The 72,089-nt window shown below is 38.8% G+C and overlaps 1 long non-coding RNA gene and 1 pseudogene across 1 annotated transcript; both read left to right on the top strand.

The window, feature by feature from the left end:
- The first annotated feature begins 20,845 nt into the window (after nt 1–20,845).
- LOC119864846 lies at nt 20,846–21,006 on the top strand (annotated as a pseudogene).
- A 17,007-nt stretch (nt 21,007–38,013) lies between these two features.
- Nucleotides 38,014–66,800, top strand: LOC119864650. The gene is made up of 2 exons (XR_005374711.1): nt 38,014–38,208; nt 66,358–66,800. It is a non-coding gene; the product is annotated as an uncharacterized LOC119864650 (long non-coding RNA).
- The last annotated feature ends 5,289 nt before the right edge of the window (nt 66,801–72,089 follow it).

The raw sequence follows: 72,089 nt of genomic DNA, 5'->3' as shown, positions 1-72,089 counted from the left end.
TTGCTAATTGCAGTTCTGAAAACTCCAAATTTGAAATGCCAGCTTCTTTGTTGGAAAACAGTTTCATATTGGTGCAGGTCAGTAAGATTTCCCAACTTGAATCTAATCACTTGATAACATTTTATTCACCTAGAATTCTTATCACTTTTGTTGTTTGGTTGCAGGACTCATTCCATGTTTCCTCTCTGGTAAAATTCTTTACCTTTCATCACAAACACTGTTCTCATCACCTCTTTCCTGGATTTTTGCAGTAACTACCATCCTAAGGTTTCCCAGCCTTGCCTTACTTTACAACATGTCATTAATCTTTCTCTCTAAGGAAAAAGTTTATCACAGATTTTGGATTGACGTCCCGAAAATATAGCCTGGTATTCATGATCCTTTAAGCTCTTGCCCCAATCTGCCACTCCAATATTATCTCTTACTAGGCTCCTTTTCTGTTTCATATGGCACTGCTGAAAAGAACTTATTGTTCATGGAAACACAGGTTTACCAGTACAAGTGCCCATACTGTCACCCGTTAATTCTGGAAAAAACAAAAGCAAAAACAAACAAAAAAAAACAAAACATATACATTACTATCTAATGGTGTATGTAGAATTGGTGGTATATGTAGAATTATAAATTTTAAGGTTTTTTTTTCTTGCTTCAAATATTTCTATAGATATATTCTCTTTTCCTTTTGGTATTTAGGTATTGTGTACGTTATATATTTTTTTTTTCTTTTAAGGTAACCTCTGCACCTAACATGGGACTCTAACTCACAACCACAGGATCAAGAGTCACATGCTCTACCCACTGAGCCAGCCCTGTGTATATTAGACCTTTTGATATTACCTTACAGTTCTTAGATGTTCTGGGTTTTTTTTTTTTTAATTTTTTATTTATTTATGATAGTCAGAGAGAGAGAGAGGCAGAGACACAGGCAGAGGGAGAAGCAGGCTCCATGCACCGGGAGCCCGACGTGGGATTTGATCCCGGGTCTCCAGGATCGCGCCCTGGGCCAAAGGCAGGCGCCAAACCGCTGCGCCACCCAGGGATCCCCTGTTCTGGGGTTTTTTATTCTTTTCTCTTACTTTTCATTTTATTTTGGGACATTTCCACTGATCTATCATCAGGATCTCTGATTCTTTCCTTGACCGTGTTCAATCTAATAAAGACTCTGCAAAAGCATTTTTCATTTCTTTTATAGTGTTTTTTATTTCTAGCCTTTTGTTTCTTAGAGTTTCCATCACTCTGTTTATACTACCCATCTGTTCCTACATGGTATCTACTTGTTCCATTATAGCCCTTAACCCATTAGTCACACTTATTTTACATCCCCTCTATGATAATTCCAATACCTAAGACATATCTCAGTTCTTGTTCTGATGATTATTCTGTTTCTTTAGATTTTTTTATTCTCTTTTGTCATGCCTTGTGATATTTTATAGAAAGCCAAATTTATAATATTCTGTAGAAAGTCAAACATGTTTTATTGCATAGTAGGAAACTGAGGTTAAGTCATGTGAGAATTTTGGGGAATCTCCCTAACAGTAAGGCTATATTTAATGTTTACTATAGCTGCACTGTGTCAGAGGCTTCAAATTCATCTAATGATCTCATTTTAGTCTCCCCTCTTGATGTGGGGCTACCCTAAGTACTTCGTTTCAAAGAAAGGCTTTGTTTTGCAGCTCTTTTAGCTATAGTCCACTATTATTATGTTGGGACCTTTTTCCTGTGATGTGAAGGTGTAGGGAAAAGGGAATATAATATAATCCTCCAATTAAATCTCAGTGTTTGAGATTTAACTCAATATCCTGGGACCATGACCTTCTTGGTATAGCTTTTCCCCCACTTGCCCCATATCTCCCTCCCTGGCTATAGCACTCCCAATCCATTTCCTTGAACCCTGACTATGTTTGCCCCTCCTAGGTGAGACAGGAAGGCTAAAGGGAACTTAAGTGGGAGAAATGCCCTGCCTAGTTACTGAAATAAACTTCTAGCAAATTCTTTTCCTCTGGAGAGCCCAGCCTTTCTTACGGATAAAGCTCTGGTTTCTTTCCAGATTATTCTTCCCTTCCTCCTGCCTGAGCCGTGAGGGAGTCTTTCCAGATCTTCAGTGTGACAAACAGGTCAAGTGTGAGGGACCCCGGTATAGCACCCTCCACCCCCACCATCTAGTATTTCGTCAGAATTACCATCTAAGTGTTCCTACCAGTATAGGGCTCCAGCAGCTTCTGCTCCAGGTAAGCAGATCCCCAATGTTCCTGTCTGGGTGCACCTAAGGAGTCTCAGAAAAATTAGTAGTGTTGAGCTTGTTCAACGTTTCCTTGTTGTAAGACAAATGTGATGTCTAAGCTCTCTACATTTCAGCTACAATGGAGCTGAAACCAGAAGCCTAAGCTTTCTTAAAAGTTAGGGGGTTTTGTTTTTCTTTTTAATGTTTAGAAGCTACAAAAGAATTGAAATGCATGCGAAGAATGCCTTGGGTAGTATGAAGGCAGCCTCCAGTCTTTTCAAGTCTACTGAGGGCCCAAAGGATAAAATGACTTCATCAGGCAATCACATCCTCACATAAAATGTGTGCTCCATTGAAGCTTGCTGTTGCTAATAGGGACAGAATTGAGACTTGAACCCAAAGGTTACAGTGCTGTTTCTGTTAATACAACATAATGCACATGTATTCTTTGAGCTGATAATCTAGGTAGAGGTACTCCATTTGTTATCCATTGTGAGTTTTGACAATTTCCTAGTCTACTATCAATTCTTTAAGAATAGCAGGGTCCTTATTCAAATACATATTTTGTATTTGGATAAGGAGAGAGGAATATTACTAACTGGCACACAGAAAGCTTAGCACTTAAAACTGTATATTTTAATATCCAAACAAGCCTAGGAGAATGAAATTTTGTAATCCCCCTTTGTAATCCTACATCTCCTTATGAGGTGAGAGGTGAGTCTCAGATTGGATGAGCGATATGGTCAAGAGTTGAATGAGCAGCAGAGTCCATGGAAGCCAGGTCTGTCTGATTCTGGAGATCATAGCAGCTCTTGCAAGGCATGACTCTCACAGTTTTCTCCTGTTTTTTCTCTGTATTTCTTTCTGTACTCCCATTACCACCCTCTCCCGAGCCAGTGTAGAGCTACAGGTAGCTAATCAGTTTCCTGTTAGCATTTTAACCATAAGTTACCATACACTTGGTTATTTAAACAATACAGATTTTTACCTTACAGTTTTGGAGGTCAGAGTCCAAAGTGAGTCTCACTGGGTCAAAATCCATGATATGTGTGTAGTTGCCTGCCTTCTTAGAGGCTCTAAGGAAGATTCTTTTTTTTCCTTCTTTTCTTTCTTTCTGTATTTCTTTCTTTCTTCCTTCCTTCCTTCCTTCCTTCCTTCCTTCCTTCCTTTTTTCTTCTTCCAGTTTCTAAAGCCTGTTTGTAGTCTCCATCGCATGGTCCCCTTGCTGTATCTTCAAAGCTGGTGAAATTAAACTGAATACTTCTCACACTGCCATCTCTTTGGTTCTCTCCTCTCTCTACTTTTAAAGACCCCAGCTGATTTACACCCCTAATACTATTTTGCCCTATAACCTAACATATTCGGTTTTTGACAGTTAGGACATGGACATCTTTGGATGTCCATTATTCTGCCTACCGTAGACAGATAGATTGAAAGATAGTAGATGATAGATAGATGATAGATGATAGATGATAGATAGATAGATAGATAGATAGATAGATAGATAGATAGATGATAGATATTCCTCCTTTAGCACATAACTGGGTGATTAGATGTACAAATTGGAAGATGGAAACATTTATTAGAGATATAAAGATAGCATAGAAAAATTGATTGATTAGGTTCAAGTTGTGACCGTTAGAATAAAAAGAAATCACTGATCTAAGAAATCTGGATACATTCAAGAAAGTTACCTTTCTTTTTTTTTTTTTTTTAAGAAAGTTACCTTTCTTGATGCCCAGCTAGCTATTGTGCTAACTGGGAATGTTATCAGAGACAGGGATTTTTTTAAATATATTTTTAAGTCTTTATTTATTCATGAGAGATAGAGAGGCAGAGACATAGGTAGAGGGAGAAGCAGACTCTCTGCACTCAAGAACTGAGCCACCCAGGTATCTCAAGGATTTTTTTTAAGATTTTATTTATTTATTTATTTATTTATTTATTTATTTATTTATTTGAGAGAGAGAAAGAGAGAGCATGAGGGGCAGGGGGGTGGCGGGGGGAATAAGCCGATTCCCCACTGAGCAGGGAGCCCAACATGGGACTCCATCCCAGGACCCAGGAACCACCACCCAAGTTGAAGGCAGATGTTTAACTGACTAAGCCACCAAGACGCCCTGAGACAAGGATTTTTGATGATGATCTTCTTGTAAGCACTTCTAGAGAGACTTTTCTACATTTGAGAGAGAAAATGCATGCATTTCAAGAATTTGGGTTTTTTGAGGAAAAAAGAAGGAATTTTACTTTTTTCCTACGTACATTTGATTTTTGACATTTCCACACCTAATTCCCTCAAGCACAAATACCACCTGTGGCCACTGAGGGACCAGTTCTGTGTAGGTAACCAGGTGGCTTTTTCCTTCCAAGTAGCCATCTCCCCCTGACCAGACTAAACCCTCAACGCAGGACCAGAGCAGAGGGCAAGACGACTCCTTCCCAGGGTGACACAGGACAAACACCACGGGAGCCCATGCTGTTTCTATCCCCTTCCTGCCTCCTCCATGGGCCCTGCAGGCAACACATCTTCCTTTACCCCCCCACCCCCCCACACACACACCCCTCTGTTTTAGAGAAGTTCAAATTCCTGACCTATGTTTAGTTTCTCCCTACCATCTCAATTTCATACATTCTCTTACTTTTAACTTGTGAAATAGAATGTGCTATTATTATTATGTAACAAATTAAAACACATTACTTTTTAAAACTGTCAAATATCAGCAATTAATTGTGGGTCAGCATAAAAGATTTGTAGAGGTTCATTATTACCTAGAAACGGGGAGAAGGCAATGATCAGAAAGTTGTTCTTTAAAATCACCACAAGAGGGTGGTAAGGAATTATGCTTTACATGTGCACAACAGCAGCATGGTTGTCTTTTTCTTCACCCACCCACAAAAAATATTATAAGATGGAGCACTGACTATTTTTTTTTCTTTCTCATTTACATTCGTTAATCATATTTAACATAGCATTGTTTGGCGTCCTCGGAGTGTGTTGGCTGACAGCTGGACATCTTCAATGCAGAGAACAAGGCTTATAAGCACATATCTCCATCTTCCATGTGTGCTTGTACACACTTAAAATGCAACAGCTTCATACATAAATTATGAGCACCTCGTCACTGTCAAACTTCTAATCTGTGATGATGAATTAAATAGAATTTTAAATGGATAAATCTCTATTTTAAATCCATCTCCTCTTCTTGTTTATGAAATGAAATATTGAAGTGAATTGAAGGGAGTGGTCCTGTGGTTCATGCTTGAATGTTGGTTAGTCAAGCTCCTACTGTTTACTGTTCCCAGTGACCTTGATCAAATTGCTCAACTCAGCTGGGAACTCAGTTGTGTGTTTAAAGGATTAAGCAGTGCTCCCCGACATTTGGGAGTCAGACACACCTACCATTCTTGCTATGGCATTAACACTGTGTCCCTTTCGGATTAAAGTAAGAATCTCCGTTCTGCAAAGGGAAGGTCTCAGGGGCTTGAAACCATGTTTACTCCATCCTTCTTGTGTTGATTTCCCTTTTCTTTCTTCATTTCTCTTTTTTAAACTTAAAAATTTCCAGTTATTAATAGACATGTATTTAATTTCTCTAGAATTTTCTGATTGTTGTTCTGTGCCCCCGTGTGGGTGACTGTATTGGTATGTGGGTCTGTGAGAACGTGTGCATGTGAGTATATACATATGTGTGCGTATGTGATGTGTATGTGGGTGCTTGCTTAACACATGTGTGTGCATCTGTGTTAGCATTGTTCCATGTGTCTGCGTGTGTGAATTATGTAAGTGTGAATATTGCATGCATGAGTGTGTATGTGTGCCTATATGAAGTGTGTGTGTGTGCATGTGTATGCACATGCATGGATATGCATTGTGTGGTATTCACCAGTATACCTGTATTTATATGTACAAGCATGGGATATGCAATACAATGAGCTTATGGGTGATGTGTGTGCATGTGGTACATGTGTTTGTACATATGCATGTTCTTGATGTGTATGTGTGTGTGCCTATCTGTGTATTTGTGGCATTTGGGTGGGTAGGTAAGAAGACTGCAAGTTGTGTTTGTGTGTGTGTGTCTGTACATAAAGATAAGGAGCTAGACAAATTGTCTATTGTTATAAGAACACAGTTTGCAGTTAGATATTTTTCTGAGCCAAGAGAAGGCAGTGTGCTGCTGGCACTAATCTTTGAGTTCAACAAGAAAAAGCTCTGAAATCTAATGACCTGTTATTGCTTTGCCTCTTCCTCTGTCTCCCGCATAGCATTTCATTTTACTGTATTGTGTGAGAATCCATTTTAAGTCTCACCAACCCTACCCTCAATTTTCATTTCACCTGTGTGAAAGCCTTGTACTTGAAATTAAGAGCACTTCAGAATAAGAATACAAGTGATTTATCAGGGTATGAAAGCAATGATTCATGTATTTGTTTCTGTCACTTCAAAGTCTGACTTCCTTTGATACTTTACAGTTTCTGCTTTTGGGTAACATCATAAAAGACTTTGAGTTTCTGGAGAAAAGAGAGGTGTAAACTATCTTTTCACTAATAATGACCTTTCATTAACCTCAGCAGATTCTTAAAAAGAAATATTTTCAGCTAATCTTTCTAAAGCTCAGTTTATGTCTGTGTTTAACGTAAAACTCAGTAGTTTTTGCCAAAAATGCCAGAATAGACTTTACAAGTTCTTCATCTTTGCTCACCTTTAAGATTTGTCTTGAAAATGTGTCCTCTGGCTTCAGTGCTTGGTACTTACTCATTTATTTTTCCCTCTTCCTTCCTGGTTAAGTTAGTTTTCTAAGTCAGCTTTTTCTAATTTCAGAGTATTGTAAAAAGAGCAATGATGTTGCAATCAGAGAAGCCCAAGATCAAATCTGGGACCATCCACATATCAAGTTAAATTCCTGAACTTTATTTATTATTATTATTATTATTATTATTATTATTGAAGATTTTATTTATTTATTCAAGAAAGACACAGAGAGAGAGAGGCAGAGGCATAGGCAGAGGGAGAAGGCGGTTCCTTGGGGGAGCCCAATGTGGGACTCAATCCCAGGACCCCAAGGATCACCACCTGAGCCAAAGGCAGACGCTTAACCACTGAGCCACCCAGGTGTCCCATTCCTGGACTTTATAACTATTTCTCATCATATCTTCTGAACATCTAAAAAAATTTGGCCTGCACTATAAAATAAAGAGTTAAATAGTATACTATTTTGCATTTTTCTTTTTTTTTCCACAGAAGTAGCTTTGACTTCTTTTTTACTATATCCTGCCTACCACTAAGTTATATAGTTCAGTTTGCCATATACTCATTGTCAATGAAACTTTATGAAGGAAACTTTTTTAAAACTGACCATTTCAGACAGATTACTTTTGAAATTTGTTAATGTAGTTGATTTTCTGCATAAGAGCCAGAACATTTTAATTACACAAGATCCAAAATAGTGAATTTTGTTCTTCAAAAGAACACTAAAATCTCTGAATTTAAAAGTATATAGACGACATAACAATGTTTAGCAATGTTTTTCCGATAAATAATTATCAGTACTTATTGGCCTCATAAGGGGCAAGATTTGGGTGGTGAGATATGACTTAACCACCAGAAGTTTCTAGAGATGGCCAAGATTCTTATATTACTGTAATTACTCCAGGAGCATAAAAGTTCAGATCTTCTTTTAATTCATTTTCAATAGGAATATGAGCTATCTCTTTGAAGGAGATGCTGGCAGATTATGTTTCTTGATTAACAATGCCAAAACCAAGTGTCAGAAATTCTAATGACATGGTTAGGTCAATTGATCAACAAGATACTTTCATTGTGAACTTGTTTGGTTCTTCTTGATCCACGGCTATTCTCTCTGTTCCTCTGATCTCAATTCAAGATTTATCAATACACATTTCTTACTTTAGATTGATTCATCTTTGATCTCATTGCCTTCTTACCCTACTCTAGCTAACGGACTATGGTGATCTCTACTACCTAAGAAGATTAGGGGACACCACCCTGATCTATATGCATTTTTCAAACTCAGTTCAAGTCAACTGATATTTGAGCATCTTCTTATATGCAAAACAGTTTCAAACTCTAAAGATTCACAAAGACAATGCTCTTTCCTTTATCTAATATAAGCCTGTAGGTGCAGCCAGAAAAAACTAAAAGATATAGGACTTCTTCCTCACCATAAGACTCAGATGCTTAGTGTAGTACAAATGCAAAAATAAAAACAAAGTTTTCTTTTTTTTTTTTAAGATTTTATGTATTTATTCACGAGAGAGACACAGAGAGACAGGCAGAGACACAGGGCGAGGGAGGAAAAGCAGGCACCATGTAGAGAGCCCGATGTGGGACTCAGAACTCTTTCCCAGAACTCCGGGGTCATGCCCTGAGCCAAAGGCTGACTGACGCTCAACCCCTGAGCCACCCAGGCATCCCAAACAAAGTATTTTTAATAAAGAAAAATTTCAAAAAAAAATAAATAAAGGAAAAATTATTCATTTATTTCACTACTCTTGAGATTGCCTATTCCTACTGTTTCATTTTATAGATTGGGTGATCAAAACAAGAGTGAGAGTAAATTAGTCATGTTGTATGTTGTGTTGTTGTTCATCTACCCTTAACTAATTCTATGTAGTCATTACTGCATCCAGATGGGAGCATGACCTTGTGCCATATTGAGTCCAGTTTTTCAAGAGCTATGCAATCTTCTCTAACTCGAATTCACTCTTCTGCTTTAGGAATTGAAAGAACAATGAGAAATTCTATCACAAGATGTAAAAATAAGGGTAGATAGCTTTCCTGATTGCAGAAACACAGTGTTACTGATAAGATACGAAGGGCAGCCTGGGTGGCTCAGTGATTTAGTGCCTGCCTTTGGCCCAGGGTGCAATCCTGGAGTCCTGGGATTGAGTTCCACATCAGGCTCCCTGCATGGAGCCTGCTTCTCCCTCTGCCTGTGTTTCTGCCTCTCTTTCTCTCTCTCTGTGTCTCTCATGAATAAATAAATAAAATCTTTTAAAAAATAAATAAATAAGATAAGGAGAAAAGTGTAGATACAGAAGAGACCCATGGCTTATTACACAGGCACCTTACCTGGGCTTTTCTTCCCTTCTTTCTGACCTATTTCAGCCTTATTCTCTTTATACCATTAATCTTCAAGCAATTTTATTTAGTAAACATCTGTTGACCAACTATGAAATCTCAGAAGCTGTAAGTTTAAGGCATCAGCTAACAGTCTGGTAAACAGTAATATGTAATAAATAGTCGAGCTCAACGACTGAATAAAAAGCTAAATGAAAGAATGCAGAATTTTTCCTACATAGAGATATTCTCCTTTTTCACTTTCACTGATTTCTGGGTATAACAAACATCGGTGGGCCCACCGGACCTTTCACTGATGGTGCTATTTATGCTTGTTGACTCAGGACCCTCTCTGCCTATGCAGCACTTGCTGCCTGCCCACTGCCCCTTCTGCTTAGCTGGAATTCCACGCCACAATCTTACTGACCAAATGATTGTGTAGTCTCCAAAGTTTTCAAATTTAGTGCGCAATGCAAAAAGGACTGAACCACTCATTTATTCATTCTTACATTCTAGAAAAACAATGAACATCTACCAAATTCTAGGCCATGCTACACAAAGAGGATCCCACATTCAATAAACAGCATTTCCTACCCAGAAAATACACAGAATGACAAAGAATCTGATAATTACCAAAAGACAGCCCAGCTTGAGCACTAAAAACCTATATTATGTAAAAACCCATTCTTAAAGTCTCCAAAATGGCCAAAGTTTGGAAAGTGCCCAATGAAAATTTTTTTTTGATATGACATGTCAGTGGGCACTTGCCAAAGACCATTCTATTTTTTAGATTAACAGAAATCCATTGTATTAAGTCAATATAGAATAAATTGCATCAAACAAAGGGATGATATTGACTGGAATTACAAGAATAAAAACAAAATGATCATTTATAACATAAATTAACTAAACTAAGCTAATAGCCCTGGTAAGTAGAAAGTTCTAGAAGACCTGCTTAAAAGGGGAGCAACTTATTTTTCTAATTAGTTTATCAGCCTTTAAAATTGTGCCTCTAAAGTGGTTACACATGCTTTTAAAGAGTCTGCTTTCCTCAATTGCTTTTACAGAACTCTTGGTAGGTAGGTAGTACCCTGTTAAAGGTCACTACAGCTATTGCCACATGATCATAAACTCCAAATGAATGCCTTCTAAATGAATGAAATTTTACTGCAAAATAATTCTACTCATTTCTGCCAGGCTCCATAAATGCTTTGAAAAATTTCAGGAACCCAATCCTCATAAGCTACTAGGAACTCAACTTCACTATGCAGTTATGGTCACCAATTTTTCCCAGAAATGACATATAAAACCTCTCATCTGAGCAAAACGAGGCAGATTAATGTTGCATAAAACATATACAGTCTGGATTACAAAATCACAAAAGCTATCTCTTGGATAGAAAAGCCAGCCCTCTTTAGATGTCTGTAATTACAAGACAAATTTCCCTATAGCCTAATATTTCTTACTCTTTCAAAGAGAAAATTCTACATAAGAGAAATAAGCCTTGGTATAGGGAAATTTTAGTAAACTTTACTTGCTGGCTAGGAGACATAAATAAGAATTGTCATTGTTGAGACACCCGGGTGGCTCAGCGGCTGAGTTGCAGGTTGTGATCCCGGGGTCCAGGATCCAATCCTATATCGGGCTCCTTGCAGGGAGCCTGGTTCTTCCTCTGCCCAAGATCACGACCTGAGCCAATGGCAGATGCTCAACCACGGAGCCACCCAGGTGTCCCTCCCCACCGATCCCCTTTGAATTGAGTTTTTATCCTGTGACTCTCCTACTAAAACTGTTTCAACCCTACTGAAAGGGTATATTCTGAGCTTCTTCTGCTTATGTGCTTAAACATCTTTCTGAGGAGAGAATTGGTCTGTATGGCCAACCATTCAGGGATGAAAAGCCTAAGTATAGGCAGTAAGGGGCTGCATCTTATTTAGAAGCCACACATACTGACAAGCTACTGCAACCTTAGCTTTCCAATTCCAGGATAGCAGGGAGGATCACTGGAGGGCGTGCTGAACAATGGCAGTTACAGCGCCCTCCCCCCTCTCAACTCCATCTCTGGGGAGGTGCTAACAAGCATGTAAATGCTCCCTGCAGGCAAGAAGCTGTAGGGGGCTGAAGAGCCTGCAAGTCTTCAAAAAACCCACAAATTGGATTATCAATTCCTAAATAATCAGGAGCTGGTCATTTTAACAAAACATGCCTCAAGGCATAGAGTTCAAATGCCACTCAAAGCAGAAGTGAAGAAAATATTTCACAAGCATTCCTTTTGAGGGGCAGCGGTAGGTACACAGTGCTGAGAGCATAGCTGGTGTTAGCACACTGTTTGGGTTTGCGTCTCAGGTACCACTTGAGCTTGAGCTAGCAGTCTGGCCCTGGACAAGTTATTTAAATTCTCTACCTTTTAGTTTCCTCATCTATTTAATGTGAATAATAATGGTAGCTATATCATAGTGAATATATAAAAGGCTTAGAACAAAGCCTGGCACATACTGAGCAGTACATAATTATTTGATATTGTTGGAAAATATTTGTTCAACACACACATTATTACAAGCACTGAGCTAGAAACTGGGGAGAAATTCAGATTTTCTTCCTAAAGATTTCTACGGTAATTAGACACAGTACAAGATGGGAGACACTGTGCTTCAGGAGGTGGGCACAGGATGCTATGGAAGCTCAGTGATGCTGAAAGGAGGTTACTGGGAAGAGGAAAGTGGGAAAGGACCACTTGAATGTGACTTGGAGGGACAGGCAAATTTGCCATGATGCTAAGGAAGCTTCAGCTCTCCAGCGCCTCCCTTGAGAAGGTTCCTAGGAAGGCTGGGGTTGTACAAGGGGGGGGGGGGGGCGGTGGAGAGGGGAAGCCAAGACACAACAGGATATCATTTCCCTTTGAACATTACTAAATTCTCTAAGATCTTGGAAGAGGGTGGCTTCAATATCAAGCCTGCAATAATTTGTTTGACTACTACTCCTTAATCATTGTTTACTTCCAATATACCTTTTGTATTTGTAATTTTATATATTTTTTCTTAAAGTAAGCCCCAATCTATATAAGCTTCAGACCCCACAAAATCTGACCTATATAAACTTCAGACCCCACTTCTATTCAAAAGATAATTGGGATTTAGCTAAGGTAAGGGTCCCACGGGTTCAAGTTGGTAAATAAGCAGTAGAAGAAGAGATAACCAGCTTGAGTAAAAGTTCCTAGGTGAAATAGCCCCAACCTCGAGTAATCCCAAAGAATTTCACAGAGCGTCTGCAGTAGGGCATTTGAAGTTTCTTCCTTTCCTTTGCTCCCATTCAGTTGTGTAAGAACTTAATTGTACAGAGATTTGGACCTTTCTTTTAATTAATGTTCAAGTCACCATATCTTGGCCTCTTTTCTTTCACTTTTGGAAGACTCATACAGGAAAAGCAGGTTCAGTCTGTGGCTCTATGTTTTATGCAATGGAATCTTAAATAAGTAGCACAGAACCTTAAAAAAAAAGAGGGCAGGGATCCCTGGGTGGCGCAGCGGTTTGGCGCCTGCCTTTGGCCCAGGGCGCGATCCTGGAGACCTGGAATCGAATCCCACGTCGGGCTCCCGATGCATGGAGCCTGCTTCTCCCTCTGCCTGTGTCTCTGCCTCTCTCTCTCTCTCTCTGTGTGACTATCATAAATAAATAAAAATTTAAAAAAAAAAAGAGGGCATAAGGAAGTCTTCCCGTAGACATCAACTAAACAAAAAGTCCTCTCCAGCTTTTTATGTTGAACACTGTAACAAATGGATATACGTATGCATATACAATTATATACAGTGGTGTACATATAATAATACTTCTGAGCCTAAGTATTTGTTTATCTTATTTTTCTAAGATTTTATTTATTTATGTATTTGAAAGAGAGAGAAAGAGAGAGAGAGTGATGGGGAGAGGGAGAAGTAGAGTCCCCGCTGAGCAGGAAGCCCACTGGGGGGGCTTGACCCCAGACTCTGGGATCATGACCTGAGCCAGAGGCAGATGTTTAACCCACTGAGCCACCCAGGAGCCCCTAAGTAGTTTCTTAAGTAGACCAGAGTGAAATAGAAAAGCTTGTTGTTCATATGGATCCATTAGTCTTGTTTATGTTTGTCAAGGCTTTTTAAATATGGGAGATTTGGATGCATGCATGTTAGTAATACTACCTGATATATATATATATATATATATATATATAATTACTTTTTAAGGGAACAAGGAAAAATAATATGCAAATACTAAATCTTTGTAAGGGGTAAACTTCAAAAGGAGAAACCCAGCATATTAAACGTGAACCCGTTCAGAACAATATGTTGTGGTCACAGATGTTACACATTTCATTTTCCTAAGAAGGAAAAAGAAAAGGAATGAGAAAAACAAACTAACAAATGTCATGACATTAAAAATCAATAGGGGTTAGTATGTTCTGTGCTTTTAAACCTCTAGTTACTCCACTGGATTATAACAGAGCATTTTTGCACTAGTGTAGCCTGAAATAAGCCACAGAGACAGGTCAGAGTCAGGTGCACTCAGAGGCCATACACATTCTCAATTGATTACAGAGAGACCAAACAACTTCTTCCCTTTCAAATGAGCTTGAGAAAAATTGGGTTGTTTTCCCAAAATGGAGGAAGTAGATGAGAATTGCTCATTCTCTGAAAAGGAATCAAGTTAATGAAATGACAAAGAGAGCTTTGTTCATTTAAATACCATAAGGTCCATCAGAATTGGTAATAGAGCACATAATTGTCTCTTTTATATCTCAGTCAAATCTTTGCGAAGGGGCTGGTCTCTCCAGTCCTAAAGAGAAAGAAAACTGGAAGGGACTCAGTTTCACGATATTTAAAATCCTCCCCAAGGGCACTCAGGCTTCATAACAACCACAAAAATCAATTACAAGATTAATATAATTCTTTGAATTGTAAAGCAAACAAATAGAAATAACAGAAATAACAAATATATATCAGCAAAATATTTTGCTTAATAAAAAAAACAATGTTTATCTTACTTAACTGTAGTTTTCCAATTAGTTTGCCGTGACTATGTAATATTAATTGGTTAATTACTTTTTTAATGAATGTGTTATCAATTCATCCAATCCCATGTAATGTTTGACTACATCTCTGTCGATCTATATGCAGAAATAGAATGAAAAATCATACTCATATTTCTGTGTATTGAAATTTTTATCTTTTCCATAATTTGTACATTTTCCATAATGATATTTTGTTTGTGGGATAGCTAGCTCTGATTTAACTTTAAAATCTAGAACATCATTAATATTATTTATCAAAATATATACCAGGATAAAAGTCATTTTTAGCAGAATATTCCTAAGTGCTGTTTCATTACATAAAATGTAACCTGGGCATGAGAAGGTTTGCCCAGGTTATTTTTTTAATTATCTAACCACAGGGTGAATGTGGCTCATGAAAATTAATTGGGAGCACCTGTTCCTAGGTACCTTTCTGACAGAGGAACATTAATCTTCCCATTGTATGTAATTCTTCTTCTAAAGAGACAAAAAATATCTCTTTTTTGGTGAAGTCAACATATCTGGTCATGGAACCAGGCCTTTCTTTCCAATAGCCTCCTCTAGTGCTTCTAGCTTCATGTGACAAAGGGATGGGTCGATCAAAGTATTTTTAAATGTGAATCAACTGGGCAGCATTGTTGAGGAAATCCATTCAGAATCTGCAGTTGTATTCTCCTGCATTTGAAGTGGGCCTGCGGGATTCAGATGTGATAATGGCAAAGTGGATAAATGACAGCTCTGGGCATCAGTTTCAAGGAAGTGTTTCACTGAATATAGAAATCAAATGGAAGAAAACAAATAGCACTTTGTGGATCCTCTTCTCCCAAGCTTGAATTGTTCCTTGCTGTTCTATGCTTCCTGAAAGAAGGCAAAAGGTCAACTGGTAACCTTCTATTGCCCTCGGCGTTGGGTGATATTCTTCTCAGTTTATACACACACACAATCTCTCCCATACTATATGCACACAGCTCTAAAAGGCTTGTTTATCATTCCAAAAATACCTGGTCATTTCACTGGGGCTGAATTGTTGTTTGCCACTTCACCCATGAGCAGAATTTTTAAAAAGAAATACAGCTCAATTCTTCGGAAAACTGATTTGAAATCCCCGTCTGGCTAATGAGCTTTTTAACTTCATGTCCAGCTTACTCATTTGCAGAATGAGATCACAGAACTAGAATCTTTCTAAAACCCTCGTAGTTCTCCATTTTAGAAGATGCATTTGTGACTAAGATAGTGTGATTACACAAATTCCGCTAGATAGAGACATCATTATAGTATGAGAAGGCAGAGAAGTGGGCTCCAATTCTGACTTTTCCACTTAGCTGTGTGAGGGGACAATTTATTTATTTATTTATTTTTAAAGATTTTATTTATTCTTGAGAGACACAGAGAGAGAGGCAGAGACATAGGTAGAGGTAGGAGCAGGCTCTCTTTGGGGAGCTTGATGTGGGACTCCATCCCAGGACTCTGGTGTCACACCCTCAACCGAAGCAGATGTTCAGCCACTGAGCCACCCAGGCGTCCCAAGATGGGGCAATTTATTTAAGTTTCCTCATCTGTTAATCAAGATAGCACTTCTCATTTCATGGGGTCATTGTAAGAATAAAATAAAATAAAGTAAAATGACAGCATAAGAGAACTGTTCAACGGATAATTTATTATTATTATTATTATTATTATTATTATTATTATGTCATCATATCATTGATTCTTAACTTTGCTAAGTATCAATTTCCTTGTCTATAAAGTGAGAAAAATCATGATTTTCTCCTATGGTTATTTGACAATTAAATTAAATGATCTAATTCTATATACTAAGTACTGTTTTGTATTTTTATTGGGACTATTATTTGAAGACTTTCAAACCAGCATTTCCCACAGTTTGCTCTATGTGCTATCATTTGTTTATAGAAGGAAAAATCTAGTGAATCTAAATATTAATAGTGCCATACTTATATTACATATGTGAAATGAAAAATGACTGCCAAAAAAAATACCTGTATAATCAAATTTTCTGTTGTAACACACTTATTTAATTAAAAGAGGTGAGTCACTTTGGACAAACAGATATAAGAAAATAATGGTTCCAGAGGGACTCATTCTTTCATCCATTTTCTAAGTGCCAACAATGTGCCAAGCACTGTGCCATTGCTATGTCTGAGAACTTGTCTGCCTGACTGTTGTATTTACCACCTCAAACCTGCATACTGGATTTCACACAATAGCACGAGAATCCTTAGTGTGCAAGCTGAACTGATCATTTTATTGCCACAACAGCACACACCCTGCTAACAAAGCTGAAATTGCCAATTAGTAGATTCCCAACATCATATTCTAATAAAGATCAAAGTGAAAGAATATGACCAATATTCCTCACTTTTCTACAATCTGGTGCTATAGAGAAACACAGAATTATTACAATGCAAACAAATCCAATCCAATCAGTGTATCAGAAATGCAGAGCCGACTTCCACACAAGGGAAGGTTTAGAATATTATGGCACTTGGCCAGGGTAGCCTTATGATCTTTGTCACCACTGTGTTTGGCTTACTGTCTAGGGGAAACGAAAGAGTTAAGATGAAAGAAAATGCTATCCTAATATTAGACAAGGGAGTTTCACTAAGGAAAACAATACACGGGGTAGTTATAATTGCTTTTGGCTTCAGTGAAAGGTAAGCCTTAGCATGTTTTTTTTTTCCTTAAAGAAATGAATTACAATTACCTATCATTATAAGAGTAAACAGGGTGGGCTTGGTTTTGCACATCATTTGTGAATAAATAGACGAGAACTAGAGCAAAGACTTGTAGCCTTTCTCTTTCCAGCTCCTTTGTCTGAAAGAGCACTGCACAGCACAGCTTGTCTTATGCAGAATGACACAGAAGCAGAGGAAAGCTCTTACCAAAAATGCAGACTTCAGTTACAGTGTCATTTGATTTTGCTTCTCAAGATATTCTTTTTGAAAATGTCCTTGCAGTTCAGTCCCGCATCAGTAAAAGAAAATCCTGTACACAAAAGCCAAATCTATATCCAGGCAGCTATATGTGTAGCTGTGAAAAATTGCTAAATGTGTTAAAAAAAATCTTGATGTAAATTAACCTAAACTTCCTCCATGGATATTATCAATTATTCATGGCATAAATTATGCAACAGAGCTGACAGTTAGTACTTGATAGAATATACAGAATGAGATATGTGTATACATACATACACAAATATACATGCATACATATATGTGTTAATGCACACACATTCACATACAAATATTCATGAATATATATGCATAATTATGCATATGCACATACACATACATAAACCAATAAGGTGATAGAGTACAAGAGCACTGAGATATGAGTCTGGAGACCTAGATTTGAGCCATTTAATGTGAGTCACTCACTCCTGCTCTCAGCATTTTTGGACTCATTTTGGACCAATGGCCCTTTTAATTATAAAATTATTTCATTATGTATCCCAAGCTCCTGTCCTACCAAATGTGGTACAGATGTCCTACTGAGGACATGAGTCATGGTTGTTAAGTTTGGGCACTTGTAAATGTTGATTTGGAGGAGTGAAAAAAGCTGTCCCCTCAAGTCACTAGTACCTGTTCACATTTCAGACCTTCTCTCTGCCATCTCTGTGGCCTTTTTTATTATATCTTGTTGGTATGGTTTTCTTAAATGCTAAAAAAGTGATCCCAGTTCTTTTGTGTGAATTGAGCTTCTATTTTAAGGCCCACCCAGTAGAAAATGTTCAGCTCATTTGATTTAAGTGGAAATAGAAGACCGAGTAGTTAATTATTTTATGAAGTGTAAAAGAATAAAATTAATTGCTTATTATGTTTCTATTATACTTTTTATTTTTTTTAATTTTTTTATTTTTTTATTTTTTTAATTTTTATTTATTTATGATAGGCACACAGTGAGAGAGAGAGAGAGGCAGAGACACAGGCAGAGGGAGAAGCAGGCTCCATGCACCGGGAGCCTGACATGGGATTTGATCCTGGGTCTCCAGGATCGCGCCCTGGGCCAAAGGCAGGCGCTAAACCGCTGCGCCACCCAGAGATCCCTCTATTATACTTTTTAATTTTCACTATACTCAAAACATTAACAAAAGGCTTAACTGGAACTTTCCAACAGAAGTCTTCTTTTTTATGACCTAACCTAAGAGCAAATGCTTCCATTTCTCTATTATTTTTTACTGACTATTTTGTCTTTATTATTACTAGTTTTTTGAATAATACTGAGTATTTGGAGGGGAGACAAATTTTGTATTTAGTCACCTAATTTGCATAGCTAACCTGTTATTAGTGTCTCAGTTTTATTTTTTTTTTTTTTTTTTTAATTTTTTTTTTTATTTATTTTATGATAGTCACAGAGAGAGAGAGAGAGAGGCAGAGACACAGGCAGAGGGAGAAGCAGGCTCCATGCACCGGGAGCCTGACGTGGGATTCGATCCCGGGTCTCCAGGATCGCGCCCTGGGCCAAAGGCAGGCGCTAAACCGCTGCGCCACCCAGGGATCCCAGTGTCTCAGTTTTAGAAATGAGGAAGCTTAGGCATAGACATGTTGAGTAACAAGGTCACACAGCTAGTGTGTGCTGGAGCTGAGATCCCAATTGGAGAAATTTGGCTCCAGACGTTGTATTAGTAGCCAATGCATGATACTGCCACCACTGAAATATTTGCCAGTAGGACTATGATGGATACAGGGAATTCTATCTCAAACATCTATAGTATCTTTAATTACAAGGTCATCTTTTAATACTATATTTCTACACACTGAGACTTCTTGCCAAGAATAACTAGCTGTGTGACCTTGCACTAATTATTTAGTTCTTTCTACTTCCATTTCTTCAATCAGAAATGGTTCTGACAATAGTCATTTATCTCATAAAGTTGTTGTAAGAATTGTATGAGACAGATCACATAAAATACTTGTAACTTTGCCTATCATATAGTTAGTGCTCAATCAAGGTCAGTTAGCAATAGTCAGTAGTAGTCATAGTAGTAGTAGAAATAGAATGCAGCTGCCATTGGTCCAGATTTTGAATTGTAAAGCAGATTTTGAATTGTAGCAGTCATACCTCAGAGAAAATTTAGATTTGGATATTAGGGGCAGCTGGGTGACTCAGTGGTTGAGCATCTGCCTATGGGTCAGGTTGTGATCCCAGGGTCCTGGGATCAAGTCCCACATCAGGCTTCCCACAGGGATCCTGCTTCTCCCTCTGCCTATGTCTCTGCCTCTCTCTCTGTGTCTCTCATGAATAAATAAATAAAATTTGTTAAAAAGATTTGATATTAGAGAGGATTGAATTTGAGTTTCGGATTTATCACACGTATATTTCAATTACCTCTATAGCCTTGCTGGTATAATGTTTCCTGTTTTGGTGATTATTATATATATATTATATCTATGATATTTCTATAAAACCAATATAAAACCCTATTTTACATATGCAAATAAATATGTATAAAATAACATTTTGTGTGTTTTAATATAACATTGCACATATGTACATATAATAATTCTACAAAATATGTATGCATATACTTGTATATTTTTATATGTATGTGTATGTATGGGTATGTGTATAATACACACAGATACATGCATTAAAGAGGAGAAAAAGATAGGGAGAAAACATTGAAAAACTGCTTGGTCTCCCTTACCTCCTCACTGGAAACTGAGGCATCCAATTTATATGCATAGAAAGTAGAAGTACAAACATGTTGGTCAGATGAATGATTAATTATACAAGGGTAAAATAGGAAACAACCAAAATACTCAGTAATAGAGGCTTGTTAAATCAACAATAATGCACCAGTATGAGTGAAAACTGTCCAACCACTAAAATCAGGCTTTGGAGGAATATTTAATTACCCCAAAAATCTTTATATAGCAGGTTTTTAAGTGAAGAAATCAGGCACCAGGGCAGACTGTGTATCAAAATCCTAAGATGAAGATGATATGAAAAAAATCCCAAGGTAGTATAAAAAAAGTCCCAAGATAGTATACACGTGTAAAAATAGGTATGAATAAATGCATACAATAGGGAGGACTCAGAATTAACAGTGGTTATTTCTGCAAGGTCATTACTAGCAATCTTTATTCTCTATGTGTCCACTTGTGTGTTTGTGTGATTTATATCATATTTTACATCAACATGGATTATGTTTTAAATAATAATACTAAAAATGATACTTTCATCAACGATATTCAATAAAGTAAAAAAAAAAACAAAAAATGACTCAGTGTTTTGGAGAAAATCTCCTATTTACCTTCCTCTCCTATCCAGTTTGTTCTACCCAGAAAATCCCCAGATACATGTGCAGCTTTGTCATTGCTGCCACTTGCTTGTCCTTTTCTGTCTGTCCAACCACATATTTCTACTGAAGGTTCTGTCTATGCTGGCTTTCCAAAGTAGCTTCTCCCATCTCAGGTCATTCTTGATATTTGTCCTTCTACTTGCTGATATGTCCTTTCCAAAACCAGTGTTTAATTTTTCTATCAATCCAAGGTGATGCCCGCTCCGAGAGGCCTGCTCATGCCCCTCTTCATGTTACTTTTCCTCTTCAGGAAAGTAACAACTTAGAATAAAATCTGGCATGCCTTCAGTTGCTGGCGGGGAGGAGATTTCTGTTTCCTTGGCCTCCCTTTGGCTGCCGAAACGCATTTTGGTCCCTTCTGGATTGATTGTGGCCTCTTCTCATTCACATGCTGACATGTCCTCTCTCCTGATCTAGGCCAGAGGCGTAGATTTCTTTAGTCATCAACTATGATCTTCCTACCAACAGGGAAAACTCTATCCACAGAATAGGTTGTGGTGGATGGTTTGGCCCTACAGGCGTGGCTATTAACTTGGAGACATTGAGTCCTCCTACAACAGCTCCACTGAGGAGACACCCCTTCAGTGTTGCTGACCTGCTACCTAGCCCTATTCAGGATTCAGTCTGGGGGGGTTGAAGAGGAGCAGGACAGAGGAGGGAAGGGAGCCAAGGGATGGACATCTTGTCATTTTTTTCTTTGAATAAATGCCAGTTTGATGCAAAGTAATAATACTTTTTCTGTAACATGTGTTTAAATGTACATAAGCTTCAAAGATATTATTTTAGGAGATGACTACATCTCCTTTCCATTGTTTCTCTTGTTGGTACTTCATAGAGTGCTTGAGACCAAGATGTTGTTCAGCGGACTAATGACTGGCCAGCCTGGTTTTCTTAATCTATCTAGACTCCTAGATCTAAATCTTTCACAGTATTGGAAATGTGTAACAAAGCAGTCATCCCTTCTCCCTACCACCCCCGCCCTTACTGCTTGAATTTAATGCTGCTATCAGGCAACAATGAATCTTTCACCTGGGGCAGAGAATGAGGATTCATGGACATTTGTAATCCAAAAATCAATGCTACCTTACAATATATCTACTTGTGATTGAGTCATTTTCTTTACTGGTTATTCTTAAAGTGTATTGGATGCCCATAAAGGAGAACAGGAATGTATTATGATGGAATCTGTAACCATTTTTATGTATATGTATCTTTTTCTTTTTTTAGCAATCATGTCAACTCCTGAAGTACAATAGCCACATTGAGGTGGTATAGAATATTTATAAGGTTTCTGCACCTAGAGACAAGAAACTTGCTATAAGACTTTGAGGGTGTTACACCATCTCTGATTTTTTATTTCTTTGTCTTCAAAGTGGAAATACAATGAATTATTTAAGTTATCTTTTTTTAAGGACTAAATGAAATAAAGTTTTAAAATGTTTAAATACAGGGATGCCTGGATGGCTCAGCAGTTGAGCTCTGCTTTCAGCTCAGAGTGTGATGCTGGAGTTCAGGGATTGAGTCTAGCATTGGGCTCCCTGAGGGGAACCTGCTTCTCCCTCTGCCTGTGTCTCTGTCTCTGTGTCTCTCATGAATAAATAAAAAAAAAATTTTTTTAATTAAAATAAAATAAAATAAAAATAAAAATACTTACCACACACTACTTCTCAGCCTTTTGGCTAAGATCAAGTATAAAATACTCACCACAGTGTCTGGCATACATAGTAAGGTATCATTGACTGCTAACTCTTGACTGCCAAAAAATACCCCCCCCCCCCATATGTCCATGTCTTAACCCTTGGAACTTGTAAATGCTACCTTTATGAAAGAAGAGTGAATATTATTTTATAGGGCAAAAGATGTCATTACGTTCAGGACGTTGAGAGGGGACATTTACCCTTGATTATCTGGGTGGGCCTAAATGTAAACACATGGAACCTTATAAGGTTGAGGGAGCTTGGACACAGACACACAGGAAAAAAAAAAAAAAAAAGACAGAAGAAGAGAAAGTGATATGAAGGTGGAGATGGAGATTGGACTGAGGAAGCCCAGGAGTCCCTGTAGCCACCAGAAGCTCAAGAGGCAAAAAACAGATTCTCCCTAGAACCTCCAGAGGGAACACAGTCCAGCTGACTGCTTCATTTCAGCTCAGTGGAATTGATTTTGGATTTCTGACCTTCAGAGCTGTAAGAGAGGGGAGGGGAGGAAATCTGTTGTTTTAAGCCTCTAAGTGTGTGCAATTTGCTACAGTGGCAATAAGAAACTAAAACAGACTTTTTATAACTGCTATAATAAATTCCTAAAGGCAAAAATATGTCTTTGGAATAGGGTACTGAAGAGTGGCAAGAAGAATTTGGGGAAGTATGGTAGCAAGTGTCTAGATTTCCTTGAGCAAACTGTTGGCAGAAATTTGACATTAAAGGAGATTCTGGTAAGAGCTCAGAAGGTGGTGAGGAGCGTGGCAGAGAAATCTATAGTTTCAGAGAAAAAAAATATAGTCATAAATGAGATGCTGTCAGAAATATGAACACTAAAGGCACTGTTGGTGAAGGTTCAGAAGGAAATGAGGAATATGTTATTAGAAAATGATGGACAGAGTATCTTTGTTATACAGGAACAGAAAATTTGGCTGAATTGTGTTCTAAAGTTGTTTCTAGAGTAGAACTTAAAAGCAATGACTTGGATATTTAGCTGAGGAGATTTCCAAGCAAAATGTTAATGATGCAGACTGATTTCTTCTTACTGCTAGTGGTAAAAATCCAAGAGGAAGGAAACAAATTTAAGAAGGTATTGCTAAGCAGGAAGGAACCAGAATTAAATAATTTCAGACATTCACAGTCCATCCAGATTGCCAAAAAAAAACAAAGCTAAGAGAGGAGCTTATTGTTAGAAAAGCATGTTTTTAAAGAATGCGAAGGATATGGCTGGACAACAGTTTGATAAAAGGACTTTGGGTGTATGACTCATGGGTGCATTCATGCAAGTCAGCAGAAGTTAGGAATAGAGATTGGGTTATCTGGGAAAGATCAGTGAGGGCACTCTGCCTAATGGTGTGACAACCCATGACAAACATGGAAGACCCACAAGGTTTTTGAGAATTTTATAGGAGCAGAAACAGAAACACTGCTGGACTGGAAAGAAAGGGGCAGAGATGAGACAAAATGCAGGAAGACTGTTAAGAATTCTAGGGTTCTACAGACAGGAGACAGTGATAGAGTTCTTAGCTGCAAATATGTGCTACCCTTCTATAAGAAAGAGGGATGAGGGCAGCCCGGGTGGCTCAGCAGTTTAGCGCCTGCCTTTGGCCCAGGGCGTGATCCTGGAGACCCGGGATCGAGTCCCACATCAGGCTCCCTGTGTAGAGCCTGCTTCTCCCTCTGCCTGTGTCTCTGTCTCTCTGTCTCTCTCTCTGTGTTGTTTCTCATGAATAATAAATAAAAATCTTAAAAAAAAAAAAAAAAAAAGAGAAGAAGGAGGGATGACTCTGAGGGCAAAGACCCCAATACCAATTGGGCCCAGAGGGCAGAGTTGCAGGCCTATAAGCAACATAAGATGACTATCAGGCCTTGAAACCTAATGAAATATGCTTGCTGGATTTTAAACTTGCGTGGGTTGAGTGAGCCCATTATTTCTTCCATCACCTCCATTTCAGAATGGGAATGCCTATAATTGTTATCTCATGCCCATTCCACAGTTGTATTTTGGAGGCAGGTAACATTTTTTTTTTTTTCCCTAGGTTTCACGGGTCCACAGAGAAAGAGGAATTTTCCTCAGGATGAATCATACCCAGAGTTTGAACTATGCCTGATTTAGATGATGAGGCATGGAGTTTTGGGGCTGATGATGTTTAGATGACTTTGGACTTTGGTTGATGGTGTAATGGGTTGAAACTTTGGGGGATGTTGGGATGGGGAGCATATATTTTACTTGTAGAGGCCAGAGGGCAGACTCTGATTGGCTGGAAAATGACCCCTCTCCCCAAAACAGTCATGACATGTCCTAATCCCCAGAACCTAAAGACTTCACTTTATGTGGCAAGACTGTGAATATTACCTCATTGGTTAATTAATTTATGTGATTAAGCCAGGAATCTTGAGAAGAGGCACTTGTCTTTTATTATCTAAGTGGACTTGAAATACAATCACATGTATTCCTATGAAAGAAAGCAAGAGGGAGTTGGAGATAGACATACATAAGAGAAGATGCACACAGAAGGAAAAGCTGAAGAACGAGACAAATTGGCATGATGTGACTATAAGCAAAGGAATGCCAAGGGCTGGTAGCAGCTACCAGGAGCTAGGAAATAGGCATCAAACAGATTCCCCCCAAGAGCTTCTGGAGGGATTGTGGCCCTGCTAACACCTTGATTTCAGATTTCCTGCCTCCAGAATTGTGAGAGAGTAGGTTTGTGTTGTTTTAAGCCACCAGATTTGTGGTAATTTGTTACAGCAGCATAGGAACCAAATAATAGCTGTTTTACTACTTTTCAGTCACCAAGGTGGAAAAGGTATTAGCCCAGAATAAGCATAAAGCCTTTTTGATAGTATCTTTATGTCCTTATGGTATAATTCATTTCTGAGGATATTGTGTATGTGCCATAAACGCTTTTTGATTTAAACGAGTGTCCTCAAAATGTACGAATAGATTTCATGGAACTTTCCAAAATAGTCTCAAAGGCCGTATTTCAAAAGGTCACTCTTTTTCCAAACACTCTTGTAAACACTCATTTCAAGTAAACAACACTCCAAAAACAAGTTTTAAAATGCAATTTGACTGCCGCTCACCAGCAGCAAAGAAGTACTTTCCAGACCACATATTTACATGGTCAATACCCAAATTAAACATGAGATTTCCCTGAAGTCATTCTACGAATTTGTTAAAACGAAAGGCACTTTTACACTCCATTTCGGGGAAGGAGATCACCCAACCCCCAAAATACATCTCAGATTATTTAAGGCATGAAAAAATTCTTTGTTTCGCTTGGTTAGGCTTGATTCAGAATTACTGTAAACCTCTTGCGCAGTGGCAGAATGTTGACTGAAGCTCTCTGCCTTCCACCAGAGGGGAGAAGAATGCCCTATCAATACCCACAAGGAATCTTTTTCTTGTTTTTAATCATCTCAAACACTGCTGACTATTTTATCTCTCAGAGGAGCTGCTTTCTTTGTTCCAACTGTTATGAAGTGAAGGGGGGTGTGGAGGGAGGGGAGCAGTCTGCTCTCAGCCAGAAGCAAATGGCAGTTTTGCAAGATAACCAGGGGAGGTGAGACTTCTGCTTTCTTAGTTCTTTGTATAACTCGTGAAACACTGTGTCTGGGGAATGGCTCCACCCAACAAGGCGTGTTGCTTTCACCTAACTCTGTGCCAACGCCCCTAATAAGCCTTAATGGGTAACCCAAAACCCAAAATCAAGTGGAGCAAATGACTGAAATCCAGGAGGAGTTGATGTATGAAGCCCAATTAGGTAACCTAAATGTTGCATCCAAATGGTGACTAAGCCAAGACTTGAAAAACATCAGCATGAATTAGAAGGGTGTGAAAGGTAAAACTGACAAGGTATAGACAGAATGCAATGCAAATAGTCAAAATATTAAGAACATATTTTCCAGAAAGAGAGCAGATGGCTGTGACACCAAACCTGACTTGGTAAAATGTTAGTATCTCTCTCTTTTAAGTTTGTAGATTTTGGCTGGTAGTCTGTGGTTAAAATGCATGGATAATTTATGAAGTATGTACTACTAAGTTTTTAGCAGGTACTGCCTTAAATATTTTATATTTGTTTCTAGTATCCCTACAGAATGAAGTCAGAAGTAGAAATTAAAAAAGAAAAAATTGGGATCCCTGGGTGGCGCAGCGGTTTAGCGCCTGCCTTTGGCCCAGGGCGCGATCCTGGAGACCCGGGATCGAATCCCACGTCGGGCTCCCGGTGCATGGAGCCTGCTTCTCCCTCTGCCTATGTCTCTGCCTCCTGCTTCTCCCTCTGCCTATGTCTCTGCCTCTCTCTCTCTCTCTCTCTCTGTGACTATCATAAATAAATTAAAAAAAAAAAATTAAGAGACTTGCTGCAAACCACTCAGCTCATAACTGTTGGAGCCAAGATAGGATTCACGTTCACCATCTTTCCATTAGACCATGCAGCTATTACTCTTTAGTCAAATTCTCGGAATTCTGCTCTTCCCAAACACTATCTCTCCCCCTTTAATGTTACAGATATGATTGAGACTTCTTAGCAGCACTCTTCAGATGTAGGTGGAGTGAAATAATATGGCAGTTAAGCAAGGTTTCATATAGGATTTTAAGAGAGATTCTCTCAGTACCTATAATCTAGTTACCTCCTTCAGCTTTTTATTCTATTTTTTCCTCCAGTTCTTTAAGGAGGATTGTTCGTTCTGTTTACCACAGGTCTAGAGAAAGTGAGATGCTCGGATGCCCGGGTGGCTCAGCGGTTTAGCATCTGCCTTCCACCAAAGGCATGATCCTGGAGTCCTGGGATCGAGTCCCACGTCGGGTTCCCTGCATGGAGCCTGCTTCTCCCTCTGCCTGTGTCTCTGCCTCTCTCTCTCTCTCTTTTTTCTCTCTTTCTGTGTATCTCTCATGAATAAATGAATAAAATCTAAAAAAAGAAAGAAAGAAAGAAAGAAAGAAAGAAAGAAAGTAAAGTGCTTATAAATGAAAGTGGAAGGTGGGTTGTCAATTTATTGAGAAACTGCAACATGCTTAGTTCTCTCTTGGTATACCTTGGGAACTGCAAAAGGAATGTATAGATTAATAAAAGCTCTACCCTCAAAGATCCTATTATCAAGAGGGAAAGAGTAGCACTTCATGAACTTATCAGGCAGTACAGCCCCAAACTCAGTTCAGGACAGAGACTTCCCTCCTTCTGATCCTACTTCCTATTGTGTTGTAATATCTTCACTGTTACCATCTGGAGAGGAAACATACACTGTTTCTCATCCAATAACAGGCCGTTTGGATTTATAACAGATCATTTCTCTTTATCTGCTCTGGCATCACCCTCTCTTCATCAGGCAGTATGGCACTTGCAGAATCCTTTACATTGTGACAAAACATCATAAATTAATTATTGACAATTAAGGAAATTTAAAAGATTACACTTCAAAATGAACATGGTATAGGATTTGCTAAATATAAGGAATGAAGAAGACTAAGAGGCAGAGTCCTTGAGATGATTGGACCAAGTCAAAGACATTCATTCATTTATTCATTCAAAACATAGCTGACAGGGACACCTGGGTGACTCAGTGTTTGAGCATCTGCCTTTGGCTCAGGTCATGATCCCGAGGTCCTGCTTCTGCATCTGCCTGTGTCTCTCTTTACCTCTCTCTCTCTCTGTGTCTCTCATGAATAAATTAATTAATTAATTAATTAATTAATTAATTAAAAAAAAAACATAGGTGACATAGAGGAAAAATCTATTAATGCAAGACCAGCCCTTCTTCTCCTATTCCTTCCCTTGCCTGGTAAATAGAATCTTATCATTGGCCTTCCTCTTTTGCTGCTGCCTGTGTGTGTTTCCTTGACTTCTGTACACTTTGAGTAACAAGAGAAAGAGAGGCAAGAGGGATGGGGAAAGGTGGAAAAGAGTAAGTGTTTACAGGAAAGTTTAAGGTGGGGAGCTGAGAAAGAATGGGAGCTATAAAATGGCAGATTAGGAGGAAGATAATTTTATAAAGTATTCATTTGAACTTTGAATTAAGTTTGTCTTCTCTAAGAAATGCAAGTTTGTGGGTATGTGACAATTTGAACTGCTTCTGGTTCCTGGGCCAGGTGCATTTGACCAGAATACTACTCAGAAACTGTGCCACATGGGTGCCAGCTTATGTTCAGGTTACATTTATTTTGCGCCTTCCATGTGGGGGCACCAGGCTAGGCAGCAGGACACATTAGTAATCAAGACTGGCATAGCCTTCAGCACCCAAAGAACTTCCTTTCCAGTGAAAAGGCCAAGATACAGAAATGATCACAGGAGAACGATAGTTTGTGAGGACATATGGTGCCTTTTATACACAGTACCATTTATTCAGTTCAATCCCATGAGATAGTATTATCAGTTCCATCTAATCATGAGAGAACAGAGCTCAGGGAGTCCAAGATCTCTTCAAAGATAATATATATAATTGATAGCAGAGCTGGGATGGAAAATATAGGTTTGTCTGATTCCAAAGCCTTTATCTCAACAGTGGAAGATATTGAATGGTTAATACGGGAAAGAACTGAGACCTTGGAACTAACCTTTGGGAGAGGCCAGTGGTCATGGATTGAAAGAGGAAAAGCTCATGGAGAACTATGTGAAGTATTCAGGATGTGAGGGAGATGAAAGACAAGCTTATAATATAAGGGGGGTATAATCTTTCTGAAAGTCAAAGAATATTAAATTGATGATATCAAGTAATAAGGAAAAATAAAGGAAAAAGGTGGTCAAGAACCCATTATTTTTGGAAATGCTAGTATTAAGGAAATGGATTTCAGGAAGATGTTGAAGCTCCCTGCCTGAATCCTCTCCCCTCCCCCCTCCCACCCCGCCCCAAATTTAGGCTCTGCAAAGGCAATGTGTTTTGAGAAAAGGATATGCAACAGTGATCCTTTATCCAGTTTAAAAAAATAAGATATTGCAAGAATAATTACTTAAAAAGGCAGTAATTTCTAAATACTCAAACAATGAGCTTATTGGTAAGGATTTGAAGGAGGAAAGAAAAAGCCAGTTGAGATGAAACTATTAAACAATGCCACTTGGCAGCATTATTCCGGGGGCCTCATTCATTTTGAGTTTCAAGTTATGCTTTAGGAAATGCCTTGTTTATAGTTCACACTATGAATGGTGCCCTCTAGAGTTGTGCAATGGGGCAACCCTGAAACTATGTTACTTTGGGAGCAATGTCCCATAAAAGCTGGCATGAAAGAGCTTGCATGGTATTTAGAAATGTCACTGTGTGCCCTTGTGTAATTTTTAAAAATTATCTGCATCTTGATGTATATAAAATTAAGAGATTGAACCAGGTCAGTTTTGTGATAATATCTAGGAACATTAATTCACATTTGTTTTTATAAATCTTTTTTCACAAACACAACCTCATTTAGTCTTAATAATATATATAATGAAGTGTTATGAAACCAATCTTAGAGTTTCGGGTAGCCCTGGTGGCGCAGGGGTTTAGCGCCGCCTGCGGCCTGGGGTGTGATCCTGGGGCCACAGGATTGAGTCCCACGTCGGGCTTCCTGCATGGAGCTTGCTTCTCCCTCTGCCTGTGTCTCTGCCTCTCTCTCGCTCTCTCTCTCTGAATGAATAAGTAAATAAATCTTTAAAAAAAAAAAATCTTAGAGTTTCATAATCTTTTTTCTCAAATGAAAAAAACACTAAAGTTCAGCAAATTTAACCTTCTCATCTCTAATCAGACAACTAGTAACTAGAGGTGGCCAAAATAAAAATCCCAATGTCAGATCCTATGCAGAAGGAAATGGTATTTAGAAAACAGAATTGATGGGGCATTTACATGTTCTTTCCATGACCTGTTTGAAGATATAGTCTAGGGACATTCCTGTTTACTGATATAGAGAAATACTCTTATTCATTAACCATGAAGGATTTTTTTTAAAGGCCTATGAGTTATTGCTGTTGAAATGTTTGTAAGCGAAGTTATAATTGGATTTCTGTTGTCCCTGCATCCATAAGGATTTTATAATGACATAAACAACAAAAACACAAATGTAAATACTTAGTAAAAATATCAAAACAATTAAAATAGAAAAACATACCTTAAAATGTACTTTTCAGTTTTCTTTTGATATATCAACTTATGAATGATAACATTTGGAAGCCATCTGAAACAGGTCAAATGCTTACACAAGTAGGCAGTCTTAGTTGAAAGAACACAAGCATTTATAGCTGCCGTATCTTCATTGAGCATTGCTTCATTGAAGATATCTTCATTGAAGATTGCTAGAAAGCCCTTAAACATTTGTGGGTTTTTGAAAGAGTGAATTGGCCCTTCTGTGTCTTGGTTTCTTCAGCCTTGAATTGGAGATGATACCTAACTCACACAATTGTGATGATTACATGGGATAAATGTGTGGAGTAACTGATAGAGCATGGTAAATGGTGGTCTCTGAACTAAGAATAGTCATTTTTGTTAATATTAAAGGTTCTATAAGGAGATCTTTAAACACACGTGTTCGGCAATTATATTTCAAATTAATTTAAAACACTTCAGTTTGGCATTTATGATAATAAAAGCATGTTTCCCTTGTGACTACATATAATGTAGACCAAGTGTTACATATTGCAGGTTATTCTTGTAAAAATATGAGACAGCTCATTTAAATCCATACTATTGATTATGGATATGGAGACAAGGTTTATTAAAATTAAGTAATTGATTTGATTATATCAATTTGTGTTTAGGGACTTGTGGTCGATAAATTAGATCCACTGTTTCTTCTCTTCCATTGAATTTTATGGGCTTTGATCAATAATTCGGAAGCAGCTTTTCTTTAACATGCCTACACGCAACATAAACGGAACTGAATGACCTGGACATTAATAAAACGTTCCTGGCTTTCCAAGCTGTGATTTTATTATAAAATGAATGAACATAAATGTCATCTCATTTGCCAAATATGATTTAATCATGCAGTATATTATGGTTAGTGAAAAATATGCATTCAGTGAAGATGCTTTGGGCTTAAATCCCAGTTTTGCTATTTATTGGTTGTGTGTGCTGACAAAAGTTGCATAGCCTCCAAGCTTTAGACTGCTCACTGGGATAGTAGTCAGTAGTAAAACCTAAATTGTAACTTTGTTTGGAAGATTAAATGACATAAATAATAGTTTCATTTAAAAAAATAGCACAGTATCTGGCATGTAGTAATGCCTCAATATTTGTTACTTTTTTATTTTATTTTTTTTAAAGATTTATTTATTTATTTATTTGTGAGAGACACAGAGAGAGAGAGAGAGAGAGAGGCAGAGACACAGGCAGAAGGAGAAGCAGGCTCCATGCAGGGAGCCCGATGTGGGACTCTATCCTGGGTCTCCAGGATCACGTCCTGGGCCAAAGGCAGGCACTAAACCGCTGAGCCACCCAGGGATCCCCTTGTTACTTTTTTAAAGATGTATTTATTTATTTGTGTGTGAGAGAGAGAGCATGCAACTGAGGGGAGAAACAGAGGGAGAGGATCTCAGACTCCAGGCTGAGTTCAGAGCCCAACACAGGCTCCATCTCAGGACCCGTAAGATCAGGACGGATCCCAAATCACTAGCTGGATTCTCTTTTTTTTTTTTTTAAATGTTTATTTTTATTTTTATTTTTTTTAATTAATTAATTTATTTATTTATGATAGTCACAGAGAGAGAGAGAGAGGCAGAGACACAGGCAGAGGGAGAAACAGGCTCCATGCACCGGGAGCCCGACGTGGGATTCGATCCAGGGTCTCCTGGATCGCGCCCTGGGCCAAAGGCAGGCGCCAAACCGCTGCGCCACCCAGGGATCCCACTAGCTGGATTCTTAACCGACTGAGCCACCCAGGTGCCTCAATAATTATTGCCTTCATTATGTTATTATTTTATATATTGTTCCGTGGGTTGGAAACATTTAGCTAATGTCTTTAGAAAATTTCTGAAAAGATGTCTTCTACTTAAGATTTTTATATTCTAGATAATAAACTTTTATGTTCAAGTATATTTTTTAGAGTACATAAAATTAAAATGGTAGTTTTTAATTTCTTTTTTTTTAGCTTAGGATACAACCAACACCTGCAAACAGAATGATCAAAGCCAAAATAGTGTCATAAATTCATAAAAAATAGGTGCCACATTCTTTAAAACATTTTATTGAAATAAAATAAAATAAAATAAAATAAATAAAATAAAATAAAATAAAATAAAATTATGTTTTCTAACAAATCATCATGAAGACAGTGGCAAAGCCATCAGGCAGATGAAAAGATATGAGTGCTTTGTAAACTACTGCTTCCCCAATTAATAGAGGAAAACTAGAGTTTACTAAGAGCAGAAATTAAAGGCATATAATGTTGATGACATGACTCATGTCGGCAGCTTTTGGATTTCAAAATGCTTCTCATATCCTTGGCTGAGAGGATGAGGCAAGAGTGCATTGAAATTATGAAATTAGAGTTTTTCATACAAATGTAAGGAATTTGCTGAGGGCAAGTGAGGAGAAGGCTGGTTCCAACTGTGCCAATCCTCTGGCCACCCAGCTTCAACAAATAAGAACAAGCAAAAGCACAGGAAGTCATTTCTCTAGCACAAGGATAATTGCCCTGAAAGAGAACTTGTGTTTTCAGCAGCTCATGCCAGTAGTTCTGAGGGTAAATAGAATCAATAATACTAGCAACATAGTAAGTGCTAAATGAGCACTTAATGAATTGAAAACAGACTAGAAAGCCAGCTATCAAGACACAGTTGAGAACCAGGGAGGGAAGGAGAAAATAAAATCCTATCACCAATGAAGCACAAGTTGCTATTATATTTTTTTAGTTGACTTGACATCCAATTTATTTTTTAAATTATAATGCAGTGTATTTCCACAGTGTGAAATTGGAAAATGCAGAAAAGAAAATAAAATGATTTAAAAGATAGTAGTATATAATTTTTTTACTGTAAAATATGATTCAAAAGGTAGTAGTATGTAATTTCTCACTTGGTGAGGACATTTTCTAGACTTGTGACCTTAAGGACTTAATTAAGCCTTCTTAAGCCTCCATTTACTCATATGTACAATTATAGCCCCTTCTTGTTAGTGTTTTGTTGGGGGTAAATGAGATGATATATAGGCTTAACACAACACCTGGAACATAATAATGGAGTATTAAAACCGGTAGCTTTAATATTGAAATACTGTATTTTACAAATGGCATCTAGTCTTTTTTTTCCCATTGTATGGCTGACAACAGTGTTTAGAATTAATTTCTTGGGTATAAACTTGTATATCTTGCTTTCCCATGTTTATCATAAGAACTTTCAAACATCAACAAAACCTCTTCATAAATATCACACTGAATAGCCACATAATACCCCATCATAAGAATTTACCAACTTTTCATGAATTACCTTCTACTGATAAAAATTGAGGTTGTTTCTTCTCACTCTGTCATAAATAAGGCTATGTGAAGATTTGTCCGAAAACTTTCCAGTAGTGATTCTTCCAATACCCTGACCCTTGCCCCTGTAACTTCCTCTGCATTTTAGCATCCTTTGCATTTTAGCCACATGTCATGGCTTTTTTTTTCTTTTTAAGATTTTATTTATTCATGAAAGACACACAGAGGGAGGCAGAGACATAGGCAGAGAAGCAGGCTTCTTGTGGGGAGCCTGATGTGGGACTCAATCCCAGGACCCCAGGATCATGCCCTGAGCCATCATGCCCTGAGCTCAATCACTGAACCACCCAGGTGCCCCCGTGTCATAGCTTTAAACACTTAATTGGAGAGGGGAAGGGCATGGTACATGATGAAGTTTTGGAATATAGGTGAGGTCTGGAGTAAACAACCAAGAAAGAACTCTGGAGAAGTCTTAGGTGCAAAATGGTGGTTTTATTAAAGCACAGGAACAGGACCTGTGGGCAGGTAGAGCTGCTGCCCCAGGGTTGTGAGGAGTGGCTGATTATATACCCAGGAGGTTGGGTGAGGTAGGGAAAATGGAGATTTTGAAAGGATTTTCATATGGTAAGGAGGACATAGAAAATACTGGAGGCCTTGCCATTGTCAAGTTAAAGATGGTTTTTCCCTCTAGCAAGGCATTAACATTAAGACAACTGGAAGCTTCCTGAGGAATGCCACACTTATCCTGCACTGGGGGAGTGTGGGATGGGGATGGGTGAGGGGTGTCATTTGTGGGATATCAGTTTGTGCTTTGTCCTCAGTTAGCCCGCTGTTCCCCATCAGTAGATTCAGTTTTTAGTCCTGCCTCTGAATGTCATTTGACCTCAACTGGCCCTGATGTCTCTAGATCACTCCCATTCCTACCATTCTATTAATTTTATGTTTTAAAATTTTTCTGTAGGTAAAATAAAAGATCATTAGCTTTCAAGTCACCAATTCCACTTATTACTGCCCCTCATTCATGTGACTAGATGACAATACCTTGACCAGATGGCCTTCTGAGGGTCACTTACCCATTTATTGATGTGCCCTGTTGACTCTTTGGGATCCCCATCCCCATCCCCACTCCTCTTGGTCAGTGAAATTCCAAGGCTAATGGTCATCCAGATGCTAGTCCCACTGAATCACAGCCTACAGCCTGGAGTGATCTGGTCCCTGCTTTCATCTTTGACCTCTGTGCAAGCTGTCCTCCTCCAGCTAAGCATACTCTAACCACATTGCTGTCTTTTGGGGTTTTTGATATGACAACTCCTTTCTTATCACAAGACTTTTTATATCTCTTTCCTGTATCAGTCTCCTCAAAATTTAAAAAAAATTAATTATTTTTAGATAGGGAGAGAGAGAGGGAGAGGGAGAATGCACATGTGCAGTGAGGAGGAGCAGAGGCAGATAGAGAGTCCCATGCAGTCTCCTTGGCTCTGGGTTCTGTAACTTAGCCTTTTATTAGTTTAGTCACTTCATAACAATGATCACAGTTTGAATTTATTTATTTACCTACCTATTCATTCATTCATGTGTATTTTTCTTTTTCTTTTTTTGTCTCTCCCACTGTTATACAAACTCCATGAGGGCAGAGTATACAGCTGTCTTATTCATGACTGTATCACTAGCCTCTACCTTCCCCTATGTCTGGTACATTTTTTTTTTTTTTGCCCTCAATAAATATTTTTTAAAAATATTTAATCTTTATTTTTAAAGAGTTTTTACATTTTATTTATTTTATTTATTTTTAAGATTATTTATTTATTTATTCATGACAGACACAGAGAGAAGGCAGAAACATAGAGGGAGGGGGAGAAGCAGGCTCTCCGCAGGGAACCTGATGAGGGACTCGATCCCAGGTCCCAGGATCATGCCCTGGACTGAAGGCAGCCAGCCACTCAATCCCTGAGCCACCCAGGCGTCCCAAATTTTATTTATTTATTTATTTATTTATTTATTTATTTATTTATTTATTTATTTTTTAAGATTTTATTTATTTATTCATGATAGACCCAGAGAGAGAGAGAGGCAGAGACACAGGCAGAGGGAGAAGCAGGCCCCATGCACCGGGAGCCCAACGTGGGATTCGATCCCGTGTCTCCAGGATCGTGCCCTGGGTCAAAGGCAGGCGCTAAACCACTGCGCCACCCAGGGATCCCAAATTTTATTTTTTTAAAGAGAGAAAGAGAGAGAGGGCACAAGCAGGGGGAGCAGCAGGCAGAAAGAGGGAGAATGGGCTCCCTGCCTAGCAGGGAGCCAGAGGAGAGGCTTGATATCAGGACCTGGGGATCATGACCTGAGCTGAAGGCAGGTGCTTAACTGACTCAGCCACCCAGGCACCCCAATAAATATTTTTTAAATAAATGAAGAAATATTAATTGGCCAGATTTCTAGTGAAGCTCTGCAAGGAAACCAATAAACAAGAAAACAAAATAATGAGAAAACACCCCATCTCAGCCTTGTTCGAACCTGAATAAAATAAATATCAAGAGTGTTTTAATAAATGTTAGTTTACTTTCTACACAGCCCTCACCATCTTGCTTATGGCCAGAACACCTAGTAAATCAGCCTTCCACTTGATAGAAGATCAACTAGAGAGAATGGATTTCAACAGAGATGAAGTGAGGATGATCATAGCAATCTTCAGAGTAGTGAGGTGATTTATAGGTACAGACTTCTTCTAGATTGCCTGCCACCCAATTTCAACTGGGACTCTTATAATATTCCTGCATGAGAAAAACACCACAGCTCTGGATGCACTGTCAATATTGAATGCCACGCAGAAATGTGGCTTTGAAAAATGTACACATCTTCAACATTAACAATGCAGGTAGCTACATCAAGAGAATTGCCTTTTTCCACTCAGTCCTGCTTTTCTTGAATAAAACACAACTGTTTTATGTGTACATTGGGACCCTCCTTTTCTCTTTCCTCCCCTCCACCCCCAATTTAGGTTTAGCTATCTCTGCCAAAGAATGACTTTTTGCAAGTTGCAATATTGCATTGATTTTGATTGGTTTCCTTCTGTTATTAATAGTAACTTAAAAGAGACAAAAATCGTTATGGAACATTGGCCATTGCCAAACCACCATCTAATTGTCCACATCATTAAAATCAGACCACAGAGACTATAATGGACTCTAGCTTCAGGAGTTTACCATCAGGCAAGGAAGTGCTTTTGTTCGAGGTCAAAAAATTTCATTCATGCTGCAAATAACTCTGCTTCCAGCCACTGTGCAAAAAAGGCTGTGTATGTTTATCAAGGATTTTTGGATGGCTCCTGCTATCTGTTTATGTGCCAGAATCTTTGAAGAGAGCATTGTTCTTGTGCAGTGAATTCCAGTTCAGGAGGGGGAACATTCCTCCTCAAAATAACCCCTTTACCCCTTTAGAACCAAGCTCTGAGTACTATTCATATACTGAGATTGAGCTTTCTTATGCACCTGTGTGTGTGTGTGTATGTGTGTGTGTGTGTGTGTGTGTGTCTTCTTCCTAAGTTTTGCCACTATGTTCCCAAGAGAACCTCTTCCCTTGCTCACGGGAAAATATGTTGTGGTTTCAAAGCTTCCCGTCTTTCTAAGACAGTATGTTCCTCCGGTCCCCCCTCTCTGTTGTTTTCATCCAGAGTGCCTCAAGCTGGGTGCCAATTAAAACGGAAAGGACATTATAAGGTTCAGAGAGGCAACAATTTTCACCACTTTTGTAAACACATGTCATTTTCATTGAACATGGAAAAGCTCAGAGGCCACTTTCCACCGGACCATCCGGAAGGGGCTGTCCGGCTTGCTCAGCCACGGATTTTACAGTTGCCACCAATAAGGAAATCATTTTGTGATGTCTCCAGAATTTGAAACCCTCTGCCACTTTGAATCCGGCTTTTAAATCTCCTTTTGCAATGCTTGCCAAGAGCGAGTTTGTGTTTAGAGAGCTAGTGTTTCATTTGCAATTGAAAGAGACAACCCTATCATTGAATGTGGTCTTTTAAGGGAAGGGAAAGAGCAAAAGGATCGGTCAAAAGTTGGAAGGGAAGGAACTCAAGAAGAGACCCTTTAGCTCTGACTAGATACTGTGAATGACTTTTCTGGAAATTGCTACTGTTCCTTAATTCTCCACTTAGTGCCCGTCACGGACCACTTGGCTTATGATTGGGTGGCTGGAAGTCAAAGTTGTAAACCAGGTCACTTAAACTCAGAATTTAGCCAGTGGCTCTTTCACATTTGTAAGCAAGAATATTGCTAGCCTCCCCACTGAGCCAGCATGAGGATTGACCTTTCGTGGATCACAGGAAGGAAATCTGGCTTCTCAAAGAAGTCAAACTGGTTTTGACAGAAAAGACTTTACCAGCAAAACTCTAGGCAGAAGCAGGGATACTCAACAGCAGGAGAAAGCAGAGTGTATGCCAATGGTAGAAATACAAGGATCTTGAAGGTAGGAAAGGGGATTGGGGGTGGCTAGGTACAGGATAGGGGAAGGCACAGAAGAAGCCAGGCTAAGAAAATCAAAGCATAGAGCAGATGGATTCCCCTCCATCAGAAGTGACATGTTGTCTTTTTCCAAATGTGTAGGTAGGAAGGGCGGGCTTTCCAACAGTTTTTAAGGTTATGTATTTTTAAGGCTTTCATCATCATAAAAGGATATTGGCCAGAAGACGGACAGTAAGACATGTACAGGAGGTACTGCAGGGAAGCACATTTTTTAAAAAAGTAGTTCAATCACCACCAACCGGCTGAGTTGGTGCATGTTTGGCCCTGCCCCTAATTACCTTGAGGTTAGAACCTGATTGTTAAGGGAGGTGGTCCATTTAGGTAATGTGCATATGAAAACACTGGGCTGAGGAGGCAGGTGGACACCTGCAGAGGGGGACTGCCAACTTCACCTTCAGGACCTTGGGATCCTTGCCTCCTGAGAAATGTGGTATGGTGGAAAGAAAGCTTTGAGGTTCTTTCCAACTATAAGTCAGACCAATTGGATTAACGTCCTGACTCATACTCTCAACAGCTGTGTGATCACAGGTGGATGTTTCAACTCTCTGAACCCAATTTCCTCCTCTTTGGAGGAAGATAATAAATGCCTGCTTTACAGGAATGGGTGGGACGAATTGAAAAGGAATTAGCAGTGTCTGGCACGAGGTGGGGGCTACGTAAATGATAGTTATTATCTGTCTAATGAAGGGCTGAATGGCTTCTGTGATTCTTTCAAGCCCCTGGAACTTTCTCATTTCATGGATCATTGTAAATGATTTAAAATTTTTGAATATGTGCATAGGCACTATAATTATATAGCACAGACTTATTTCTTTATATCTTTCGTAAGACTGTTTTCCTTTTGCTGTTTTCATGGGTCTATTTCAAAAAGAGAGAAAGAATAGACTCATTGGGCCCCATTAAGTAATTTGCCATGAGAGAAGTTAGTTCTCTAATGGGAACTTTCCAGAGTATTTTCCCTGTGTGTTTGCATCTTCACATTTGATCTAAGACAAAGTGTCTTGTATCCTTCTTGGGCTGTGACTTTACAATCCAATGATGTCTGCAGTCAGGACTTCATTTCTAGTCAAAATTCACCTTAATTTCAGCTTGTGCCGTGCTCAGTAATTTACTTTTCTCTTTGATTCATTTGATATATGAAGGCACATGTACCAAGCCAGCTTTCGTTCTTCTCTATGTGTGTGCAACCCGTTGCAGGTGCTTCTTGAATCAATAGCTTCCCTATCAAAAATATACACGTAGTTTTCCTTTCAGCATTTGTTACCCTCCTTTGCACTGAGAATGTATGGATTAACTAGATGCAACTAACACAATACACAACTGAACTTTTTGAATTTTAGGCTTTGAAGAACAAAACAAAATGTGATAAAAATCTGAGACACAAGGAGATCATGTAAAAGAACAAAGTTCACCTTGGTATCAGTAAAGCCATAGAATATACATAGTCCCTGGTGGCTCAAGCAGCACCAGGACCACTTCTATCCACATTTATAAAAGATACTCTAAGATCCTGCAAGATTGAGGCAAAAAACATAATAAATAAATAAAGAGTAAACCACATTTACTCTACTGTGTCTTTCAGTATTGGAAGAAGGCTAAAACAACTTGGGAATAACTTTTAATACCAGGGTGGGAATTAAAGCACTTTTTGCTCTGATTTTTCTGGTTGATTTCTAGTTAACTGAAATGATTTTTTTCCTGAATACTTAATTTGTACTATTTCGGTTTTTCTAGATGTATCAGTCAGGATTCTTCTGGTCCCAATGACAACTGTAAAAGGAACAAAAAATAAGAAAAATTATTATTTTATATAATAGGAAGTTGAGAGATGGGACAGGCTTCAGGCTTAATGGGGCATATGACTCAACAGTGCCCTCAGAGACTTTGGTTTTTAACATCTCCCTGTGTTGGTTAGATGGTCTGAAGCGATTCAAGGCATCCCATCCCCAAAAAGGCAATGTCAGGAAGAAAAAGGGAGATTATCTCTCTTAGCAGCAAGCAGATTTTCACAAAAAACTTCTGAAGTCTTGTTGACCTGAGCTGGGTCCTACGACTGTTTCTGAACCAATAACTAGTGAGGGACATAGAAGTACCTTAAAACCAGTCAGACTCAGCCCTGTTTTTGTCTCTGTTGGGGAGGGGTGGACAACTTAACTGTACTATAGTTGTGTCAAGAAAAGAATTGGGGAATGTATATTGGGTAGACAACCAACAGCGTCTGATGTAATAGTAATCTTTGAATTTTAACTTGATACCCTCACCAGAAACATAAAAATAAATGATGCTTTGCATATCTATGGCCTTTGGATATCCGAATTGTTTGGAAGCGGTCTGGTTTGTGAAGTATCTAGTACTTTTCTTGCTCTTATTGTCTGTCATTGTTGAGTTTTTTGTTTATTGCCCTTTTCTTTTTCCGTTTTCTTTCTTTTTTTAAACTAGAATTCACTAAGCTTGTTATTTAAAAAGTTCTCCAATATCGTTGAATACAAGCAGAGTGTCAGGCGTGTACTTCTGCAGTAAGTCAGAGTACCTGGAATGTAGGCTGCGTGACAGCTTATATAAATTCCTTCAGGAAGTGTTATGGAAAGGACAGAGCACCGTAGGTTCCATGCTCCAGGATCATGTTTAGAGAGTTGTGGTTTGACTTCATTCCCTGAAATAAGATTCTTAGTTATGATTTGGTAGAGTGTAGACACAGGAAATGACGGCTTGTACCTCGGGAAGGGATTTGAGTGGGTATGCTTTCCTCCATCCTGGGGAAGTGTTTATATTTTCCTTCTAATAGAAATATCAGGCGTTAGGGGCAGCTGGCAGTTCATTTGGTTGAGTGCCTGACTCTTGGTTTCAGCTCAGGTCATGACCTCAGGGTTGAGAGAGCAGGAGTCCATGCTCAGCCAGGAGTCTGGGATTCCCTCCCTCTGCCTCTGCCCCTCTTCCCCACTTGCATGCACTCTTGCACTCTCTCTCTCTCTCAAATAAATAAAATCTTTAAAAAAAAAAAAAAAAAGAAGAAGTAGTATCAGAGGATATTCACTGTTACATCACCACTGCCTTTTCCCAGGTTCAGTGTATATGTTGATATTGGACATGTGCTTTCACTGTTTTCTAAACTTAATGAACCCATGGCCCTTCATCATTACCTATTTTTTGCTGTTGAACTGTCAGCTTTTTCTTCACACGGTCAGACAATAAGACAAAATGTACATCAAAGCCATTGATAATTTTGTGAACAGATCTGAAATTATTCTTGAGAATGAAATACTAGGTCTATTATAGTATGACAACTCCAGATACCTGAAATATGATGTTGTGCTATTCTCATATATTTGAAAGAGAAAAGGAAGACATTTATTAAAACAGTTAATGTGGACTAGGCTCGGTGTCAGGCATTTTGAAAACAGCAATCCTACATTATCCATTGATTCTCAGAGTTAGTATCAGACACTCCTTGTGGCCCATCAAAGTCGGTCTTCCCTAGTTCTTTTCTAACAAGACCCACGTGCCCAGCTAAGAGCATCTGCTTTCCAAACTCTTCTGTGTCTAGGTGGCAATGGTGGTAGAGAACTTGCCAGACAATGGGAAATCTGCTAGAAGGTTTTTAAAAAACTATTGGTTTCCTGATGGAAGCCTTTTCTCTTCTAGCTCCTTTTATGTCCATTTACCTTTTCCCGTTTGTGATAGAATTGTCTTAAATGTTTCCTCTGTCCACATTTAGATTCATAACAGGTAGTGTCACAACTATTCTTTCAACCAGCAAACATACTTAAGGAAACTTGGTATGATGAGAAAAAAATTTTAAATGGAAACCTGAGCATTTTTACAGTATTTCATAAGAACTTGGGTCTTATTTAAACCTTCTACTTCGGGATGCCTGGGTGGCTCAGCGGTTAAGTGCCTGCCTTTGGCCTAGGGCATGATCCTGGAATCCCAGGATCGAGTCCCACATCAGGCTCCCTGCATGGAACCTGCCTATGTCTCTGCCTCTCTCTCTCTCTCTCTCATAAATAAATACAAATCTTTTAAAAAATAAAATAAAATAAACCTTCTGCTTTAGCTGACATCCTCTGACATCACTCCGGCATGTCCTGGAGGAAGAGAACATTGTTCCATTACTATTGAGTGGAGGCAGAAGTTCAAACTTCCCGCTCAGTTTTTGTTAACACCAAAGGGGTAGAGTTCGCCATTACTAGATTGAGATGGGAGATCTGATTTCTCATGTACTTTCCACTGATGCTGTAGAGGCAGGAACCTGATTATTTGCCTCTAGCGATGAAAGTCCCAGGTCCCTAGTTAGTTTTTTGATATTACCCAGCAGTTGTGGCAGGGAGCTTCATTATATCATTGCGTGGGTAGAAGCTGGGGTTGCTCTCTTGTCTCTTGCTGTTGGGGATGGGGCTACATTTCTTTTTTTTTTTTTTTTTTAAGATTTTATTTTTTTCATGAGAGGCAGAGAGAGAGAGAAAGAAAGAGAGAGAGAGAGAGGCAGAGACACAGGCAGAGAGAGAAGCAGGCTCCATGCAGGGAGCCTGATGTGGGACTCAATCCCAGGACTCCAGGATCACTCCCTGGGCGGAAGGCAGGCGCTAAACCACTGACCCACCCAGGGATCCTAAGGGGCTACATTTCTTGTAATGTTTGGTTCGAGTAGAGTGGGAATTGTATGAAGTTTTCAATCTTGTTAGGCTGGCCCTTTACTGAAACTTTGTTTAAAGCAAATAAGCTTTTGTTGTTTTTGTTGTGGTGGTGGTTTGTGGGTTTTGTGTGTGTGTGTGTGTATGTGTCTGTGTGTCTACATTTATTGGTATTTCCAAGTTGCCAGCTTCTTTAACTCTAGCTGTTGGGTATGTGAGAAACCCCAAGAAACTCACAAAAAGGTCATCCTTTGGGTCTTAGAGTCCCTAGACAATCTGTATTCTTCAGTTTTTATGTGTTTGTTTTATATATAATATCCATGCTTTAAAAAAAAAAATCCATGCTTTTAAGTTGTACTTAGTAGGAGAGACAGGGAAAATTATTTCTACTCTACATTCCTAGAAGCAGAAATTACTCAAGAATCTACATTTTTCATAAGCATCTAAGGTGATTCTGAAGCAAGTCAGGATCCGGCCACACTTTGAGGTACATTTTATAGATAATGGAACTGAGCCCAGAGAGACTAACCCCAAGGTGCAGATGTCAAATACTTGAGTTGCACAACACAAAGTCTGAACTAGGACCCGTGTGTCCCAGCTTCCATTTCAAAGTCGTTTCCTCCTCTTGGCACTAAATAAAACTACTAAGAATATCACAACAAATTAAAGTACCAGTTTTCCTGATATCTGTACTAAGATCAAATAGTTTGCCTAAAGGTAATACATGGGCTTAAAGAAGAGTAGAGGCAGGATCTTTCTAATTTATTTGCTTCCCACATTCTACAATGTAATTTCTACTGAGGAATATTCCAGGTAATTGTTCCAAGATGAGGCATTTTTGCACATGAAAGAGTTGTTCTTGGAAATGGAAGTCTATGCAGTCTACTGAGGGTGCTGCACACAGCCTGGAGAATGCGACTCCTACACAGTGAAGCTTTTCCAGTTATGTTAATACTCATTTGGCAGCTGCCTCTATAATTGCCTAAGTCAGTTGGTAGACATGAAGGAAATGTTAATTCTCTGCAAATATAGTTATTCATAACTTAGTGTCAATCGTATCACCCTCAATAGAGACAGCTCTTCAGATGTCACTGGCATTGAGGGTGGGAGGTCTGTATTTAGTCAGCTTTGGGGAGCCCTTGAACTCCCTAAAGGGAAGTCTGGAGGGACAGGAAATGCCGTGAGACTGAAGGCAGCACACAAATACATCTAATAAAATACGGGCATCCTTCATTTGACTGGCCCTGTGCACAGGTTGTACCAGATGGCACTCTCATGGTTTCCATCAATGTGGAAATGTGATGAAGAAGGGGAGGAGAAAAATGGATGAGAAAAATAACACCAATCTGTACAGCTGAAAATAATTATGATTACGTAGCTAATGACCCAGGGAATTAGACAAAGCCAAACTCATTGGAACTCAGGCCACATGCAGGCAGATGTCACAACTTAATGACAAAAGATGGATTGCTTTATCTCCTACACAGTAACTCATGATAAGGAGTCGTGATTCTCTTTTTTTAATTGAAATACAATTGACATACAATATCTTATTAGTTACAGGTATACATAGAGTATCATTTTTTGGTGTTTTTATGCACTATGAAAATGATCACTACAATGTCAGTTATCAACTGTCACCATACAAAGTTATTGAAATGTTATTGATTTATTCCCCATGCTGTACATTTCATCCCTATGACTTACTTATTTTGTAACTGGAAGTGTGTGTCTCCTAATCCCTTTCACCTAGTTTGCCTGCCTCCTAATCCCTCCCCACTTTGGTAACCAACACTTTGTTTCCTGTGTCTGTGAATCTGTTTCTATTTTATTTTGTTCATTTGTTTTGTTTTATAGATTCTACATTTAAGTGAAACTCTATGCTATTTGTCCTCCCTGGTCTGATTTCACTCAGCATAATACCTTCTAGGACCATCAGTGTTGCTGCAAATGGCAAGATTTCATTCTTTTCTATGGCTCAGTAATATTTCTTTATAAATTATATAAAATCATTCCATTATATATATTACATATATACATCACATATATTTCACATTTTCTTTATCCATTCACCTATGAATGGACATTTGGGTTATTTTCGTACCTTTGCTATTGTAAATAATGCTGCAGTAAACGTAGGGGTGCATATAGCTCTTCCAGTTGGTGTTTTCATTTCTTTGGGTAAACACCCTGAAGTGGAATTGCTGAATCATATGGTAGTTCTATTTTTGATTTTCTGAGGAACTTCCATACTGTTTTCCATAGTGACTGCACCAATATGCATTTTCACAAACTGTGCAAGGGTTCCTTTTTCTCCACATCTTTGCCAACACTTGTTATTTTTTGTCTTTTTGATAATAGCCAATCTGACAGGTGTGAAGTGATACTTCATTGTGGCTTTGATTTGCATTTCCCTGATGATTACTGATGTTGGACATCTTTTCATCTGCCTGTTGGCCATCTGTATATATATTCTTTAGAAAAATGTCTATTCAAGTCTTCTGCTCATTTTTTAATTTGTTAGGTTTTTTTATATTAAGTTGTGGAAGTTCTATATATATTTTGGATACTAATCTCTTATTAGATGTATGATCTGCAAATATATTCTCCCATTCAGTAGTTCTCCTTTTTTCATTTTGTTGATGTCTTTTCTTGCTGTGCAGGAGCTTCTTATTTTGATATCCCATTTGTTTATTTTAGCTTTGGTTGTCCTTTGTGAGGAGACTGGTCCAAAAATATTGCTAAGACTGATGTCTAAGAGTTTATTGCCTATGTTTTCTCATAGGAGTTTTATGGTTTTAGGTCTTAGATTCAAGTCTTTAAGCCATTTTGAATTTATTTTTGTATATGGTGTCAAATATTGGTCCAGTTACATTCTTTTGCATGTAGCTGTCCAGTTTTCCTGATACTACTTACTAAAGAGACTGTCTTTCCCCACTGTATTTTCTTTTTGTTGTTGTTGTTGTTGTTTTTAAAGATTTTTTTTTTTTTTTCATGAGAGACACACAGAGAGAGAGGCAGAAACACAGGCAGAGGGAGAAGCAGGCCCCCTGCTCAGGATCACGCCTTGAGCCGAAGGCAGATGCTCAACTGCTAAGCCACCGAGGCATTCCCCCATTGTATTTTCTTGCTCCTTTGTCATAGATTAATTGACCATATATGCATGAGTTATTTCTGTGCTTTTTGTTCTATTCCATTGATCTCTGTGTCTGTTTTCATAGTAACATAGCGTTATAATTACTGTAGCTTTGTAATATAGTTTGAAATCAGGGAGTGTGATATATCCAGCTTTGTTTTTCTTCCTTAAGGTTGCTTCGGGTATTTGGGGTCTTTTGTGGTTCCATACAAATTTTAGGACTTTATCTACTTCTGTGAAAAATTATTGCTATTTTGATGAAAGTTGTGTTGAATCTGTAGATTGCTTTGAATAGTATGGACATTTTAACAATATTAATTCTTCCAATCCTTGAGCATGGAATATCTTGCCATTCATTTGCATTATCTTTAGTTTCTTTCATCAAAGTCTTATAGTTTTCAGACCGTAGGTCTTTCACCTGGTTAAATTTATTCCTGGATATGTTATTCTTTTTGATGCAAAGAAATTGTGATTCCTCTTTCCAAATCCCTACCTTAGAATAAAGTCATTAGGAGACCCATGTCTTGAGTATCTTCAGTTTGAAAAGGAATTTAAATGGGGCACCTGGGTGGCTCAGTCAGTTAAGTGTCTGCCTTTGTCTCAGGTTATGAACCCAGGTCCTGGGGTCAAGCCCCACATGACTCCCTGCTCAGCAGAGAGTCTACTCCTCCCTCTCCTTCTGCCTCTTTCCCTCTACCCTTCACCCACTGTTTATATTCTCTCTCTCTAGTAAATAAACAAAATCTTAAAAAAAAAAAAAAAAAAGAGGGCAGTCCCGGTGGCACAGTGGTTTAACGCTGCCTGCAGCCCAGGGTGTGATCTTAGAGACCCAGGATCAAGTCCCATGTCGGGCTCCCTGCAGGGAGCCTGCTTCTCCCTCTGCCTGTGTCTCTGCCCCTCTCTCTCTCTCTCTGAATAAATAAATAAAATCTTAAAAAAAAAAAAAGAAAAGAAAAGAAAAGGAATTAACTAGCAACAGTTTTGGACTCTTAAAGGAAGTCAAGACATCTTAGTAAATATTATATTGGTATTTATTTTTACCTATCAGAGTAGTAAGCAGCAATCCACAGGATGTTGGAGATAGTCTCTCTCCCACCGAAACATAGATTATGCATTCCTGGAAGAAAGGGTCAATCTTACATGTTTTTTTGTTTGTTTGTTTTTTGTTTTTTTGTTGTTGTTTGTGGCTACTTAAAAGCATTTATTGAGATTCTGGTATGTTTGTGCCTCTGCTTAACAACTTGTCTTGGAAAGATGAAAGGGATACTACCTTTGTCCCCTGCTGCAGTTTTGCTCATTGTAGTGTATACTTTGTAAATATTGATTCGTGGTGGATGATTGATTGCTATTCCCTACGTATACCCTGCTGAGGTTACTGAAATTCTCACTGCCTTCCATTAAAGCTGTGACAACTAATATTCAAATGCTGGCAGTTGGAGTATTCATTCTTTTATTCACTTAGTCATTCAGCAAGTCTCTGTTGAATACCTATTATGTTTCAGGCACTGTGTTTGGACCTAGGTTTAAGCTGGTGAATACAATATTAATATATCATATGTCAATATATGATATATTAAGCCATGATCTATTTTAAAAAATTAAGAAGAGTAGCAGTCTTATTGAAATCATTGGTGCAATTATTTATGGCTCAAAAGGTTTATGAGCATGAGATAGTAGTATGAGTGTCTCAACTAATGTATCGGCCAGTTAGGGGAAAAATGTAAAGCATATGCCATTAATATATTGAGTCTTAAATATTTTGTTTATAAAAAAATGTATTTGGGGAGCAGATATCTCAGAAGTTTGGCAGTGAAAGACCAAACATTTTAAATCCATGTAATTGGTTGAAATCCAGCCAAAATTGATAACAAATCCAACTCTTCCCCATCTGCTGGTTTATGTTAATGAGTTGGTGATCTCATTTAGTTTGCTAGGAGACAGGTGTCTATATTGCTAAAGCAGCTACTCAGTTGGCACCTAGCCCTAGTCTCAGGCAAAGTCTTGAATTTAACTGTGGTGTAGGACTTAGCTTACAATATGGTCCTAAAAATCCCAAGACAAGAGAGTAAGGCTAAAACTGAAAATGACTGTAGGTCTTAACCCAGTCTGTCCGAGAACTGACTCAGCCATGGCAGATAAGATTCCAATCTGCTGTGTGTACATTCTCTCTGAATCCTGCAGAGTTGAAAATCTGCCAAGCAGAGAGTGCTGTTAGAAAATTTTTGCTAGATACTACCAAACCCAAATACCAATACTAACCTGGTTGGATCGTACCTTATTTCCTTCTGGAACTTTTGTGATTTTCCAGAAAACAGGAGGATGCAAGTATTTTTTTTAAAGGCTTGTAGGGATAAAATATCACAGATAGAATATCACAGTTAGGAAAACTCCTAACCTGTAATGAACACCTGTTATTGGTAAACAGAAAGTGGAGAAGAGTATAGACTATTAAACTAAAGAAGATCTTCATTCCAAATCTTCTTATGGTCACTTATTTGTGTAACTCTAGGAAAGTTACTTAACCTTTCTCATTTCTTCATGCATAAAATGGAGATGATAGAATTATCAAGTTCATAGAAGATTACTATGAGGATCGAGTTAAAGCGTGTAATATATTTATTTTTTTTATATTTTATTTATTTATTCATGAGAGACACACAGAGAGAGAGAAGCAGAGACACAGGCAGAGGGAGAAGCGGGTTCCATGCAGGAAACCCAACATGGGACTCGATCCCAGGTCTCCAGGATCACACCCCAGGCTGCAGGCGGCACCAAACCACTGCGCCACCGGGGCTGCCCGCGTGCAATATATTTAGAACAGTACCTGGCATATAGTGTTTTGTACAAGTTATCCCATGCTACTGTGTGCCAAGAACTGGCTAGTCACTGGAAAAAAGAACCCTCACATTATTTTTTTTAAAGATTTTTATTTATTTATTCATGAGAGACACAGATTGAGAGAGAGGGAGGGAGAGACACAGGCAGAGGGAGAAGAAGGCTCTATGCAGAGACCCTGACATGGGACTCGATCCCAGGTCTCCAGGTTCATGCCCTGGGCCAAAGGCGGCACTAAACCACTGAGCCACCCGGGATGCCTGAACCCTCACATATTGAAGTCTGACATCAGGTATTATGTGTTGCCACTTTACAGATGAGGACACTAAATTTCAGAATGCTTAATGGTAGGGAAGAATTAAGGTGGTTTGTCGAGTCTTTCAAATGCCAAACCAAGGTCTTTTTTTTATAGTTAGGTGCTTGAGATTGCTCAGCAAGAGGAGAATAGGGATTGTATCCCTAGCTTCCTGGTTCTCAGTTGAATACACTGTTTATGCATTTTGTGAACCATAATTAGAGAAATATAGTAATTTCCAGTTTCTTATTTTACTAGTACAAGAGAAAAATATGTACAACTTAGTAAGGAATGCTTAAATTTTATTATTTTAAAAAAGACTTCATTTATTTATTTGAAAGAGCAGAGCAAGAGAGAGAGCAGCAGAGAGTATGTGCGAGGAGTGGGGAGAGGTAGGGAGAAGCAGGTTACCCGCTGAGCTGGGCTGGATCCCAGGACCCTAGGATCATGACCTGAGCCCAAGGCAGATGCTTAACTGACTGAGCCTTCGATATGCCCCTAATTTTGTTATTTTTTTTTTTTTTTAAATAATGACTAAGGGCCAAGGGAACTTATTTTTAAAAAGTATTCATTGCTACACATAACAAGTATCATGCTTAATTCAGGGGTCATGGAGCAAACAGTGCAGATAAAATGATTCCTTTTTTTTTTTTTTGATAAAATGATTCCTAAAAAATGTCTAATCAATTCCAATTACTCAGATTATTTTTTTTCTTTCACTACATTCTTTCACCATTTTTACTAAATTGAAAACTGCTTCTGATTCTATAGGCTTTTACTTGTTTATTTTTTATTTTTAATTTTTTATTATTTATTTATTTATTTTTAAGATTTTATCTATTTATTCATGAGAGAGAGAGAGAAAGAGGTAGAGACACAGACAGAGGCAGAAGCAGGCTCCATGCAGGGAGCCCAACATGGGACTCGATCCCCGGTCTCCAGGATCAGGCCCTGGGCTGAAGGCGGCACTAAACCGCTGAGCCACCAGGGTTGCCCTATAGGCTTTTACTTGTAAACAAAAAATTATACTTGCCCATAACAATTTCACAGCAACTATAACCATAATCTGTAAAAAAATTATCATCAGGCACTTAAAGGAAGAGATTATTTTACTTATTACTCTATTGACTTAGCTCATTAAGATTTTTACATATTCATGATCCACTCAAATAAGTGGACTACCTAGTGGTGCTAGGATGATATCTCCATGACTTTAAGAGTTTCCAAAAGAGGTAGACCATAATGAAGGCATTTGTTAGAGGTCTATGAACCAGGGAGGTGGCACACATTGAAGTTCCTGCATCATCATTCATACTGATCTGATTAACTCTCCCAGTCTCATTTCCAGAGTGCAAGGATCAGGAATTTTGGCAACCATCTGGGTAGCAGAAGTCCCTCCCCAAGGATCTTGTAAATTTCTGCCCATATGTTCCCTGTAAAATTGCATTGCCTACGGCTTCCTTCCCACAGCTCATGTCTGCAAAGATGACCAACCAACCAGATCTTCTGACAGGGCCCTTCAGCCTTCCAGGAATATGCTAGTGTTTTCATTCCTCACTTGGACATCTACATGATTTTTATTGATAATGTGAGTATTGTGAATAGTAGCAAATACATTGGACATGGGAAGATGTCTGATACTAAACTTACAATATGTAGAGCCATTATAAAAGGACTTTGTATATAAGATGCACCAAAATATAGTGTCCCTTCTTATAGTTCAACACCTGGCAAGCAACTTTTAGGAACATGGAGTCTGATGTAATTCTTTCCAACTGGGGAAACTGCCAGGGAGAGAGATACAACATTGATTTATTTGGATTATCTCACAGATGCCATTTTAACAACTTTAAACTAAGGCTTGATTCATAGAATTATGATTATTAAAATGATAGCAATCCTGGGCAGGGTTTCTCTTATCTGATTTCCCTAAATCCCAAAACAGCCCTTGGTAGAAATGTCTTATACTTGTCAGCAGTTTTCATCAACTGAATAATAAATGAGAGTTTCCTTCTTCTGAATAACTCAAAGGAGCATGTGCTTAGTGATTGTACATGCTTCCCTTTTCTCTCGTTTTCAGTCTGAGCTAGAATATTTATCTCTCTGCATTCATCAGAAGATATCTACTTGAAGGATGTTCGATCATGGCAGTAAACATTGAATATTTAGCTCATTTTTGAGGGCTGAAGAAAAAGATACAGACTTCTCTCTAAGAATATTCTTATTCATCTAAAGATTTCATTTAGAGCCCTGCTATTGAAAGGGAGAAAGAACCACACGAGTATCCATCTCCTGTTCTCAGACAACCAGAAACCAATGTGTAACAACATGAGAATGGGCAAAACTTGACCTTCTCACACCTTGATCCCTTGATGAGAAAACATGTCATAAAAACTAGATTGTTTTTGCTGTAGCTAAACCTGTCCTAAACTATTAAAATTCCCCTCCAGATAGTATCTAAAATTACTCTAAGGAATGCATAGATATCAGATTGTGTAATTTTCTCGTTGGGGCCCTAGGCCCAACCACACTCCTATGGGGTGGGTGGGGCTTACTTAAAAAATAGTTGGTTCCATTGGCAATCAACCCCATAGGACAGGACATAAACTTATTCAACTTTAGAATTTCATGAGTTACAATCTTCTCTACTTTGTGAAGTTATAAGTTATTGTGGTCCAGCCCTCAGGGCCTAGAGATAAACAGAGTGATTCCAATGGTGGGTATAAACCACCTCTTGACAAGTAGGCATGTTGGAATAAAACAAGACTGTGGCTGTGTGAGGGATTCTGAAGTTCTGTTGGAGTCTACACAAAAACTGTGCACAAACTCTGTTAATCAAACTCCACTTAATTTATCAGTTTTGCTAGTGCTCTGCTGTAAAGCATATTCACTGACACCCATAGGATGAGCAACCAACAGGGTTTGCCCAAATCTATCCTGGTTTTAGCACTGAGAGTCCTGAATCCCAGGAAACCATCAGTGCTAGAAAAATCCAGATTGGTCACCTTATTCATTGTGCACTGAGTGTGAATACCTAGAATGAAATTCTATAGTGACTTATATACTTTTGTTCCCACCAATTAAATTGAACATCTACCAAGAATTTGTTATGTCATTTGTTCCCAAACCTGTTTAAGTTATTTACTTGTTATAATTACATAATTTAATTAAATATAATATAAACTGATGATATATCTGTGTGAAAATGAAGTGTGTATCACTGTGGAAACGAATTTGAATGTTTTAGAAAGACCCAATAAAGAAAAGTTGCTAAAGAAATTTTGCTTAAGTATATGTGACAACTGCAAATGATTCAGGAAAAGATATATATCACAAATATCTTTAAGTTCTCATTCCTTGTTATAGAAACTGAAAATGGAAATTATAGATAATCCATTATGAGTGTGGTTTACATAAGGAAGATGACAGGGAATACTGAGCAGATGATCCTTGCATAAAGACAAGATGTTGGCCTTACATTAAAAGATTAGTGTTGCAATTTCTATGTTCCAAACTAAAAATAAAATGTGTAAGACATGTATAATTCAATTTTTTTTATCCCCCACTCTAACAAACTTCTTCCATTAGCTGACCGCTTGTCTTAAAAGTTAAAAAAAAAAAAAAGGTTTTCTATGGCATTTGTAACTATTCCTCATGATCATGTGTTGTGCTTTTCTTCTATTATGGCCAAACTTTATTTTTTAAAAGATTTTATTTATTTATTCATGAGAGACATAGAGAGAGAGAGAGGCACAGACAGAGGCAGAGGGAGAAGCAGGCTCCCTCTGGGGAGCCTGATGTGGAACTCCATCCCAGGATCCCAGGATCACGACTTGAGCTGAAGGCAGATGCCCAACCACTGAGCCACCTAGGTGTCCCTATGCTCAAACTTTCAGTAAGATCCTGTGATCTTATTATTCTCCATCGGCCACTGTGTGTTGATGCCTGGCATCGTGTAACAGAGAGAAATAGAGACCCATGAACACAAATTGTAAACTTTGTCTGCCAAGGACCAGATCTGTTTTATTCCCTATTGCCAAGCACCTTCTTTGCTACCAGGAAAATACTAAGAGCTCCCTGTATGAAGAATGTTTTATAAATGAACAATGAATGAAAGAATGAGTGAACATCTTTCAAGAACCCTATAGTTGACCTGAGAGAATTAAGTGTTAAATTATTAAAAATTAGCATGTATATTACTTATTTAATCATTCCTTTTTCCTGAGAAAAAGAATAGGCAGGCATCTGATTATGATACTGTTCTAAGTATCAGAAAGATTGTAAAGATGGATAAGCTACAAATATGCAAAAAGTACAGGCATGCACATATTCAAAATTTAATGATTGATTCAGCATTGGCATAAAACAATTAGAGCAGAGGACTGGATAATCAGAAAAGATGTCATCATCATCCAGTAGTGATACATGCGGACTGAATAATTGGACTTGAGTTTAAGGAAAAAAGTATTCAATTCTGAGTTAGCCTTAGAGCTCATTACGAGTAAAGGCCTTACAGGATACAAAATCAATGCCCAGAAATCAGTGGCATTTCTATACACTAACAATGAGAATGAAGAAAGAGAAATTAAGGAGTCAATCCCATTTACAATTGCACCCAAAAGCATAAGATACCTAGGAATAAACCTAACCAAAGATGTAAAGGATCTATACCCTCAAAACTATAGAACACTTCTGAAAGAAATTGAGGAAGACACAAAGAGATGGAAAAATATTCCATGCTCATGGATTGGCAGAATTAATATTGTGAAAATGTCTATGTTACCCAGGGCAATATACACGTTTAATGCAATCCCTATCAAAATACCATGGACTTTCTTCAGAGAGGTAGAACAAATTATTTTAAGATTTGTGTGGAATCCGAAAAGACCCCGAATAGCCAGGGGAATTTTAAAAAAGAAAACCATAGCTGGGGGCATCACAATGCCAGATTTCAGGTTGTACTACAAAGCTGTGGTCATCAAGACAGTGTGGTACTGGCACAAAAACAGACACATAGATCAGTGGAACAGAATAGAGAATCCAGAAGTGGACCCTCAACTTTATGGTCAACTAATATTCGATAAAGGAGGAAAGACTATCCATTGGAAGAAAGACAGTCTCTTCAATAAATGGTGCTGGGAAAATTGGACATCCACATGCAGAAGAATGAAACTAGACCACTCTCTTGCACCATACACAAAGATAAACTCAAAATGGATGAAAGATCTAAATGTGAGACAAGATTCCATCAAAATCCTAGAGAAGAACACAGGCAACACCCTTTTTGAACTCGGCCATAGTAACTTCTTGCAAGATACATCCACGAAGGCAAAAGAAACAAAAGCAAAAATGAACTATTGGGACTTCATCAAGATAAGAAGCTTTTGCACAGCAAAGGATACAGTCAACAAAACTAAAAGACAACCTACAGAATGGGAGAAGATATTTGCAAATGACATATCAGATAAAGGGCTAGTTTCCAAGATCTATAAAGACCTTATTAAACTCAACACCAAAGAAACAAACAATCCAATCATGAAATGGGCAAAAGACATGAAGAGAAATCTCACAGAGGAAGACATAGACATGGCCAACATGCACATGAGAAAATGCTCTGCATCACTTGCCATCAGGGAAATACAAATCAAAACCACAATGAGATACCACCTCACACCAGTGAGAATGGGGAAAATTAACAAGGCAGGAAACCACAAATGTTGGAGAGGATGCGGAGAAAAGGGAACCCTCTTACACTGTTGGTGGGAATGTGAACTGGTGCAGCCACTCTGGAAAACTGTGTGGAGGTTCCTCAAAGAGTTAAAAATAGACCTGCCCTACGACCCAGCAATTGCACTGTTGGGGATTTACCCCAAAGATACAGATGCAATGAAACGCCGGGACACCTGCACCCCGATGTTTATAGCAGCAATGGCCACGATAGCCAAACTGTGGAAGGAGCCTCGGTGTCCAACGAAAGATGAATGGATAAAGAAGATGTGGTTTATGTATACAATGGAATATTACTCAGCTATTAGAAATGACAAATACCCACCATTTGCTTCAACGTGGATGGAACTGGAGGGTATTATGCTGAGTGAAGTAAGTCAGTCGGAGAAGGACAAACATTATATGTTCTCATTCATGTGGGGAATATAAATAATAGTGAAAGGGAATATAAGGGAAGGGAGAAGAAATGTGTGGGATATATCAGAAAGGGAGACAGAACGTAAAGACTGCTAACTCTGGGAAACGAACTAGGGGTGTTGGAAGGGGAGGAGGGCGGGGGGTGGGAGTGAATGGGTGACGGGCACTGGGGGTTATTCTGTATGTTAGTAAATTGAACACCAATAAAAAATAAATTAAAAATAAAAAAGAAACTGAGGCAGAAAAAAAAAAACATGAAAAAACAAAAAAACAAAAAAAAAAACCAACAACAAGTAAAGGCCTTAGAATCAAACAGACCTGAATTAAAGTAAGAATCTCACACTTAGAACTGTTTGCACTTGGGTAATTTACTTAACTCCTCTCAGCTTCACATTTCTCATCTATACAATGGGCATAATGATGCTTAAGTAGTTACAAGGGTCAAATGCAGTAATATGTTTACATACATTGTACTTATGCACTATTTATGACCCATGGCAAGCACTTTGCGCCTATCGGCTATTATTCAGAGAAATAGGCTGTAAATTTTGAGAAGATTTTAGGACAAAACTAGCATTTGAGCTTCTAAAATGAGGATAAAGGGCAGCCCTGGTGGCGCAGCGGTTTGGCGCCGCCTGCAGCCTAGGGTGTGATCCTGGAGACCCAGGATCGAGTCCCGCATCGGGCTCCCTGCATGGGGCCTGCTTCTCCCTCTGTCTGTGTCTCTGCCTCTCTCTCTCTCTGTATCTATGAATAAATAAATAAAATCTTTAAAAAAATAAAAAATAAAATGAGGATAAATTTGGATATGGGTAGGGAGGGGTGTAGGGAGGACAATAGAATTTTCAGGTACAAGAACAGCAGGAGCAGTACATTCAGGGAATGCTGATAAATGACAAGAAGAGCAAGGTTGGAGCATCAGAAGAAAGGGGAGTGTTGGGATCCCTGGGTGGCTCAGTGGTTTAGCGCCTGCCTTCAGCCCAGGGCATGATCCTGGAGACCCAGGAAGGATTGAGTCCCACATCAGGCTCCTTGCATGGAGCCTGCTTCTCCCTCTTCCTGTGTCTGCCTCTCTCTGTGTGTCTCTCATGAATAAATAAATAAAATCTTAAAAAAAAAAAAAAAAGAAAGGGGAGTGTTTACTTAACTTTGAACACTCTAATTGCTTTAGACATTTTGGGAACAAGACACTTACTGCAGCCTGGGATATATGGCCAGTCTGTTGCAGAGGGTGAACTCCTAAATGAAAGAGAAAGAGACCCAATATCAAGCAGTCTGTCCCTTGCAAAGGTAAGGACCCTTTGAAAATTGCTTATGAAGAAAAAAAAAGAAAAAAGAAAATTTCTTATGCAACCATGGGATGGTGAAAAAAAGGAGAAAAGGCAGCCATGGAAGTGATCCAATCTCACATCTTTCTACTTGCAGGAGTGTTAGTGAACTGTCCACAAGTGCCTACATTATGACATTGGCAATAGAAAATTTCTTCCTCATCTCTCCTTTTGATTCTGGTATAGAGTTTGCAGTACTTAAGTAATTTGATTTGAAATAGTCTTTCTTCCTTATGTGATGTGCTTTCAGCTACCTCATTAATTTTGATTTTATGGTCAATAAAGTTTCTGTTATTTCTGCAAATTTCATATCTGGTTAGTCTCCAGGATTTCTTGCCTTTTTATCTTGTTTTCACAAGTACCGATCCTTATCTCAGTGTTCATCCATTTCCTCCTTCAACCAGAGTCTTATTCTTCCCGCAGATCTTTCCTGTCCAGCCAACCCATGTATTTTTCATGCTCTGATCTCCCATGGACCTTATTAACGATGTTTGTCATTGACCTTTATATCTCATACAATAATTCTTAGATTTTAGGTGAATAAATATATCATGTACCCTTCCATTCCACTAAATCATAATTCACCACCCCCCAACATGCTATTTTTTCTACAAACATAAACTGAGCGTGTCCTTTGTATAAGACACTACAGTGGGGCTATAGATAGAACAGTAAACAGTAATACTCCCTGCTATCATAGACCTCAGGTACAGTAAGAAAGATAACAGAAATGTGATGTACTAAATGAAATAATTTCTGATAATGATAAATCTTCAAAGAAAATAATGGGAGTAGACTGCAGTGATCTCACAACTGATTCTTTTGGATAGAAAGCACAAGTACAAAAGCCCTGAGGCAAGGCCAGGTTGAGGAACGCAAAAATGGTATGTAAGGCTGGAACCTAGTAAGCCAGCAGGCAGTGGTGCAGAGGTAGAAGGGAGCTAGACCCTGTAGGTCCAGGCAGTGTAAACAGAGTTTGGATTTTACAGTGGGTGAAATGGAAAGTCAGGGGAAACTTTCAAGCAGAAGATATACATAATCAGACTTGAGTGTTTAAAAGATCCCATTAGAAAAAAAAAAATGTTACTATGTCATTGCTGAAGTCCAGCTGAGAATTGATTTTGCCTTGCCCTAGGATTGCAACAGTGGTGTCAGACAGAGGGAAGTGTGTGGATTTGCAACACCTGTTGAAGGTAACACAGGTAGCCATGACAGGAGTTGCTATTGAAGTGAATGTCTGAGTAAGAAGAGACAAATTAAGAATGAATCCTCCTTTTTTGTCCCAAGCATTTGAGTGGATTATGATATATTGCTGAAAAACCAAGGTGTTTTTTTTTTTAATTTTAATTTATTGATTTGTTCTCATTTAAGAAAATGTTTTTCTCACTGAAACTAATGATAGTCCTTTTTATGCTTTTTTTATTTATTTTTATTTTTATATTTATTTATTTATTTATTTATTTATTTATTTATTTATTTATTTTTAAAGATTTATTTATTTATTCAGAGAGAGAGAGAGAGAGAGGCAGAGACACAGGCAGAGGGAGAAGCGGGCTCCATGCAGGAAGCCCAACATGGGACTCGATCCCAGGTTTCCAGGATCACACCCCAGGCTGCAGGCCGCACTAAACCTCTGTGCCACCGGGGCTGCCCCTGATAGTCCTTTTTAAAAGGTAACTTTTAAAAAAATAAATAAATAAAAAAAATAAAAGGTAACTTTTAAAACTACTTTTCCAAGTTAATGCTGATGGCTAACCCAATATCTTTCCAACTTACTTTTTTTTTTTTTTTTTTTTTTAACAATTCCTATAATATATATTAGAAGTTGGCAAACTTTTTCTGTAAAGGACTAGTTAGTAAGTAATTCAGGCCCTGTGGGCCATACTGTCTTCAGCCGTAAGCATTTTATAAGTACCATTTTATTTACAAAAAACAGGTGGTAGCTGTAGTTTGCCTACCCCTCTTATATATGGTCACAGAATGATAATTCATACTACTCTTCAAAAACATATTCAAAAAAAAAAAAAAAACAAAACAAAAACATATTCAGCTTAAGAACGGAGCCTTCAAAAGAACACAAAACCAGACTTATTTTTTTTAAAGAGCCATTTTATTTTCCTTATTAAGAATTCCAGTAAGTGTCTATGATCAAATACTCATCCCTGAATGTGCAAGGTATTAAACTGGAAATCTGATATGAACATTTGATTAAAGGGTATCTCTGTTTTCAAACCTCAACAGAAAAATGGAGGTTAAAAGGCCTTTTAAAATTGAGTGGCAGAAGTGGGATATTTATTGTTCTTTTTAATTCAGTTCAATTATTCCAAGTGGCTTTTCATTCTTCTAATTTCTTTTTTAAAGTACCCATCCTTGAAGGGTGTCATCTGAATTCAACAATTACTTCCCCTTTGTAGGGGTCAGAGCTAGTTACTGTCTGTATCTCATAGAAAGATACAGTCCCTATGTTCTAAAGGTTATTAATATTTACTCCAAATTGTGATGTATTGAAGTCACAGCTTTTATCTCACCTCTGAGGTCCTGATAACAAAAAAGACAGGAAGATCAATAGCCACATGATGGGTAACTAATTGCTTTTGCTTCAACCTGCAACCTTCCATCCCTCTCAGAGCTCATTCCAAAGTCCATTTGACAATCTCAGATATTGTTTTCAACCTTGGCTCTCAATAGCCTGGATTCCAAACTGAGTCAGAAAAATACATTAAAACTTTTTCATTCAACGATGCTTTACACAAATGTACTCCTCAGTACTATCCATACAGAAAATTTATTAGAGGTAATTAGCAAGATGATTATCAAGAAATGGAACTTTTGTTTGCTGAGAGTGATTATCTACTAAGTTATATTTAATTATTTTTTTGTTATATTTGTAATGGTTTAGTCACTATTACCAAGTCAAATTTCTCATTTAAAAATCATTTATTTAGTGCTTATTTAGTACCACTGTTTTTAGCCAACACATTTTCATCAATAATTAGAGGCCCCATTCTCATCCAAAGGCTTAACAAAATAACTTACTGAATCTTTACAGCTCCACAAGGTAGGTTCTCCTATTTTCTAAATTCAGATCCGGAAGTACCTCTAGCTTTATGGTAAAAAAAAAAAAAAATGAAAAAAATAAAAATAAAAATAAATTCTGAATTTCCTGAATTTCCTGCTTGTCAAATTTGTGATCTTGGGCAAATTTATTAATCTCTTTGTGTCTCAGTTTTCTCATCTATAGATTGGGAATCACAGTAATGCCTTCCTCATTGGGTTGTAAAGTAAGTTAATATTTTAAAGTACCTGGAAGCACTCCTGGCATATGTTAAGGATTTTTAACTAAGATAAAGCTAACTTGTTCAAAGTCACAAAGCTAGTAATAGCCTGGCCATTATTTGCAAGATTCTATGAAGGATACAGAGATGAACTAACAAATTGGAAGATCTGACATGAATACATCCTAAAGGATGAGAACCTTTTTTTTAAAGATTTTTATTTATTTATTCTTCACACACACACACACACACACACACACACACACACACACACAGACAGAGAGAGCCAGAGACACCGGCAGAGGGAGAAGCAGGCTCCATGCAGGGAGCCTGACGTGGGACTCAATTCCGGGTCTCCAGGATCAGGCCTGGGCTGAAGGCGGCACTAAACCACTGAGCCACTCGGGCTGCCCTGGATAAGAACATTTTAATGGCATCCAGTCTGGTTTTGCCTTTTAGCATCATATTTTTATTTTATGAATAGGAAATATATCTCCACCCATGCAAAGTGAGGGATATGTTGTGGCTTTGCCCATCAGTTTATATCTACTGGTAGGAAATACTCATCTTTGAGCTAAGAGGTAAACAATTAAACTGAATACAGCAGATCCCTTATTTTTTTTTTTTTTAAGATTTTATTTATTTATTCATGATAGTCACAGAGGAGAGAGAGAGAGAGAGGCAGAGACACAGGCAGAGAGAGAAGCAGGCTCCATGCACCGGGAGCCCGACGTGGGACTCGATCTCGGGTCTCCAGGATCGCGCCCTGGGCCAAAGGCAGGCCTGCGCCACCCAGGGATCCCCCAGCAGATCCCTTCTTATCCAAGGTTTCACTTTCTGCGGATTCACTTAACCCTCAGTCACCTGTGGTCTGGAAGCAGGTAATCCTTCTGATTATGTCAGAAAGTCAGTAGTAACGTAACACCACCTCACAACACCAACATCATTCACCTCACCTCATCTTCTCACATAGGCATTTTATCATCTCACATCATCACAGGAAGAAGGGTGAGGACAGCACAATAAGATTTTTGAGAGAGAAACACACTGCATTCCCATAACTTTGATTATAGTATGTTAGAATTGTTCAATTTTATTACTGGTTATTGTTGTTACTAACTGTGGCTAAATTATGGTATGAACGTATAGGGAAAAAACAGAATTTATTGGGTTTGGTACTATCTACAGTTTCAGGCATCCATCAGAGATCTTAGAAAGTATTCCCGTGGATAAGGGGAGGTACTATATATGATGAGTTCATTCTTGTTTATGTTGTTTTCAATGTTTATATTGATTCTCAACTGCATTTACACCTTCCTGTTGAGAATTTGCTGGGTGGAACAATTGTAGGGAGTAGTTTTTCCAATAAATAAAATACTTAGCATTTTTCTATTAAAATGCTGATAACATTTTTTGTTATTAACTTTTAAAATTATAATAATCTCTTACCAAACACTGAGTATTAACAGTATAGTTATCCGTAATTAAGAGTTTTTGAAGGCCATTTCCATTTCTGTGGCTATAGATATATTTCTTCCTAACCCACAACCTCCAATACTGTGCATTTTGATGAGTGATCAATTTTAAAGATGACTGAGGTAACTTTTGCAAGACTGTGGATTCATTCTTTTCTGCTCATCTTGCTCAATGGCTGCCCTCAATTTTAATCAGAGATAACCTTGTCGCTTTTTCTTCTTAACTAGCAGTGTTTTAATATTTCATCATCTTAATTTAAACACTTGATTTATTCCCTTTCAATACGAGCTCAAAGTTATTTCCTAGCTAGATGAGAAATTTAAAAAGGAGATAAAAGAAAAGCTTTCAAAATATTCAGATCTCTTTCCTCTTCCTCTTGATATATCACTTGTTTTGGATAATATCCTTAAGAAAGAATCCCAGCCAATCTGATGAATGAAGCAAGAAGTGTTGAGTTTGCATCTATGTCAGGAATCAGTCTTCTTTGGCTGATTAGCCTTCTATGCCTAGGCTGCAGTACTATGCTACTTGAAAATATTTCTTTACCAAAGTACTAACACAGAAAGCCAACCAAAAGCCTCTTAAAGATTTCTTGCTTAAGTCCATAAAATCCCATCCTCAAATGTGGACAAATTGATGGGGGTGGTGTTGGAAGTACAGCCTAAAAGATTTAGTTAAGTCAGGAGATACTCTCTACATAGAATGACATGGCCCTATATATTGAGAACCGAGTATTTGATATAGCCCTTGCCTTAGAATCATTCCCTTGGTGTTGCAAGTCCTTTAAAAGCTTTTCCGAATAAAGCCGATTTGCTTTCTTGGAGTCTTGTACTTTTAATGGGCTTCATGCTGTTACAGATACTCAGAAAGGACTTCCCTTTCAGTTCCCTGAAATGCTAGATTGAGACAATTAAATTCCCTTTGTGAATCTTTTGGAAGTAATCTTGAACTAAGGCAGTGGGGAAATAAATTGCTGTAGATCAGTGAGTCTCTCTAAATGTGGTCTCCTAAGCAGAAGCATTAGCATCTCCTGCTAATTGTTAGAATTATGAATTTGCAGCCTGAGCCCAGCCCTACTAATTCCGAAATGCATGAAGGTGAGGTCCAGCAATCTGATGCACTCAAGTCATAGACACTTAACGAAGAAATGCATGCTCTTCCATGAAGTTTGTGAAAATGCCATTGTATGTGGTTCTGATTTTTTTACTCTTTAGCATGTTTCCAGAATGAGCCATTATTTTAATAAGTACTACTCTCTCCAAGCCAATCATCCTGTCAGCATAAAACCTGCCTAGCATTGTCCTACATTATTTTTTATGTGATATGACCACTACCTGTGTACCTATCAAATTTTGTCAGTGATTGTCTCTTACTTCCATCAAAATATAACCCGTTTCACATCTCCTTACAACATCCATAAAAACTCTCAACACTTCATTCATTCATTGCTTTAAAAAATATTTTAAAATTTACTTTTAGAGAGAAAGAGAGAGAGAGTAAGGGGAGAGGCAGAGACAGAGGAAGAGAGAGAATCCAGACTAGGCTCCATATTGAGCTCAGAGCCCAACACAGGGCTTGATATCACGAACCTGAGATCATGACCTGAGCCAAAATCAAGAGTTAGACATTTAACCGAATGAGCCACCCAGGTGCCCCATTTCATTCTTTCTAATACGTTCTTGTAAATGCGGTTTCTCCCATTAGGTAGAGAGCTTATGGATTTGTTGGGCTATATTTTATTCCCATCCCTGCTCTGCAGGGCAAGTGCATTAAGCCCTCTTGGCTTCAGTGTATTACCTTTAAAGTGGAGATGCTAATTTCTGTTGTTAAGCGCTTGCATATTGTTTATTATATTGTCAGACATCTGTTTTGAGCCTTGATATGAACTAATCAACAAATTCTCACCACTGCCCTATAAGATAAGCATCATTTTTATCCCAATTTTGCAGATGAGAAAAATTGAGTCAGAGAAATAATAATTCACCCAAAGTTCTGGTACTATATATGATGAAGTTGATAACCCAGCAGTCTTGGGCCCAGTACCAGACACTGAATCCCAATGCCCACTGCTCTGTGATCTGATATTGTAGGTAATGCATATACTTGGACAGGGCCTGATGTGGACACTTTGGTTGCTACTTTTGACTAATTTAAGAAACATGCAGTTCTGTGGAAGGAGAAAGACATGGAAATAAAATCAATAAAATGTTATGGGTGTGTATTGGTTTCCTATTACAAAATATAACAAATTAGCACACACTGGCTTAAAACAACACAAATTTATTTTCTTGCCATTCTGGAAGTCAGAAGTATGAAATAGGTCTCAATGGGTTAAATACAGGGTTTTAACAGGGCTGCATTTCTTCTGGAAGCTTTAGGGGAAAACACGTTTCTCTGCCTTTTCCCTTTTCGAGATGCTACCTGCTTTCCTTGTCTTTTGGCCCTCCTACATCCTCAAAGCTAGCAATGACATCACTTCGACCTCTTCTTCCATTGTCATACCTTCCCTAACTGCAACACTCCCACCGCCTGCCTTCCACTTTCAAGGACGCTCATGATTACCTTGGATAATCCAGGCTAATTTCCCCATCTCAAGATCTGAAACTTAATCATACCTGCAAATACCCTTTAGCAATGCAAGATAATTCGTTCATAGGTTCTGGGAAGAAGGATGTAAACATCTTTGGGGAGCCTTTCTTATGCCTACCACAATGCATTTTACAGAAGTATGTTCACATACATATACACATACACGAACACATATTTATATACAAGTCGCAAAGGACAGAGTGACAAAAGTCAGGAAAAGCTTTTTGAAGCAGTAGTGCTTGAATGTAATGCTTAATTATGAATAGTTTTTTCATTAGTCAGCTGAGGAGGAAGGAAAGGTGTTTTCAAAGACCCTCCAATCCTGAAACACTCATGGCACAGTCAGGTTGCCAGTGTAGCTCTAGTGACTGAAGGATCATGTTCCAGGGGTAGCAATGTGTGGAGCTGAAGCCAAAATGGTAAGTAGGGGTCAGACAATTGTTGTTATTGAATTACAAGCTAAGTAAAGCATTTGGCTTTTATTGACTGACAGTGGGCTTCTTTTTCCTATGAGACCTAGTAAGGTACACATGGCTAATACTCAGTAAATACCATTGATTCACAAACTATGCATTTAAATAAATACAGAGGTTATTACAAAGTTTGGTCAGGAAAAATAAACCTACTGATAACTTCTTCTCTGTTCTGAATGCAGTATCTGATTTAAGCATTTCATTGATCTCCCTTATGTTCCACTGGAACATGAGCTGTGGAAGGCAGCCTTCATAACACACTCTGGCTAGGAGACTACTTTGATTTAGAGGAGTTCTTGGTCTGCCAGGCCAAACTGTGCTGTCTGTTGGTGGGGTACAGTAGTCAGTTTGGAATTCAGCGTATATGATGCACATTCCACCCTACACCTTCATTCACATTCCCAGAATAATGTAAGTTAGTCTTTGATCCAAAAGTAAGCAGGACTTTGTGAGGCTGAGAAGAGGGTGTGCACCAACCCCCTCTTCTCAGATGTGTGATGTTTGTTCCCAGGGTTCACTCAGTATTAAAATCACATTCTATCACCTGTCTGTTCATCTGAGTGCAAGCTGTGCCCTATAGCTACAGAAGCAATAAGCAAAATCATTGATTTGATAGCTTCTTCCTACAACAGGCTCCAAGTTCTGCACTTGTCTCATCATTACAGCTTGAAGCCTCAGGAGAGAGAGGGACAGGCATTATCAGTCATGCCCCAGAGAAAGGAAAGAGGACCCATGAAACAGAGCTGTGACTTCTCCAGGAACTCCCTCCTATAGGTTCCTTGCATTTGCTCTCTCCACTTGAGAATGTCTGAACACATTAGCATTCTTATATTTTGTCTCTTGTCCATAATTGTTCCCCTTGGTAGAATCAAGCAGTGTAGTGGAATTTTTTTCTTAAAGATTTTATTTATTTATTCGTGAGAGACACAGAGAGAAAGAGAGAGAGGCAGAGACACAGGCAGAGGGAGAAGCAGGCTCCATGCAGGGAGCCCGACGTGGGACTCGATCCTGGGTCTCCAGGATCACGCCCTGGGCTGAAGGCGGCGCTAAACCGCTGAGCCTCCGGGGCTGCCCTGTAGTGGAATTTCTAAAGTTGAAATCACCCTAGCTTCAGGTTTCTGCCTTAGTCTCTATAAATAAAGCAGAGAGAGGGGCTGCCCTTTTCAAAGAAAATAGCCATTCTCTATTCATTTCTCTATTCACTGACGACATACTAGCTGAGTTCCTACTCTATAGCTGGCACTTTGCAAAGTACCATTAATATTGCAATGCCCAGGATAGAAGTGCTATGCCTGCTTTCATGGAATATATCCAGTTAACGGGGAAGATAGACCTTGGCAAAACAAATAAATGAATCGAATAGTGATTGCTCACTGAGTGCTAACTCCAGAGCTGGCACTCAGAATGCTTTGTTCTCTGTAGATCCCCACAACTCATTGAAATATAGATGATAATGTCATATTTCAACCAAATTGTCAAAAGTCATTGATTTCCTACGTGCTGGAGCCTGGATCCTGCTTCTGTGGCCTACCCTCTCCTGATCAGTGCTCAGAAGAAAAGCACTGGGTGCCCAGGGAGCCTGCCATCAATTAAGATTGGACACTTCCCCAGAAAACCACAAACCCGCAGCCAAAATCATGGCAACCGACTCTGAAACCAGGCTGCATGTTGCATCTCATCACCATGGTAATGAGATGCATTTCTCACTAACCTCTCCCCAGACCTCCCGAAATCTCCCACCCCCCAGGGGAGCTCCTTGAAGATCATTTATGAAAATCAGCAGTAAGCACCAGTGGCCTTTCGAAACCTCTCAGTGAGTGCTTAATGCAGTAATTGTTTACTCTGATTCGTAATGAGAGAGAATAACGTGGTGATGTCAGTGACTGATTAATTTTCCTGTACGTATTCCAGAGCAGAAGGCACCTTGAAGAGCAAGACTCATTTTCTCCCCCTGCGGATCACCCTGTCTTGATTCATGCAGCCGTACCGTACCCCACTGGCACACCTCAAAGCACAGCTTGCCTTGGATTTGCATAATGTGAAATTGCTAAGCTAAATTATTGCCACATGTAGGATCCGTTATCACTTTCTTATTTCCGAACTGGTGAAAACGTTGCCACGGAACCACTGATATAAAGGAAGCAGTCCACGGGTTTCCTAGTTCATTCAGAGGATCTGCAGTTTCATTTCTCCCCTTTACAACAGACCCACAGAGAGCAGCTAGTATTTACAGGGCTCGGAGTGGCCACTTTGAAATTGCTGAGAAAGAACATAAACACTGAACAAGTGCAGCAGGCATAGAATAAACAAGAAAATGATGCTTCAGTGAAATAAAGCAAGTGTGTTTGAGTCAAGAGGAATTTCTCAGATGTGTCTATGTGTCTTCATACTCGGAAACGGCTTGTTTATACCAACTGGGCTTTTGTTACAGGGCAGCATGTGTGTTGCTGGGGAACTGAGGCCTTGTAAATTGGCCCTTACCAGCTGCTTTGTCTTGTCTTCTAAATTGCTTGAAAACCTATTAAGATATATGACCCACATAAAAGTAGGACCAGAGGGTTTCTGTATCATGGCCCCTGGGATCAGATTTTCCTTTATCGCCCATTAATGCAGAAGGGATTTCATCAGCCGGCTTACCCTCTCCCACCCCCAGGGGTTATAAAAATCCCAAAGATTAGCCTCTGTAGGATATTAGCGAAGATGTGAATACCCAGACAGCTGTTTGACAGACAGATACGCAGGGACTAAAGGGATAGATGAAGCGTGGGCCATGGGGTAGAGATACTCTAAGTTTGTGGAGAGTCCGTTGGCAAGAAAGGGCCTCAAAATATTAGACAATTAGTCTGTTAATTAGAAAGACGCAAACAGATCTTTGTTATTGGCTTTCTAATGAGATAGCTGGTCCTTTGCTCTTCTTACAAAGAAAGAAGATGGTCCCACATCCTCCGGGCATCCTCTCCAAGGCATCTTGGCTTCCTGTCTTGGCTTTCTGTGGCCTGGATCACGCTGCTGTCACAGCCTCTTAACCAGGTTTACAAGTTGTGCGTTCAGAGTGAAGCACAGTGGCATCATGCTTCACATGATGAAGGGAAGCTGAGCCTTGCTGTATCCCTTCAGGCAGGAGAAAGGAGAGGTTGGAAGCATGAGCTGGTCTATTTCATCAAGTTAGCCAAACGGCCCGAAACGGTAGCCCATTGGCTGGATTGGACCTAAAACATGCTTTATTTGGCTCACACTATCTTTTAAAACTATTCAATTTCCAGGGCATATAAATTGGGAGATTCACCACAAAGAACCGGTTTTCTACATGCACGTAGGATAGTCTTCACTGTCCCCTGTGATTATGCACCCTCCTGCTTCGTTCCTTTGTATTACTTCCTGGCACCAGTGAACATTTCAGTTTTTTATACTAGAGTGTGCCAACTGCATCATTCTAGCTTTTTCTCCATGGTCATGTCTGAAAAGTGGCGATGGGTCTGTCAATCCTCTAGTTTATTCTTACCCTGCTCACTGGGATCACCCTCACCCCAACCCCCAGGCTTCCTTGTGCCTCAGTCTCCCAATTTCTACTGCAGTCTTGGTCTCACTTTCTTTCCCAAGGACACCATGGAGACTTAATAGAAAGGGTTTGCAAGGTGCTCTAAACTTACCGCGACAAATGTACCACTCAGGCCAAACACATTGTGTTTTTTTCTGTTTGTACTGGCAATTTCCATCTTGCCTCTGAAAGCCAGTCGGGGGCTTCTTCCTGCTTTGGCTGTGTTGTGCGCTATGGGATCAGAGGAGATGCAAAGCACCATTGCTCCCTCCACCCCCTTCTTTCCCCATCACACAAGATTGGCAGTCCTGTCTCCGCAGCCTTGCATTATTAGTCGGGAGAAGACTGCCTCCGTTTATCTGTGACTGGGCTTTGCTTAAAGAGGGTGGCTTCCTGCCAAAATGAGATGCATGCCTAATGAACTTGAATGCTCAGAAGGCTGGGTCTCACAGAATCTCTCCACGCTAGCCTGCAGCCACTGGAAAAATGAAGAAGATTCCAGAAGGTTGATATTGATTGAGTTACCCTCTTGAATTAATTTTCCATGCACATAACTCCACTCACAGAACTGCAAATTCTTATTTTATTTTCTAAAAACCATGCACTAGGAATTAAAATGGGTGCTTGTTAGTCTCACCTTTTCTAGTAGAATCATAGTTTTTGTTTTTTGGTTCTCTCTCTCTTTTTTTTTTTCCCCTTGAGAAAAAGACAAGTCTGAGTGTGTGTAGATATGTGGCAGCAGTGGGGGAGAGTGTTATATTCACTTTTAATCTTGAAGCAATTCTTCTTTTGTAAGGAGGGAAATAAAGCTATTTGAGTTTCTAATCTGAAAGTGAATGCTGGGTTCAGAGTCCACAGTGGTGTCTGTATCAAAGTAGGAAATTGGAAAAACAGAGAAATAATGACTGCATAGATTTTTGAGCTCACCTTGGCTTCTCAATCCCATGGAAAATTAGGTGGTAGGAGCAGAATGAGTCCTAAGATTGAGTGATTTCAGGCTGTGTAATACCATGTTGTGGGCTTTGTGGAAACACAACTGATGGTTTGCAAAATACAGTGGCTGCTAAACCCGAATGTCTGTAAGATGACAGATCGCAGCCCGTCCAGTGGTGACCCTGAAACCACAAAGCCAGAGCAGCCACCCGGCCCCATTGTTAACTCTTTGATTTACATGTGGGAAGCTTGGGCTCATCTCATTGGCAATAAAGTCGCGATAATGTGGTCCCTGACCTCACAGGCACACCCAATAAGCCCCATTCCCCCCGTGCATTAGCCACACACCAGGAGGAAAATTAGTGCACTGAAGCAGGGATTTGCCAAATGTGTTCCCTGGGGAGTAGAAAGAGTTAATGCAATTTTCCAACCTGCCTAATTTACTCCAAGAGGGTATTATGTCCTCTGAGAGAATCCTAGTCAATGTGTGCCTACAGAGAAAGGAGGGAGGGGGAGCAAAGTTAAGGAAAATACATAAATGACACCCACCCCTTTCCCAGTATCACATTACAATATATTTGCATATGACTTTTCTTAGCCGACAAGTGCTTTGACATTCCGACAGTCTTTCAAAATAGATTTTTTTTTTTTTTTCTATTTGCAACTGCCTGTGGGGCGTAGAAGGAAGAGCACCGAGAATCAGCAAACCCTGGTTTCTGTCTTAGCTGTGCTGCTATCTTGCTTGCTGTCCCTGAGCCGGTCACTCCTCAGCTTTTTCAACTGTAATGTACACATTTTGAGTCAGATGTTTTCTAAGGGTCATTATGCTTTATGATTTAGTGGTTTAGATGTTTGCAAATATTAATGCTGAGAGCACCTCTTTGTCACAACATTTTTAAAATTCATGTAGCATCTTTTCTCCTCACTACTCAAGGCACCACCTAAAACAAATGTATGCGTTCCTCCCTCATAGAAGACTTAAGAACAAATGAAGCTGGCGGGACTGCCAGGTCACTCTTACCAGCAGCACACACAGCGTAATTGCTGCCACCGTTAACTGCAACACATTTGAACTCTGAGAGGTTTGCAGACCACAGATCTGGCCACTCGTGACTTCCTAACTCTTTTCATCTCTCACCCTATTCTGAGTAGTGACCCCAGTGCTTGTTAGAAATACTTGCGATTTCAATATATCCAGGCAGGGAGGTAGGATCTTTAAAGCCTGGCTGTGGGAAAAAAAAAAAAAAAGGCAGAGGTGGGGTGGTGGCTATAACTGTAGCACACAACGCTGTCTCTCCAAAGTGGAAAAGTCCATAAGCATTTCCAGTTGTGTGGGTGAGAGTAGGATAAACAAGGAACCAAAAAAAGGGGAGACATTTATTTATTTTGTTTTGCAAAAAAAGGAGTAGTGCTTTCTGGCCACAAGCCATGTGTGGGCATTTAAATTTAAGCAAATCAAATTTATGTAAATTTGAAATCTAGGTTCTCAGTCATACTACTCATTTCAAGTGCTCGATAGTCACATGTGACTGGTGGCTACCATATGGGACAGTGCAAATATGTATATATATATAATTCCCACATTACATTAAGTGATACACAGTACTGAAAGAAAGTGGATGAATGGGGTCACCTGGATGATCTGCCTTTGGCTCAGGTCTTGATCGCGGGGTCCTGGAATAAAGTCCCACATCAGGCTCCCCGCGGGGAGCTTGCTTCTCCCTCTGCCTGTGTCTCTGCCTCTCTTTGTGTCTCTTATGAATAAATAAATAAAATCTTTAAAAAAGAGAAGAAAGTGGATGAATGGTTAAACCTTCAGGAACTGTTTGTTATGTTTTTCTTTTTACTTTTCCCATTTAATCACTCCTTCAAAATATATTAGTTTAAAGGCAGTGTGCTAATGCCAAAAACATTATCCATCTTCTGAACATTTATTGTAGTTTAGGTTTTATGCGAAGTCCTTCTAATATGTTACCTGTATTTGAAGCAGGTACATTATATCTATTTTACTGAAGAGAAATCACACAGTTGGTCCGAGCAGAGCTGGGATGCATAAACCATCTTTCAGATTCGAAAGCCTGTGTTCATTGGAGATAAAAATGGCTTCTGGAATATTTTCCATAAAAAAACTTGAATTTCCTGACTAAATCAGCAGCACCAACAGCATTCGTGAGAAATGATTGAGCTTTCTTTCGGAGCTTGCTTTCTTTCTTTCTTTCTTTCTTTCTTTCTTTTAATTTTGGAAAAGATTTTCTTTTATACGAAGAACCTAGGATTTTAATGGATGGGTCACCTCAAAGTCACATTAAGACAGAGCAAGGGATACAAAGAGAAAAGGAAAGAAACAAAAGAAAAAAACAAAGGGTCAGCCTCCATTAGTAACTCAAATATTTGAATTTTGTGGTGGATTTGTAATCGTTTTGTTTGGAGCTGCTGTCGACTCCAGTTTCATGGCCTGGAGCAGAGAGCATCCTTCCGGGCCTCCCAGGTAGAAGGAAGTGTTAGCTACTTGATATGCAGTGTGCTTCTTCCCTGTGAAGCAATTCAGCTGAGAAGCGAGGAATTGCACTTCAGACTTTATACATTTTATCCCTTGGCAACCCACTGCAGTGATATTACAAACACTGAGACTGTTAGACTAATGGAGGTAAATATTGTAAAAGCTGTGAAAGACGCTGTAAGATATTCTCACTCATTCGTGCAAGAACAATTTACTGAGCACCCACTCTGTGCTAGGCACTGTGCTATAGACAAGCTCTGAAGAGAAAGATGTCATTATAACATAATCCCTGCACTTGAGGAGCTCTCCCTTAAATTTGACATGGACTATTATTAAGTCAGTAACTATAAAATAATACAACATCATCGACAGTGTTGGTAACTGTCTAACCAGACCTTCAAGAAAAATAACCTCATTTGTATCATTTGCAATTGCCATGGTGTAGACAAATACTGCTACCATGACCAGTGCTAAATTACCAACATGATGTCATAGAATCTGGAGTTGGGAAGAGATTGGTTATTGCAAGCAAGACATGTCAGCCCTAACTGTCCATATATGTGTTGTACTATATTGTTATGTGAATACACTATAACATATCATGCATAGATCATGCCCTGTAAATATACATGCACATGTATATAAATACATGTATATATTAAAAATGTAATA

This window comes from Canis lupus, chromosome 20 (genome assembly GCF_011100685.1).
Source record: "Canis lupus familiaris isolate Mischka breed German Shepherd chromosome 20, alternate assembly UU_Cfam_GSD_1.0, whole genome shotgun sequence".
Taxonomy (NCBI): domain Eukaryota; kingdom Metazoa; phylum Chordata; class Mammalia; order Carnivora; family Canidae; genus Canis; species Canis lupus.
This window is presented reverse-complemented; position numbering and strand designations above follow the sequence as displayed.